The sequence below is a fragment of the Diplotaxodon limnothrissa genome, linkage group LG3, assembly GCF_057381915.1.
Source record: "Diplotaxodon limnothrissa isolate DT_005_m linkage group LG3, D_limnothrissa_male_GT1.1, whole genome shotgun sequence".
NCBI classification, from domain to species: domain Eukaryota; kingdom Metazoa; phylum Chordata; class Actinopteri; order Cichliformes; family Cichlidae; genus Diplotaxodon; species Diplotaxodon limnothrissa.
Window position 1 is genome coordinate 50,263,124 of NC_140598.1, and position 72,089 is coordinate 50,335,212.

General features: G+C 39.1%; 2 protein-coding genes and 2 pseudogenes across 2 annotated transcripts; 3 read left to right on the forward strand and 1 right to left on the reverse strand.

The window, feature by feature from the left end:
* The first annotated feature begins 3,493 nt into the window (after positions 1 to 3,493).
* Positions 3,494 to 38,722, forward strand: LOC146636449 (basement membrane-specific heparan sulfate proteoglycan core protein-like). The gene is made up of 19 exons (XM_085350332.1): positions 3,494 to 3,530; positions 3,871 to 3,903; positions 6,854 to 7,117; positions 8,182 to 8,463; positions 10,854 to 11,120; positions 11,723 to 11,986; positions 15,033 to 15,296; positions 21,650 to 21,949; positions 23,383 to 23,640; positions 26,954 to 27,211; positions 28,015 to 28,134; positions 28,294 to 28,309; positions 28,389 to 28,480; positions 28,858 to 28,908; positions 29,027 to 29,089; positions 29,216 to 29,275; positions 38,409 to 38,471; positions 38,552 to 38,614; positions 38,715 to 38,722. The coding sequence occupies exons 1-19, from the start codon at positions 3,494 to 3,496 to the stop codon at positions 38,720 to 38,722; spliced, it is 2,763 nt and encodes a 920-aa protein (XP_085206458.1).
* A 17,601-nt stretch (positions 38,723 to 56,323) lies between these two features.
* Positions 56,324 to 57,816, forward strand: LOC146636450 (uncharacterized). The gene is made up of 2 exons (XM_085350828.1): positions 56,324 to 56,791; positions 57,472 to 57,816. The coding sequence occupies exons 1-2, from the start codon at positions 56,647 to 56,649 to the stop codon at positions 57,675 to 57,677; spliced, it is 351 nt and encodes a 116-aa protein (XP_085206954.1). The 5' UTR covers positions 56,324 to 56,646; the 3' UTR covers positions 57,678 to 57,816.
* Positions 57,817 to 62,412: 4,596 nt separating this feature from the next.
* LOC146636451 (E3 ubiquitin-protein ligase RNF19B-like) lies at positions 62,413 to 64,060 on the reverse strand (annotated as a pseudogene).
* Positions 64,061 to 66,017: 1,957 nt separating this feature from the next.
* The window catches only part of LOC146636452 (uncharacterized), an 11,772-nt pseudogene continuing 5,700 nt past the window's right edge, over positions 66,018 to 72,089 (forward strand).

Here is a 72,089-nt window from a genome sequence, read left to right on the forward strand (position 1 = left end):
TTTTGGTTTACATGCTGCAAATGGTTTTATTTGTGTATGTTCATGTGTTAGACTTGTACATAGTTAAACATGTATGGATCAAATAATGTTGAATTCTAGCGATCGTGGCTCAAGAGTTGGGTGTTCGTCTTGTAACTGGAAGGTTGCCGGTTCGAGCCCCGGCTCAGACAGTCTCGGTCGTTGTGTCCTTGGGCAAGACACTTCACCTACCACCTACTGGTGATGGCCAGAGGGGCCGATGGCGCAATATGGCAGCCTGGCTTCTGTCAGTCTGCCCCAGGGCAGCTGTGGCTACAACTGTAGCTGACTCCACCAGTGTGTGAATGTGAGAGTGAATGAATAGTGGAATTGTAAAGCGCTTTGAGGGGTCCTGAAAAGCGCTATATAAATGCAAACTATTATTAAAAGTGTAAACTTCATCCTACTCCTTTTCGAGCACACACATTCTGTAGACATAGATATTTACATGAAAACTTGATGATTTTTACGTTTTGTTTTTTCTTTTTTCTCTTGTTATTTCAGTTATATTTAAATGTTTAAAATAAGAAAAATATATATATATTCTTCTAACTCTATCTATAAATTCATCAAACTGCAAACATGACAATACAGAATAATGCCGACACACAGGGCGGCAGCTACAGTGTGCATGAAGGGTTGTTGGTGGTTGCTGTCTGTTCTGCCACAGGTTTATTTTTAATCCACTGAATGGCCTCATATTCGACTGGGCCACATAGAAAAGAGGAAATGCAGCCTGTGGTTTGAAACAACAGTTTTGTGTGTAGCAATCTCTTATTTTAAGCCATCAGTATCCAGCAAACATAAGGTCCTAAAGCACACTGCACTTTATTGTCCTCTTTATACCCTGATGAGGACAATACTTTAGACCAGCGGTCCCCAACCCCCGGGCCTCGGACCGGTACCGGTCCGTGAGTCGTTTGGTACCGGGCCGCGAGAGTTGAGGCTCAGGTGTGAAATGTATGGTTTTCAGGGTTTTTATCGGTTTTCAGCGTTATTTTGTTATCGTTTTTATCATTTACTCAGTTTTCCTTGGTCTTTTCACGTGTGTTATGAATACATCTTCTTTTTTTCGGTACCGGTACTAGTTTTATTTTGTTGTATTTATCCACGACACCTTAAAGGCCGGTCCATAAAAATATTGTCGGGCATAAACCGGTCCGTGGCGCAAAAAAGGTTGGGGACCGCTGCTTTAAAATATTAACATGTCAGTAAGATGTGAAACTTTAATGATTGAGACCATGAACATATGCAGAAAGTGTTTAAACTCTGACCTGTAGATCAGACTGTGACAGGAAGGATCACTTCTCAAAATGATGGAAAATATTGTGTAAACATTGTTATTTGTTTAACTGCAAGTTCACACGGAGCTGCAGTCTTATCTGCACCATCTCTGCACTGAAACAAACCTCAATGATCTTTTGTTGTTTCCTTCATCAGCCTGCAGAGTTAAAATGAGGAATAACATTTACTATAGAAACTGTGCTTTAACTGCTACATTAACTATTTGCAGGTATTAAAGTAAAAGAAAAAAAAAAGATTACACATCTTTACTGTAACAGTGCCAGAGCTGACAGGTGGGGAGGTCCAGACTAGGAAGAAGAAATTAGAAGAACGAAAGAGAAGGAAAGAGAGAGAAAGAGAAAAAAGAGGTAGCGATACAGAAAACAAACAGCACCTGAAAGAGAGCAGAAGGAAGACAGAGACCCCATGAGGAGAGCTTCTGAGAACCAGAGGCAACGGGCAGCCGACCCTCCCAGAGTCCAGGGACCCGTCACAAGCTGAGGACAGGGCCCAGGGCTGTGATCACATGCACATAATATACAAGGACAAACAATCATCCACATCAAACCACCGCTCTAAAACACTTCAAAAACTCTGGTGTGGATGTGGTGTCTGGTGTGGTTACTTATTCTTGTTAGCAAACTTCAGTAAATGTAAAGAGGAAGTGGAAGTTTGCTCGAGTTATAAGTGAACTGTTTAACACAATGAAGCAACATGTGGTTTGTTGCTTTGTGCATTTTCTCAGTAGACTTTTACGATTCAAAGTTACTATGGCAACATGAGTAAAAATAAGGGCAAAAGTCTATCAGGAATAATTATTATAACATTAGATACACAGAAAAAAAACATCCGTCTACAGTCATGTTGTAGGTAATACACCACAGTATCTTCTGATCTATTAGTCTACACATCACTGAATCATTTGGACAGATTAACATTTGTGGAATCACACAGTGTTTAAGTCTCAGTTATTTATTTATGTTGACTGGAGGGTGTAAGTTGAAACTTCTGTGATCTGGAAGACTTTGTGATGACCCACAGGTAAGTCTCTGTGTTCATGTGATCAGTTATCTGTAACTCAGTTTTCTTCATTTGTTACCATCAAGGCCTGAAACTATCAGCTTCATAATAAAGGTCACCTTTGTTTGGTACTCTGAGTCCTGCTCTGGATATGGGTCTGCTTTTTGAACTGACTCTGAACACAATCACATGATCTTGGTTGGTAACATGTGGTGTTCAACACAAACATCATTATTACAGTGTTTCAATCATTGTTTCACATCATCAGTTTGTTTTATTTTATTGTGTTTACATGTAGTCAGAGGCTGAGGTCAGTGTGCATCTGCACATACATGTCAAAGCAAGACAAAGAACAGTCTGCAGAATAAATGAGTTCCTGCTTTACTTTGAAATGATAACAGATAATAAATATAACTTTGAATTTATCTATGAATTTAATTGTTCTTTAGTTGGTGAAACATAAAGGTCTTTAGTCTCACTTCAGCCACACACTGAGTCATTTCCTGTGTTTGGGTCTCCACCAAACTTAAAACCAGAATTTAACCACAAGGTGGAAACTTTCACAGGTCTGAGGTCAAAGGAGCCTTTTCACTATATTACTGCATGATGATGTTTCAGCTAAGAGTCAGATAAAATAAAGACATTTTAATGCAGCCTAAAGTAAGAATTTAATTTTAATTCAGCAGTTAAACAATTAAAAGGAGAAAAATGATTTTAAAAGGCTTTAGTGAAAATACAGGCACCAAAGTAGAAAAGCTGTTTTGGTATATTCACTCTCAGTGACTCCCAGTCTGCAGAAACCTGCCAGGAAACAAATATTAGTGGATATTGCACCCAAAAAATACCCCAAACGGGCAAAAGAAATGTCCTGACATGAAGCAACAGAACAGCTTTATATATTATAGAGAAAGGAAACAACACAACAAAAGAAACAAGCTTCTATGTTTGCAGTGGACGGGAAATATAAACATGTCAACCAACTGCTGCGGTCAAAGCTACAGGAGCTGTTTGAGTTTTGTGTGTAACGGCAGGAAGCACAGAGAGACCAATCAGAATAAGAGCCTGTAGAAAAACTCTTGTTGTATCTATATTAAACACAACTTCTCCTTTTTCTGCAAACTAAAACTGTTTGATTATCTGTGGATCAGAGTGCAGCAGGCTGGATGTGACGATGGGGCACTCTTTGCTCTGCATGATGGGCTTTTTCTGTAAGTACACGTCTGACATTGTTTGAACGGCAGCGATTAATGAAAATGTTTCTGAGCTATGAGAATTACAGTGAGTCACTGCTTTAACCTGTTTACCTGAGAGCTGGAACAAAGCAGACTTGTGATTCTTTAAGTGTTTAAATGTTTGATACACTGCTGCTTTTTGCATCACTAATAGTTACACACTGTGTTACAACAGTTTGGATTTTTATGATTATTTTATTTTATTGTCAAACAGATTACTGGTTATTACTGTTCATCTTTAATAAAGTCTTACTTTATATTGTTTTTGATCTTGCCAGTTGTATAATGTCTGATGAGGTTTTATTGATTATTTTAGTGCTCAGTACTGTCATCTGTGGAAATGCTGAAGGTAAGAAATGATTAGTTTCTTCCTGTTCATATATGTAGCTGTTATGTCCTATAATGTGCTCAATAATATCCTCCCTGTGTTTACATGTTATCTTCTGCACAGGCTCAATGCTTCTATTCAGCCTGTGCAGTTAAACATAAATGGCTTCAGTAAGCGCTCCATGTGGAGACTGTGGCGTTCTTCAGAGCTTTTACTGATGTACCATTTGTACCACTTTTCAGTCTGTAAAACTGTAACAACAAAACAGAGCAGGTACATTTAATCTCAGTGTAGATACACACATGTCACATGACCAATGCAAGATCATAACATTAACAATAAATGGACAAAGCCTGTCAAGTGACGTAAATACAAATACCACATGCTGACATGTTTTATGCTAACAGGCAAAACAAAGCACTAACAGTTAGCTTACAGTAGTAATGTAATAAACTTCACAGACCCACAAGAAGGACAGAGCACTAATATGTAGAAACAATCCATCATCTGCCCAAACTTACACTTTATCCCATCTCAAGAGCAGCAGATGCAGAACTATCACAGACACGGAGCTCTAGCCATTACTTGGCACTTCCGCTATTTAACCACTAGATGGCGGACTTTCACATTAACAGACCAGGAAGAAGTGTATTTGCTGAGCAATACTGTAGAATCATTTACTTACGGGATGAATAAATGTGACCCGTCATATAACAAACTTGAAACAAACTATATTTCAGGAATAACCTGAGGGATAAAATATTTTAAATGTGACAGCTCACACTCCACTGCGTTTATTGTTTAAAATACTAAAATGATCATATCAAGAGTGCAACCATGTGAGCAGATGTTTCAGCTGCTACATAAACTTTACATTTACTAGAGTTTGTTTCCTTGAAACTGACTGATTTCCTTTTCCATGCGTGTTTATTAGTCAATGCTAACAGATCACAGTTATGATTCACAAGATTGCACTTCTGCTGTGACAGATCCACAAGTGAATTTGGAGAGTTTTCTATAAGTAAAGGGTTCATAAACCCTGCGCTCAGGCTTACAGGCTCAGGCTTTTTCTCACGCTCAGAACAAACCACCAGGTGGCGTATTACTCACTCATTTAAGTGACGTTATTCTGCTGGTGGTGGTTATGTCAATAGAAACCAGGCTCACCTGCTCCCAGTCATTTCAAACTATTTACAGAACAATCAGCTGTTCTTTATTCAATAAGATGCCACAAATTATTTGTGCCACTCCAAAAAAATAATTTCTGTCCACTATAAAGGAGAACATCACGGCCTGATACCTGCAGGTCTGACAGCAGCAGGTGTATCACTCCTGTTTTCTACCTGGAGACAGCAGTCGCCTCATTGTTCTGACACGCAACACAAAACTATCCACAACACTACACACTAACTACACAAGACAACACTAACTACACGCTCCAAACACGCTAAACGTCACAAATCTCTCACATCTTAAAACTCTCTCTCTTTCTCTCTCTGTCACTCCTAAAACTTCCCCCTCTTCCTAAACAACCAAATGTCATGTTGCCATATCAATTTTTCATTGGTCGACATTGTACATTTTCCCACGAACAGGAACGGGCTGTTTTTTTGTTTTGTTTATTTTTTGCTCATAAGCACAGAGTGCTTGCTAGCGCTGTCCTTAGACAGTAAATGTGACGAAAGTATTCAGGAAAAAAACACAGCATATACATTGTTTATCATGACTCTGGTTTTACGTGGCCTATCAACACAATTTAAAAACTGGTATATATCACCTTCTTGCTTTGGCATCTTGAAGTGGTCATGTGATTGGCTTACCACGACTACTTTATTCTTCCGCAGTCAAACAGCAGCACTCATGCAATTGTTTTGCCACCTGAGCTTCAGGTGTTGTGGCAAAAAGTGATTGCTGTCCATGGGAGAGCGCAGCTGCTTACGTAGACAGCTACTTGCGTGCAACTGATATAAGATGCCGTAAGCTGAAGACAGCTTCAACCGTCTGTCTGTTACGTCGTTACTTATAATGCCGTTATTGCCATCACTGCTCACATTTGCAGTAGGAAAGAAAACTGCAGCTGGAACATCTGTGTGGCAGATGTTGTGGGTTTCTTCTTCTTCCACTAAAAGGATCACAATAACAACCTCATATTTTTCTAACTTACAAAACTTAAAATCAAGGCCACTCTGAAAGCTGACACCACACCAGCAGGGGGCAGTGTAACTCTGACCTCTGATGGACTGTGCAGACAGAATCTGATTTCAGAAAAAACCCATCTGACAATGAGATCATCTCTTTGAGCTCTAAGTGCAATCTCTATATCTGATAGAGACGTCTACACCTGCAGAGGAAGGAGAAGAAACACAAATTAAAAGCGAATCATTCGTCATTCAGGAAACTGATGAGTTTAGATATTTTTTCCAAGTTTAAAATGGCCTTCTCCGAATTATGGAGTGAATCACTGTTCAAACCAGTACTTAGAAAACTAAATATGTCAAATTAATAATTATTAGGCTCAGTGCGTCCTCAATGAAAACAAAACTTGTTTTTCAAGTCAAATTGTCACTAGAATACAAAATTATGATTCCCATTAACAATAGCAATAAAACCAGGACAGATATTTATAATGATTTTAGATTTCTATAATTCTGTTTATGTTATATTATTTTATTATTTTATTTTATTTTGTTTCTACCAGAGGGTGCTGTGACACCATCAGCGTCTCTATTTCCCAAGGCCTTGTATCAAAACGAGCTTCATGTACTGACTGTGTATTAGCATAAATCTGTGCATAAATCTATCCAGTGAACATTTTATGCACTAATCATTATGTTTTAATGATTGGACACTAATTTAAAAACTGAAGTTATTTGTACTTTAACAACTGCTGGCTGTTTTGTTGTGACTCTACTCTAATGTCGTGAATTTTTATGTTTCTCTTTTCCTAACTGGATCATTGTTATGTGACCAGTTCCCATTAAGCCCACTGTGACTGTGGAGCCATCCTGGCCTCAGATATACAGCGGTGAGACAGTCACTGTCAGATGTGAGATTCATGGAGGTGAAGCAGCTCAGTGGACGTATGAATGGAGTCCAGACAAGTTAAACACACCTCCAACATCTAATGAACACAAAATTACAGTTACTGAGTCTGACAGTGGAGGATACAGCTGCTTAGGTGGAAGAAACTCCTCCTGGACAGAGTCGAGTGATGTCATCACATTGAGAGTAATAGGTAAGTTGGACACATTTCTCTCATTTTAATTCCAAAAAGATTGCAAAATAATTTCCACAGTACTGTGCGTTTCTTTTTTTAGTTTGATATCTAAAGTCATGCACAACAGCTTTTAATGTTATTATATTAATATTAAGTAATCACTCAGGGTAAAAACGAGAAATAAAATTGTTTCTTACATGAAAAAAATAAATGCAAATGTAATTGCCCCAGTTTCTTCGTGTCTGTGGCTGCAAACACACAGTTTTCACCACTATTTCAAAATTGAATGAGAGCTGACGTCCTGCAGCTAAACTCTCTCCTCGGCTGAACACATGCTGCCATCAGCTTCTTCTCTGCTCGAAAGTTTCAAGACAATAACAACAAAATAGAATTCAAAAAAATAGAAAATAGAAAACAAATGAAGCCATTTGTTTATCTTATCACAAAATAATTTATTTCGTGATAAGATAAAGACACGTGATCATTTAAAGACACAGACACTCGTTTACATGTTTTTATTTCTTCACACACAGATGATTGAAACAGTCTCTTTACTGGCTTTGGAAAAAAATCAGTTGAATAACTGCAGACCGTACAGAACTCAACTATATTACTGTTTTGTCCTCTGTAATGGGCTGAGTCCTGACATGAAATCACAACCAGCCACAGAAACAACTTTTCTATATGGAACCAATGTTTTGATAACTCCACAGATTTATAAACACAACTTTAAGAGCAAAACACAGAGAGCTGTCTACACAAAGAGTTAACTCTCTTTGTGGAACAGAAAACTCAGTTTCCCTCATTTCAGGATTATTTGTATGTTTGTTTTCATTCACTCTGGTAGATTCTAAATATCATCAAATTACCTGTGTGTGTGTGTGTTTTTAAACAAACCTCCTGAAAGTTGATTTTCAAGTGAAATTGTCACCAGGATGCAAAATTATGACTACCATTAACAAGAGCAAAAAAAAACCCCAGGACAGCTTTAATGATGATTTGATATTTGTATAATTCTGCTATTGATTTTCAAGTCAAACTCACGAGTCAATCTCCTAATCATATATTTTTTATTTAAACAGCTCCTCCTGAGCCCACTGTGACCCTGCTGCCATCCAGGACTCAGATATACAGCGGTGTGATATACAGAGGTGAGGCAGTCACTGTCAGATGTGAGATTCATGGAGGTGAAGGAGCTCATTGGACGTATGAATGGAGACCAGACAAGTTAAACACACCTCCAACATCCAGAGAATACACAATCAGCGGTGCTACTAAGTCTGATGGTGGAAGATACAGCTGCCGGGGCAAAAGAGACTCATCCTGGACAGAGTGGAGTGACAACATCACATTGACTGTATTATGTAAGTGGGATTCATTCATTTAAATTTATCTTGCACAATGTTTCATCGAAGAACACAACAAAATACTTTGTCTTTCAACAAACCTCAAACTTTTGGTTTTTATTTGAATATCTAAATATTAAATCTGATGTACAACAGCTTTTAATGTAATTATAATAATACACAGCAATCACTCACAGTGAAACATCTGGAGATAAAAAACATATAGTAAATTACCTGATTTAATTTATTTAATAACATTTTTTTTAATTGTCACGCTCCTGGGTCTTTTGACCCAGTGTTCAGTGGGTTTTCTAAGTTCATTTGTTTATTAGTTCCCCCTTGTGTTTTCAACCCCTGCGTTAAGTCTCCCTTGTCCTTATGTGTTTTGAGTCTGCATGTCTTTTGTTGTCAAGTTCATGTTGTCATGTCTGCGTTTCATTATGTTTCCTGTTTTATTTTGAAAAAGGTCCTATGTTCCTGTGTTTAGTGTGTTTAGTTTTACACTTCCCCTTTGACATCGTTATGCTCATGTTTCAGCTGTTTGTCCATGTGTTACCACTTCTCCTGATCACCTCCTGTGTGTATTTAAGTCCTCAGTCTTCCTGTGTTCAGTGTTGCGTCCTCCCTCATATATGTCTGTGTGTTTTGTTTGCCATACCTACCAAGTTTATTTTGTATTGCCAAGGTTAGTGTAGTTTTTCCAGTGTTCAACAATGAAGCTCCCATTTTGAGTTTCAGCCTGGTAATCAGGTCTTTTTTTTTTCTTAGCATTTTTACATTAAATCCTCGAGCTTTCAGGTTTGACCAAAATGTAGTTGAATTATATCAGATGCTGGTCTGGTATTTAAGCCTTTCTCATTACAGGTTTCTTTTGGATTCATTTCACTATTTCATGTTCAAGATGACATTTTGAAATTGATGAAAACATAGTAGTTGTAGCACTCTGCCACTTGTCCCTGGCACCACACCCCCAAACACACACAAGTAGAGAGCTTTTGGATTCTGTTCCCACTTTTTATTTCTATTTCCGCACACACACACACACACACACACACACACACACGCTGGAGCCATTTTCTCCGTTCTGTTCCACTTTCAGCCTCAGTCCGACTCCCCTCCTCCAGACCCCTGCAGCTACTAAAATAAGGGAAAAGGTCATTAGTGCGGCTGGGATCAGCTGTTTCTGCCACCCACCCCTGATGCTGTCCCCTCAACCTGCTGCTCCACCCCTGCCCTGCAACTGAGCTCCAAACCACACCCACCACAGGTGTTCACGAGTCTCACCTTCAATGATACAAGAAAAACCTCTAATGTAGAACAGGTCCATATGTGGATCATTTGTTTACAGTTCAGTTTATGGAACATTAGTGAGAGTTACCTTGATCTGCTGCTGATGAAGTTTTTAGTAAACTTGTGACTTTTGTTGAGCCCACGTGCTTGATGTTGTAAACAGTTTCCTGTGACATGTTTACATTCCTGGTTATCTTTTAAAAGTTTGTATGAATTGACTGGTTCAGAAAAGTTTGGACTTGTCTATAAAATTACAAACAGATTTTGGCAAAACTACTGTTGTGTTCAGCACATTAGAGTCAGTCTGATCCTGCTCTCCTTATATGTGCTTAATATTGGACATGTAATGGAGACACATGGTGCATCTTCTTATTTTGCATATGCTGATGACACAAAGATATGCTGTACTTAGACCATGTGACCCTGGCATGTTGAGTTCTCTTAATGACCGATGACTTTGAGGCTCAAACTGAATGTGAGCTAATGTCCTCCAGCTAAACTCGGACAAAGCTTTAAATGTTGTCACTGAATCTCCTCGACTGAACACACGCTGAACACATGCTGCCATCAGCTGCTTCTCTGCTGGAAAATTTCAAGGCAATAACAAACAAAAGTAGAATTTGAAGAAACCTACATTTCAGACTCATATGACATCAGAAATGCAGTCATGTATTTATCTCTTTAAGTAGAAGGATAACAGCCAACTGACAACTCTGGATTATATGTTGATAAATGTACAAATATGCAAATGTGAAGATGTAGAAATAAGTAAATAGTGGGATATTTGACTTTTAAAAGTATTTATACAATGTAAAATCTGAGAAACTGAAGTTGTTTACATGATATTGTGTTAATGTGTTGATGTTCAGTCTCACAGTTTAGATTTGTGCACACCTGGTTGTTTTCAGTCACTCTGCTGGTAGATTCTAAATATCAGCAAATTACCAGGTTTAATATGTTTATTTTTATTAAAGTTTTTTTTGTTGATTTTCAGTCAAATTGTCACTGGGATGAAAAAAATGTGATTACCACTAACACGAGCAATAAAACCAGGAAAGCTTCAATTATCATTTCATATTTCTATAAGTCTGATGATGTTATATTTTTTATTTGAACAGCTCCTCCTAAGCCCACTGTGACCCTGCAGCCGTCCTGGACTCAGATATACAGCGGTACCACAGTCACTGTCAGATGTGAGATTCAGGGAGGTGAAGGAGCTCAGTGGACGTATGAATGGAGACGAGGCCAGAAAAACATACCTGAAACATCCAATGAATACACAATCAACAGAGTTACTGAGTCTGATGGTGGAGGATACAGCTGCCGGGGCAGAAGAAGCTCTTCCTGGACAGAGTGGAGTAATAGCACGCCATTGAGAGTAATAAGTACGTTGGACATATTTCACACATTTTAATTTACACTGCAGTGTTTCATCAACTCAACCAAACACGTTATCTTTCAACAGCACTGTAGGTTTATTTTGTTGGTTAGTATCAAAAGCAGTTTAAAATATTTTTAATGTCATTATAAAATATTTAATAATCACTCTGAAAAATATTTTGTTATTTTGATAGAAGAATTCAGTCCAAATGTAATAATCCTAGTCTCTCCCGTCTTGACCTCATGGCTGCACATGTGGAGTTTATCACTGCAGATCAGTTACTTCCTTTCTTTTTAGCATTTTTACATTAATTCCTCGACGTTTCAGGTTTGACTACAATATAACCTCATTTTATTAGAGACTGTTCTGCTACATTACAGTAACTTTTGGAATCTGAACAAAAGATGATAACTGTGCAAAGTAAATACTGCACACTTTGTAAAAAATGTTGTGTTACAGTTTGAAATTGTTATGATGTGACTTTGTTTTAAAGTTTAAACTGTTTGTCTGTGAATCAGTTGTTTTGCAGTCACTCTCCTCTTATGTTATAAACAGCAGAGTTTCTATGTTTCTCTTCTCCTAACTGGATCATTCTTATGTGAACAGTTCCCACTAAGCCCACTGTGACCCTGCAGCCATCCTGGACTCAGATATACAGCGGTGAGACAGTCACTGTCAGATGTGAGATTCAGGGAGGTGAAGGAGCTCAGTGGACGTATGAATGGAGTCCAGCCAAGTTAAACACACCTCCAACATCCAGTGAATACAGAACCACAGTTCCTGAGTCTGACAGTGGAGGATACAGCTGCCGGGGCAGAAGTGACTATTTGTTAACAGAGTGGAGTGATATCATCAGACTGACTGTATCATGTAAGTTGATCACATGACAGGACATTTTAATGTTAATTTATTTTACACATTTCATGCAAAAGTACAACAAAATATCAACAAAAGTAAACAAAGTTTTAATGGAGTTATAAACAGTAATCACTCAAAAGAAAAATATATTCAGTAAATCTGATGAAAATAATGATCCCAGTTTCTTCACCTCAGTTGTTGCACATGTGGAGTTTTCATCACTGCAGCTCAGTGTCATGATGCAGTTCTTTAGTTTTAGCATTTTTCTTTTTTCGTATTCCTCAAAGTGTCCATCTGACTACAATTTGGCCTCGTTTTAGGAGAGACTGCTCTGCTATGTTTGCCTTTCTCTAACTGCTGGTATATTTACTCATAGCAGTATTTTTTTTTAACTTTATTTATCTTTACATTTTCCAAATTAAACATCTTGAATTTGGGGCAAAATAAGAATTTAATTTTACTCTGAATGAAGATTATTTTCTGTAAAACTGAACTCAGATAAAGGTTTTTACAAAGGTTTTGTGTAGTTTTGACTTTGTTGCTACATGAAGACTTTGTTTTTCACCATTTATGAACTAATAATCACTTTATGAGAGCAGAGCATTTTCCAGCTTTGAATCCATTGCTGGAAGTTTAACAGCATTGCTAGCAAACAAGAGCTAACTGACAACTCATGGATTATATGTTCCTAAATGTCTACATATGTAAATATGAAGATGTAGAAATACGTAAATTGTTAAATATAAAGATCATTAAATTACCTGGTTTAATTTATTTATTAAAAAAAAAGAACCTTTTGATTTTCAAGCCAAATATCAGTCTGCTAATGATTTTTTTTTTTTGAACAGCTCCTCCTAAGCCCACTGTGACCCTGCAGCCTTCCTGGACTCAGATATACAGCAGTGTGATATACAGAGGTGAGACAGTCACTGTCAGATGTGCGATTCAGGGAGGTGAAGGAGCTCAGTGGACGTATGAATGGAGACGAGGCCAGTTAAAAACACCTGCAACATCCAGAGAATACACAATCAGCAGTGCTACTAAGTCTGACAGTGGAGGATACAGCTGCCGGGGTAAAAGAAGTTCCTCCTGGACAAAGTGGAGTGATGCCACCAAATTAACTGTATTATGTAAGTTGGACATATTCAGTAGGTTTGATGAAAAATGAAATACAAATGTAATGATCCCAGTTTCTTCACCTCAGTTGTTGCACATGTGGAGTTTTCATCACTGCAGCTCAGTGTCATGATGCAGTTCTTTAGTTTTAGCATTTAGCAAGTTTCGATTTGACTACAATTTGGCCTCATTTTAGGAGAGACTGCTCTGCTACGTTAGCCTTTCTCTAACTGCTGGTATGTTTACTCATAACAGCAGTTTTTTTTACTTTACTTTATTTATCTTTAATTTGCCAAATTAAACATAATGAGTTTGGGGCAAAATAAGAATGTAATTTTTTTCCAGTCTAGTTTCGGTCAATATTTGACTATAAAAATTGTTTATACAATGTAAAATCTGAGAAACTGAAGTTGTTTACATGATATTGTGTGTTTATGCGTTGATGTTCAGTCTCACAGTTTAGATTTGTGCACACCTGGTTGTTTTCAGTCACTTTGCTGGCAGAGTCTAAATATCAGCAAATTACCAGGTTTAATCTGTTTGTTTTTATTAAAGTTTTTAATGTTGATTTTCAGTCAAATTGACACTGCGATGAAAAAAAAAATGTGATTACCACAAACAAGAGCAATAAAACCAAGACAGCTTTAATGATCATTTCATATTTCTATAAGTCTGATGATGTTATATTTTTTATTTGAACAGCTCCTCCTAAGCCCACTGTGACCCTGCAGCCGTCCTGGACTCAGATATACAGCGGTACCACAGTCACTGTCAGATGTGAGATTCAGGGAGGTGAAGGAGCTCAGTGGACGTATGAATGGAGACGAGGCCAGAAAAACATACCTGAAACATCCAATGAATACAGAATCAGCAGACTTACTGAGTCTGATGGTGGAGGATACAGCTGCCGGAGCAGAAGAAGCTCTTCCTGGACAGAGTGGAGTAATAGCACCCCATTGAGAGTAATAAGTAAGTTGGACATATTTCACACATTTTAATTTACACTGCACAATGTTTCATCAACTCAACCAAACACTTTGTCTTTCAACAGCAATGTAGGTTTATTTTGTTGTTAAAAAGCAGTTTAAAATATCTTTTAGTGTCATTATAAAATATTTAATAATCACTCAGTGAAACATCTGAAAAATATTTTGTTATTTTGATAGAAGAATTCAGTCCAAATGTAATAATCCTAGTCTCTCCCGTCTTGACCTCATGGCTGCACATGTGGAGTTTATCACTGCAGATCAGTTACTTCCTTTGTTTTTAGCATTTTTACATTCATTCCTCGACGTTTCAGGTTTGACTACAATATAACCTCATTTTATTAGAGACTGTTCTGCTACATTACAGGTTCCACTTAGATTCTTTCATGTAATTGTTGTTAATGGCATTCAGTTATTTTAATTAATGAAAAATAAAGGTGTTCATGAGTGTCATAATATCTTTAATGATACGACAGCTAGAAGAACCTCCAGTGTGGAACAGATGCATTAGTGGATCAGTAGTTTAAGGTTCAGTTCATGGAAAATCTGTAAAAGCCACAAGAACCTGTTTGTTATACAATAACTACAAGTGTGACACACTCCAATGTCCCAAATCAGCAACTGCACCAGTTTCACATGATGACCTCATCAGAACTTTTAGAAAACGGTTCTCACATGATAATTTCTTCCAGTCTTCTTAATCTGCTGTCAACTTATGAAAAATAATCTGTAACTTTTGGAATCTGAACAAAAGATGATAACTGTGCAAAGTAAATACTGCACACTTTGTAAAAAATGTTGTGTTACAGTTTGAAATTGTTATGATGTGACTTTGTTTTAAAGTTTAAACTGTTTGTCTGTGAATCATTTGCTTTGCAGTGACTCTACTCTTATGTTATAAAAAGCCATGTTTTTATGTTTCTCTTCTTCTAACTGGATCATTCTTATGTGAACAGTTCCCACTAAGCCCACTGTGACCCTGCAGCCATCCTGGACTCAGATATACAGCGGTGAGACAGTCACTGTCAGATGTGAGATTCAGGGACGTGAAGGAGCTCAGTGGACGTATGAATGGAGACAAAGCCAGAAAAACATACCTGAAACATCCAGTGAATACAGAATCACAGTTACTGAATCTGATGGTGAAGGATACAGCTGCCGGGGCAGAAGGGACTATTTGTTAACAGAGTGGAGTGATATCATCAGACTGACTGTATCATGTAAGTTTCATCCACATCATCTGCTATCAAAATAAGTGAAATCACTTGTTTTGCAGCTTTGTAGCGGTTTCTTTTGTGCTGTTAAGTAAAATATTTTTCTTTTATTCTGATAACAAAAAACTGTAAAAAGCAGCTTTTTATTCACAGTGAAGAGAACAAAACATATCAGAGTAACCTCTCTGCTGTGCAGCTCTAATACATGAAGTGCAGAACAAATGCTGAACCTGTTTCAGCTGCTCCACCACATCCACTAAGAACAACAGTAACATCCAATATTTTCTCTTCTGCATTTGTCTTATTTTTATTTTTTACCTGTTGCACCAACATATGATGCAGTTACTTCAGTTGTTTTTAACATGTTACCTCTTTTAAATTAATCTTAGAGGCTTTAGTTAAAGTGTCTGCTCTCATCAGAAACACACACTGCATCTTTTTCACTTAATGAACTCTGAACTGCAGACAACAATATGGCCTCATTTTATAGAGATTGACAGACCACGTGACTTTCACGCATTGCTTTGTGGGTACCCGTGGCAACAAAATCAAAACACTGCATCAAGCACTAGTATTTCCAGCACCGGTAATCATTAATTCTGCGGTTTTAATCCCTACTTGCATTTTATTTGCCCCAAAAACAGTTATGTACAAAACGACAGACAACACGGCAGGTCCGTACAAAGACAGACTTGACGAAAAGGCAAAAAAAAAAAAGGACGAGGAAAAAATCAAAGGAGTAAAAGGGTCAGACCCATACGAGCATACAGAGTGAAGTAAGGACGTTAGCGTGCTGCCCAACTTTCATCACGCACATTTTATTATTATATGGTCCTAAGTTTTAGTGCATACACTCACAAGATGTTTATTAACTTCAGATCCGTGCAACAAGCCCAGGTCCAGTTTACTTTGGTGATTTGGACTATTCCATTTCACAGCTGTTGTTAAATTATTTTCCTCTATCTCCTGTACAGGCAAACGCAAACTATTTGTCGTTTCAGGTTGTAGTATTACACAACATTTTCGGATCTGATAGAAAAAAAATGAGTGTTTCGTAATTCATTCAATTTATTGTCTTTATTTATAACTGGTATTATTGTTTCATTCTATTATAGAATCTGACAAGAAAGATGCAAAATTGTATTCCATCATGCTTTATTAGCTGCTTCGCTGACAAACAAATCAACAATGCAAAAAAAAAAAAAACACAACATACTGGAAAACAGTTATTCATCACTTGATTGCTTCAATACAACCCTTGGGCACATATATGCGGGACATTTCGTGGCTGTTTTGATATCGCTCTCTCTCTTAACCGATCAAATCTCACTGTGGTAGCAGCTTTAAACTCGGTATGACCAGGTTGATAGAGGGTGCCCAGTCTGGATCGCATTCCTGCATTTTGTAGACTGGTTTTCCTACAAAACACAACAAACATTAGCCCGCAAAGCCACAGTGAACAAAGCAGCGTAGCGCAACTAATTCAATTCAAATCAATATAAGACTTATTTGTAAACTACATCAACAATTATGTTATGATAAATTACGTAATAACTACAACAGAAGACCTACCTTTGTGGAAATGCTTGGAGCAGACTAACATGTGAGCTGAAGTCTTCCTGGATGTTATATTTGGTCTTCGAATGGCTGAAATCCAGGCCATCTGTCGCCTCTTTGTTGCATCGGAAACATGGCTGGAACAATTTCTCTTCCACGACGTAATCCGATAAAAAACTATCTCTTTACCCGTCGGCTTCTCGTGGCTGTCATGCGTCACTATACGGCTAAGCTACTCACGCAGAGAAGAACGGCTGCTGCTGCCATCATCATCCATCATCATTTCTGCTACACTGGCAGGGCTACGGGCCAGGACTCTCCTCTTCGGGTTCTTGGGGGATGTTGCTAGCTCCGGGTCCGATAACAGGCACCACACCCGCAGTAGATGTGCTGCTCGGTGTGAGGTCTTGCAGCAAGCTATCAAATATGGTGCATTTCTCGGCTTTTAAAAAAACGCTACGCTTCGCCAGGTGTTTCATCAGATTCGAGGTGTTACCTCCTTTGCACAGTATCAGCTTAAAGCACTTGTTGCAGGCTGCTGAGTTTGCATCTTTTGCTGTGAAGTACAGCCAGACTTTTGACTGCTTCGCCTTGGGCATTTTTAATCTGTAGCTCTGCTCTAAAAGAACGAACATACCTGGGCCCGCCTTCTATCCTTGGAAAGGAAAAATGACTGGCTAGAGTCCAAAGTGTATGACATCTTACGAATAAAAAGCACCAAAATAAAGCACCGAAATGTGCGCTGCTTTTCGATCTGATTACTACTGTTTATGTCAGAACCGATACCGGTACCGATCCCTAGTCCTTAGATGGCACCGCTCGGTCCTTGCAGCAGATTTCTACCAAAAAGATCGGCTGCAGGCTGTTTTTTTAAAGAAAAGAAAAAACAGCCTGCACACAAATCTGTGGAGCAATCACTTCTCTTGTAATAAAGCACATATTTCTACCGACTAATCTTCCCTGTATCCCATTTGTACAAATTTTAAAAAGTAAAATCAAATTCCTCAAAGTGTCTTTACATATCATACATCTATACAGTTCTTACTGGCCAATAACAATACATATATTATACATTTTAGTGCAAATCAAGTGAACCATGAAAAGTGTCTCATGCAAGCGCATTAGCCCAGGGAGCACATGTGGGTATGCTAGCATACTTCTCACAGGGCTAACACAGCTAAGAAATCCTTAACAGCTTCTGCAATCACATTTCCAACAAAACATCATATCCTGACCGATTTTATAACTTTGAAACCGGACTGTGAATCACAATTCAATTTGCATAATTTGAGACTCACCAGGATATTCTTCACACCAGGCACGTGCAGAGGGGGGGGCTAGAGGGGCTTGAGCACCCGCCCCTTTCCTGATGGGTGCCCAAAGTGCCCTTTTGATAAGGCAACTTTTTATAAAGAAATTATTATTATTTTTTATGTGTGTGTGGGTGCGGAGTCCTGTCTGTGCCCCTCAACAATAATATTTAACTATTAATCACAGTTTTGCTAAATAAAAGGATCTGGCTTGCATCAGTCACATGATCACATTTAACCAATGGTCGCCCTTGACGGCAGAACGCGCTGGTTACGAGCCGGGAACGAGCTCACAAAGAGCACGCGCATTTTTAGCGGTCCGGAGCTGTAGGAGAAACACAAGTTAACTCAGAGACACAGACTGATGCGATACAACCAGTAAGTAGGTGTACAGCGTACACTGTAGTGTGTAGCACCCAGGAGTATTAGCTTATCACGTACACGTTGGTAAGCTGTCTTGTTGCAACTGACGAACTGAAACAAACGAGCGTGCTGTGTGTGCAACAGCGCGACAAACATTACCTGTCCTTTTATTAACTGCACAAGTAGTGCTGGTCATAGCTGCTGGCTACCTGTGTAAGGCTGTCATGGGTCTGTAGCTCTGTCACCGTTTTAGGGAACATATTTAGTTTTAAAGTATTTAGAAACATATTTAGTTTTAAAGTAAGTTTCCGGGCTTTTCCTGCCTTTCTGGAGGGATTATATTTCACTAAAAAACGATCTAATATGCATGTCCACATAATTATGCATTATTATAATTATAATATATTTAAAAACACACGTTGTATTTTAAAGAACATACATTAAGAAGCAGACTATATTAGATTTATATTTTAAATAAGACAAAATTTGGATTTTACAGCAGTAAAATTATTGTATTTCTACAGTTTAAAAATGTAATAAGCTTTGCCCCTGCACAGAGTGGATAGTGAAACAAATGGAATCATCATAAATACATTATTTCATATTTATTACTTCCCCCTCCTCATTGCTTTATTATTGTAGCTCTAGTAATAAATAATAATGTATGGATTCTGGATCAGCACCATGATGCCCATAGTATATACAGTATTCTGAAGAAGGTCTAAAATGCCACTGTGTGTGCGTGCATGTGTGTGTTTTATTTAGATGTATTTTTAAAAAAAATATTACTCATGATATAACATTGTCCAGACATGGCTGGTAAGGACATGAGGAGGAAACAGTAGGAGCTGTGTGAGGCTACTAAAGGCAGTGCTATAACATTTTTCTGTCATCATTTTATTATAGATTAAGTGCAAGAGTTGTTAGGTGTGGATAATTAGATTATAGTTTATTGCAATAGCAAGTTGTGCCTTGTTCTCACATAGACAGCAAGTGGAGAGTGATATATGAAATGATGGGAAGGAAGGAAGAAGAGAAGCAAAGAGTGATTCACAGGCAGAGCCTAAATTATTTCTCACAGTTTTTTGTTGCCTTATGGTTCCAAGCGCTGTCACCAATCTTTGCATTTTGTTATTATCTCATGACACTTGTTTAATCAGCTACCATCTCTCCTATGGACTTTTTAATGTCTACAGTCTCAGATCAACACAGCCCTGCCCTTCCCATATTAGATTCTTGATGAATGTGTGTTGTTGTTATTCAGCCTGGTTCAATGTGCCCCTTTTTAACTTTGAGCACCCGCCCCTTTAAAGCTCTCTGCACGGCCCTGCTTCACACAATACATTAACTCTGTAGCTCAACAGGATTGAAAGTTCCACAACAGCTTTGTGCATCTACAAAACAAAATCACTGCTCAAAACAAAGTTTCATGGAGCTCTTTTACCCATTAAACATAGTGCAATATACAGAGAGATGTACCTTGCTCCAGACAATATGGAGCACATATAATGCACACCTAGAGCAGAGCTGCGGTGCATTCAAGGTACATAGGAAAACTTATACTTAACAAAAAGTAAAACTTAAAAAAAAAAACATTTACAATAAAAATAACCATGGGTTACATAGACATTTACAGATAACTAGGACCAGAGTCTTTGTTCTCACCAGCAGTTTATACCTAGCTGCCCTAAAATAACAGATCAGGGTGAACTTTGAACTTGTTTTTGGGAAACAGAAGGCACGGAAATATACAAACAGTTTCCAGTTTACATTAATTTATGCATCCAAAAACCAGAGTAAAATAAATTTAAGTAAAACAACAATATAAATAAATGTCTCTCTCTCTGTCCAGTTCAAGTTAGTTTGACTCTTATCTGTGTTAACTACAAGTTAACCTGTGTTAGCTCCTTCAGGGTTAACCAGCTTTCTTTCAGCTGCTCTTCAAACTCTGATCAATATGAGCCGACTCAGTTTACTCACTAGACCTGCAGAGTGGCTGTTTAGGAATAATCAGTAACAGAGTGAGTTACCAGTACAACACCAACACAACGAATGGAATTACAACACTGAAAGCACAAAATCAGCTGTCCACAGATTTACAGAGAAACCTTTCACAGTCACAGTCTGGTGTGGAATCAGTTCTTGGATTAAATCCTCTGTGTGTCGCAGTAACAGGGATTATGGTGGAGTCGTGTCACAGTTTAGAAGTGTGAGTCAGTTTCTCTGGAATATCAGTTGATCCATCAGGAATCCAGGGGTTTTGTTAAGGTCTTAAGGTCGGGGGCTCTAATCCACTGAACGGCTACCCTGAGGTACCCCTGAGCAAGGTACCATCCCTACACACTGCTCCCCGGGCGGCCAGTGGCTGCTAACTGCTTCACTGAGTGAATGGGTTAAATGCAGAGAGGAGTTTCCCCATGGGGATCAATAAAGTATACATTATTATTAGGAACAGAAGATTTCAGTGGAAGTTCAGATCTCCTAGAGGTGGATCATTAAGGTTCAGCAGTATCAGGTTTCAACGCCAAGATCTGCACTCGGCTAATTAACCTGGCCTGTTGTGCAACATAAACACTGAGGTCTTATTCCAGCATTCCTAACAGCTCAGCTGGAAATCACATCCAAACTGCTCCCTGTAATGTCAGCGTGCTTATTAATGTGGCCTAAAGACATCTGTGCACATCGACAGGAAATGTCAGCTTCCACAGCAAAAGAATATAAAACACACTTACTAGGTCTCATCTTAGCTATCAGAGGCTTCAACATCAGATTTAGTAAAGAACAAGCACATAGCATGCTAACTGACACCAAAGACAACCAACTGTGACTCACCAAATCCTCATTTAAACTGCATCAAACAGATTTTATCCACCAGGACTGAAGTTGGACACCATCACTGTGAAAGAGTGGAAGTAAAAATGCATCTGTTTATAACTTGCTCTCTTGTTGAATCTCTTCCCCTCACTCAGGTTTCTCCTGCTTGCTGTCATATTTTCTTTAAGCTGTTTGAACACTTTGTAAAATGTGTTTCTGTTCATATAGACTGAGATTATTATTCTTTGTATGAACTGAGCTCACTGTTCAGAGTCTGTACTACATGTTCACTGAGAGAAAATCTTTGTTGAACAGATAAACCCCGTCCTGTCCTCACTGTGTCTCCATCATGGCTGAGTCCTGGAGCCTCAGTAACTCTGAACTGTGAGGTTGAACATCTGTCTGCAGGATGGAGCTTCTACTGGTATAAAGCTGTTCCTGATCTATCAGAGAAATCCTCCAGTTATGAGCTGCTACCTGATGGCAGTGGGACTGCAAACAACTCCTACATCATTCATGGACAGACACACACAGCAGGATATGTGTGCAGAGCTGGAAGAGGAGACCCAGAGTATCACACTGATCACAGTCAACCAAAGTTTGTCTGGTCTGCAGGTCAGCTTGTTTCTCTGTCCTTTCAATAAGCTCATGTTAGGTCATCATTTTTATTCAACAACATTTAGACCATTAAAATCTCATCTCCATGACAACCATTTATGCCTGTGTACATTAAAACTCCCCAAAAGAAGAACTGAACTGAATATTTTCCTTTCTCTCTGTGATCAAACCAAACTGAATTTCCTTGTTTCCTTTTCTTATTTTTCAGTTTTTATTTAATGAGATAACATGAAAAACAAAAGACATCTATGACATTTTAAATGTTTTGATATTTAAACTCATGTTTCTGTTTGTACTGATTATTTTTACTTAGTGCACAGACAGGATTTACACAGTTAAGACTCTTTGTTTAGTGCTCAGGTAGGTGTTCAGATAAAAAAGTCAAATATAGTTAATAAAGAAACAAAGATGTCAGCAGGCAGGTTAACAGCTCTGACAAATACAAGAGAAGCACTGACTACAGATGGACGCTAGAAGAAGACGTCACAAATAACAGCTGCTGTTATTGTTCATTTAAAATATACTTCAAAGGTTTTTAGTTTTGGTCCTGCTGCTGCAAAATATCTCACTGTAGAAGGAATCTGTGAAACAGACAATATCACAGAATTATGACAGAAACATTACAGCAAATGACTGAAGTGTGTTCAGAGTGATCTGTATCAGGTGGATGATGCTGAGAGTGATGACTCAAAGCTCATGATGTCACATGACGTGTACCAAGCTCTACATGAGCTGCCAGCAGATAAAGCATGTGGGTTAGATCATCTTAAACATGTCAGTATTCGGCTCCTTTGTTTTCCATTGATTTGACTGTCTGTGTGATTCAGGGCTTGTTGTCAGACTCAGTGTTGTCTGTTCTATTAGTGCTGATCAGGGTTAAAGCTAAAGTCCCGTGAATGATTTGCCTTTAACCTGAGCCAGTATGATTTGGAAACTTGTAGAAAGAATTCTGCTGACAGATTAAGCTCCAACGCCCCAGCTTAAAAGTTATGTAACCCATGATGTCACGCCTTTTATGCAAATATCACCATGTGTAATATCCACAGAAAATCTAATCTAAATGCTCAAATAAACCATTTCTACAACCACCGAACACAGCAAAAATAAGTGATGATTCAAAGAGCAGTTACATAAATGCCAAACAAACAAAACTGATCCAAAAATTCTCCAGACTCCATGTAATGATATAAACAAAGGCTAATTAGCTTCTGCAGCTTTTTGCTGCACACTTAGTTTCACCACGCGCCAACCAAGATTCACTGAACCAGCTGCATAAGAAGACCGCAAAAACGCTTCTGTTAGTCTGAGTCAAAGAGGGGATCAAAAATCATGAGAATCCTGGTTTACTGGTGTGCCATTCTAAAGTAAAATGGGGTGATAGCAGTCCTAACATCTGTGAGCTTTGTCTCTTCACTGCATGTTGTTTCCAGATGTTCATTCAGCAGCGTCTCTCACAGTGAGTCCTGACAGAGTGCAACACTTCACCTTTGACTCTGTCTCACTGACCTGTGAGGGAAACTTCACTGAGTGGAGAGTGAGGAAGTTCTCTGAGGATGGCCGACTCTCTGACTGTTGGAGAATGACTGGATCCACATGTAACATCAAAGCATCAAAGTCACATACTGGAGTGTACTGGTGTGAGTCTGGATCAGGAGAGTTCAGCAGTGCAGTCAACATCACTGTACAGAGTATGTTATTATACATTTACTTCTTGGATCTGAATGATTTAGACGTCACATGAACATTTGTCCCAGCTTTGCTCTATGTGAAGTAATTCTATGTGGCAACACAAACAAAACTGAGACAATTTTAGACAAAAAAGCATCAAAATATTCTTTGTTGTTGGTCTTATTTCACTCGATCTTTTCATGCTTTTCAAACATCACGTTTGTAAAAACTTGCACACAGTAATTTTATATTTTCTCTGTCAGAATAAAACTCTAAAGAGCTCAACATCTCTGTTATCACATTAGATGAACTTTTATTGTCTCCATTATTTAAATAACACAACTATACAAATGTTTACAATTTGTATATTTGACTCCTGCAGGGAAAATAAAGGGAGCATCCCAACTATATATCCAGCCCCCTTAATCAAATTTTGAATTTGGGATCTGAGCTTGACAGAAAGTTTGCAAAACCATGTAGCGATAACATAACAGATTCAACAATCTCCCTATAAAATGTAACATGATGCATTTATTTACTCCATGGACCCTCAGCCTTCTAAAAAATGCAAGTGGTGACTACATGAATGATCCACATGATGAACCCACTGTAACTGAACATCTAAACATGAAATATCCGGTTGTTCAGTGATGACGCGACGAATCCTACTTCCGGGTCTAAAGTAGTCTGCGTTTAATATGGCTTTTGTGTTGTTAACATGTAGAGCTGGGCGATATGAGATTTTTTCATATCACGATATGTTTTTTTCATTTCAGGCGATAACGATATCTATCACGATATAAGCCAAATAACTATATTTGTAAGATTTAAATGTGCCGTTGCTCACAAGTAAAATGTGAAATAATCAGCAGCTTGTTTTTATTTAAATATTTATTTCCCATAATAAGTTCAACAGGGTAGATGTACTTAAGGAACATGAGACTTTTTCAGATAAATAAAGGCAAATATTGCAAACTACACAAAAGGCAGCCGCTAAAGCGTTTAAGTTTCAAAATAGAACAAACAAAACAGACTAAATTGTCAATTCCACTTAGAAACAAAATATTAATTCTAAAAATAAATCTTAGTTTGTTTTACAGAAGAACAGACAAAACTGACTAACTTTTGTCAATATCAAATAAACTGAGAACTAAAAGGAAATTCTCAATCTCTCCTTGTTGTATAGCTGAGCTTTTCAAACAGTTTTAACAGTTACTTTAGTCTGACAAAAGCCGAATGACGAATTAGCGCTTCCAGTCAGAGACTGAGGCTACGTCCACACGTACACGGGTATTTTTGAAAACTGAGATTTTCCGTTTTCGTTTTAAAAAATAATCCCGTCCACACATAAAGGCAGAAATGAAGGATAACGCTGCTATGAACATGCCAAAGCAGCAGGTGGCGCTAGATTCCTAACCGTGCAGAAATGTTGGCCAATCAGAAGTCTAGAAGCCTCGGTGGGAAAAAGTAAACAAAGCTGGGGCATAGAAGCAGAACAGAGTCGTATGTGTGGAGGGACAGTAACTGTGTGTATGTAAGCATTTAAACACTGCAGAGAGTAGAATTAACAGTATTGTAGAAATTCATTTCACCGAAACAATAACGTGGCGCACAGTGTGACGCATGCACCAGTTTATTGTATTTCCAGACTTGTTTTCGGCACAATTTACAGTGCACGCTACTCTGTTTTTTGTCAGACTTGAAATAGCCGAAACACCTTCACACTAAGGAACTTCTATGGCTCTTCCGTTCGACAATCTCTCCGGCATTGGAACCATCATCTGTTTTCTCTTCGGTCACGCTCGGTTGATTTTTCTAGTCGGCACACTCATTTCCTCCATTACGCACTGGCTCCATTACCCGCTGGCTGCTTCCCAAACAAACACACGTGCGTGCGGCTTGGCACTTGTGCTGTACGTAACAAGCCACGCGACGTGACGCTGCGGCTGTGATTGGTTCGGCTCTGCGCTACTTAATTTGGATTGGCTGACCTTTTTTTTTTTTTTTTCTTTGAGGACAAGAGCGGCGAGGTCTATCGTGATAGCTTAATTTCTCTATCGAGTAAAAGTTATATCGCAATACATATCGTTATCGTTCTATCGCCCAGCTCTATTAACATGTTTAATGTTATGTATTTTCTTCTATTTGATCTCAAAAAGCTCCTAAAACAGTCAGTGATCACTGTTGACCTCCCTCGGCTTTTATTACCGCTAATCATTTATTTAAGCTCAGTTTTTAAAACCTTAGGATGTAACTACAGCCCAGCCCATGCAGCAGTATATGAATGACTAAGCTTGTATTGTGGATGGATTATCTCAGTTGTTCTCCTGGCTGAAGTTTGGTCCTTTTACAGCATCCTGCCATGCGATTACATTTGTTCCCGACCACCGAGAACACTCACGTTAACTTTTATCGAGTGGAAAAAAAGTTAGCTTGTTTATATTATGGGGCAGGGGCAGGGATAGCTCAGTAGGTAGAGTGGTTGCCCCATGATCGGAAGGTCGGGGGTTCGATTCCCCTTAACAGCTACCCTGAGGTACCCCTGAGCAAGGTACCGTCCCTACACACTGCTCCCCGGGCGCCCAATGGCTGCCCACTGCTTCACTGAGTGAATGGGTTAAATGCAGAGAGCAATTTCCCCACGGGGCTCAATAAAGTACAATAATGTACACACTTTCTTCTTCTTCTTCTTCTTCTTCTTATGCTAACATAGCTGTGTCGCTAGCGGTCACGTAGCACATCATTATATACCAGCTAGCCCAACTTCAGTAACCCTACAAACGTCACTGCTGTTTAGTTTTCTGTCTTCATTTATGCTGGAAGTGATAGCAGAGCTGTACGTTTTAATTTGTTTCCAAAACCCCGCAGTCAGGACATGCTATATTGTATTTAGATAGAAGCTAGCGAGCTAACTCCCTGCTAACTTCTAACTCCGTTAAATGTCATAAATTCCATTTTCATGGATGCCTGGATGTTAAACTCAATTGTTAAACCTGGTAGAGCAGAACGCTGATCATTTTATTAAAGATGAAAGACTTTAGACAGTTTTTCAACTCTCAGTAATGCCATAGTGATCGTTTGATATATGGACCTGCAGCGGAGTTTAGACCCAGACACGGCTAGTGACGTCAGACTGAACAACCGGATTGTCTCTAGTTCAATATTGTCTCCAGTCATTAAAACCAGGCTGAGATCTCCGAAAGGAAAATCTCAGAAAATCTCTCTGAAGCCAGGTCAGCATGTAGATCATGAGACATGACTCACAGCTTTTTCTAAAAGTTTTGCACCAGCTGGTCTGACTGAAACAATATGTTTGTTTTTTTGTTTTCACAGATTATTATTATTATGATGATGTTCCTATCCTGGTGAGTCCTGTTCATCCTGTGACTGAGGGAGCTTCTGTTAGTCTGAGCTGCAGTTTGAGAACACAAAAAATACTTTCCAATGTGTTTTTCTATCACAATGACAAACTGATTCAAAATGATACCCGAGTGGAGCTGAAGATCTCTGCACTGTCAAAGTCTGATGAAGGTTTCTACAAGTGTCAGTACTCAGGAAGAGAGTCAGCACAGAGCTGGATGTCAGTTAAAGGTGAGCAGGATCAAAACATTTGATGGATTTTTATAAATGAGTTTCATGCTTGAGAAGGAACATTAGATTGTCTGTTTAAAGGCTCGAAGTCACCTGGATCTATTTTGTAAGAACTTTATAAAACTATTATATAATATCTCTATATTGTCAGGTTTAATATTGTTGTGATTCAGGACTCAAGTGTGAGACTCAGGTGAAAACAGCAGAGGATGTAATGAGTCAAAGTTTACTCAAACAAAGGATAAATAATTTAACACAACAGATTGTGAGCTTTGACTTGGTCAACAAGAACAAGACATAAATAAACCTAAAATTAATGAGCGAGTCCTACAAAAACATCTTAACTGAGGTGAGAGAGACAGGCCAGAGGAGCGGACATAACAGTGTGAGGGCGGCAGATCTGTGGGAGAGGAGAGAGCAGTTAGGGCAGGAAATCTGAGAGAATGTGACAAGACAGAGAGTGTTCAGAAAGTGGCTGCAACAATGCCTTACTTGGAGTCCAGACTAGCTGGGTTTAGTGGATGAAGGCAGAGGTCTGTGGAAACTGCTGAACGATGGGCAGGCAGGCAAGTGAGGAAGAGGCTCTGAGGGGGGCAGCAGTGGTGGTGAATAGGGGGGTAATGATCCAAGGTGGCAGGCGTCTGACTGGAGGTGAATGATGGCATGAAAATGAATCTTGAAGCAGGAAGAAACTGAAACAAGGGGAAAATCTGTTAGCATATAAACCTTATTTTCCTAGAAAGGATCCTCGGAGACCTGCCTGGTTACCTCACTGAAATATTCATTATTGTTTGTTGTTACAGTAACTGTGTCAGGAGCTGACAGCTCTTCATCTCCTGTGTGGTTGATGGTTGGACTGGTTTGTGGAGTCTCTCTCATTATTATTCTCCTGCTCTTGTTGTATCGCTGCAGACAGTCCAAGTGTAAGAGCCTCTTCTTTTCATGCTGTATTAGAGAGTTTATTTACTACATACACTTTAATTATTCACACATATACATGTATTCTGATCTCATGACACAAAATATCAGTGGAACAATTTATACATGACAAACATGTGTAATAACATTTGTCTCTTTCACAGATTCCTGCTTCACCAGGTTGGTAAAATACTTTTTGTTATTATTTTAAACAAACATCAGTTACTTTTGAGTTTGTTGTGTTTATTTCATGTTTTAGGTTGATCCAGTCTGAGAGTCACAGTCCGGGCTCCTCCACAAATCATGGAGTCAACCAGGATGAAACTCATGTGTGCGACTCTGTTCATCCTAGTCAGTATTTAATCCATCTTTATTATCATTATTAATATTGACTTTTAAAATCAGTCTTCATTAACAGGAACAGTTTTTAGGCTCATTTTGTGCTCAGCAGTTTTTCAAAGAACGTTCGTCAAAATCTAGTTGGACAAACATCCAAACAGCCAGCTGACACATGAACATAAAATGAGAAATAAACAGGATTTTACAACCTGATTGCGTCTTTAACTTGACTGAAAGAATCCAATGTTGTTGTTTAATATCATAACAACACAAAGAGTAACAACATGGTTTGAAAATATGTTATAGTCCTGGTTTTGACTTAAACATAATTATTTAATCTTTAGTTTTTTATTCAATGATTCATTTGACCCTGGCTCATCTTTTTTTAGGTACCAATCACATCTATGACTCAGTTACGCCGGTTGAAGACAACAGAAATGGTGCAGTATATTTGTTGAAAAACACAGAGAATTTAGAGAAGAAACTTGTTTTTGATTTAATGAAACTAATTCCATGTGAAATGTTTACAATCCTGTAACTAAAATATGAACATTTCAGGATCAGATGAACATCAAGATGTCACATACTCTCTTATTGAACTTAAAAACTTTGAAAAGAAGCGTAAGTACATAAAACATGTGCAGTTTAAAATTAATAAATGTAATGTAAAAACACAATAAATAAACATTTTAAAAAATTTGACAGTTAATTATTTCCTTATGTCCAACAATCTGATCATCTTCACAGGGAAGCATCATAAACCAGAGCAGAGTGCTGTTTACTCTGAGGTGAAGACGGGAGCTGCAGGTACAGTCACAACAGTCTCATTCAGTGTTTGTGTGCTTGTGTAGCCACTAGGTAACAAAAGCTCAACACTGCGCCTAGCATCCTGGAGTACTTCTGTTGTCTTTTGTACGTGTTTTGGAGTTTTTACGTTTTGAAGTTTATACGTGCTGCTTTGTCTGTAGGGGCCACCGTAAATATACTTTTATTTATTCACTCCACAGAAAATGTAATAAATAAATCATATAATACAAAAATCAACTATTCACATTTCAACTTTTAACTATTTAAATTTTCAGCTTTTTCCTTTTAAAGCAGGGGTGTCAAACTCAATTGCACAGGGGGCCAAAACTCAAGGCACACTTTAGGTTGCGGGCCAAACAAGATAAACATTTATTGAACACACTAAAACAATGTTTTTAAACATAAATATGAATAAAAACAGACAGGAATATTATTCCAGATTAAATAAACTTAAAAATAATAAACTTTAAATTTAAATATTTTGCTCTTCATAAAAATATATCCTGTCAAAATTATGCAAGTTAGAAATATGAACATGCTGCCAAAACCCCCAGAAAAAATAAATGAAAGCATACACAAGGTTGGAGCCACATGTAGACGGAGCTGGGCGTTGCTTCAGGAATAGAACTAGTAAACTGTGCGCCCATTCAGTGTCGTACTTTCCCTTGAGTGTATCATTACACTGCAGCTCCATCTGAATCTGCACAGGTGCAGTTCAGCAAAGTCCGCTGACTTGGTTCAACATTACTTGGCAACAGGGAAAGTGAGGCAGGTTGCACTGGTGCATTTGTGACAGCTTCACTTGAAATGCCTTCACCGCATCATACATGCCATGTCCATGAACTGACAGATTTCCTTGCTGAGCTCAAAAACTCTATTGAGAATTTTTATCCCAACTCAGCCAACAGACCTCTGTATGATGAGAAATCTCGGCAAACTCTGAATCTATTTCACATGTAAAAGACTGAAATTGATGGTGATTTAAACTTATAGCTCAGATAAAATGTACGGTCTGCGTTACGGTGATCATTACATGCTCCATTTTTAGGACTTTACCACACAGCCTTTCCTGGTGTGTGATGCAGTGATATGCTGTTAACTCACCAGTACAGTTCTGCTCCTGCTTCTTTACTCGCATCCTGCTGACTAGTCCGCTTTTTTCACCGCACAACACCTGCGCTCCATCTGTTGTAAGTCCAACAAGTTTGTCCCAGGGCAGTTTCATGTCGGTTACACTTTGACATACGTTTTAAAAAATGTCTTTTTCTGTCGTTGTCCCGTGCATCGATTTAATGTTCAGTATTTCCTCTCCACGGATGAAGATGGTCAGCTGTGCAATGTCCATCATTGTGGTGTAATCTGTTTAAGTATAACCTGTTTTATTGTGAAAGGGGGGTTCTGAAACTGCAAGTAGAATAATAAAGGTTGGAGTTTGAGTGCTCTACAAAGTGTCGCTTGAATCCTTGCCTAAAACCACGACATGGTGTCAGAAGTGGAATTGCAGTAAGAGCCTTGTCATCGGGGAGTGACGGCAAGCGGCTTTGGGAGCGGTAAAGAGTTTTTCTCCAGACGATAAGATGTCGGACGAAGAAGCAGGAGCTAGTGCAACAGCTACACAGCCTCGCATGTCACGGCCCCACCAGCAAGCTAACGGCGGCTATAATGCTAACGCCAACTTACCCCCGAATGCCACATTCACCATCCAACCTCCCGAGCTGTTTGATTTCTCAAAGCCACAGCAATGGGAAAAGTGGATAAGGAGGTTTGAAAGATTTTGACCTTAGCTTAGAGGCTAACCAGGTAAACACACTCATCTACTGCATGGGGGATGAAGCAGATGATATCCTCCGAGGGCAAGCTTTATCGGACATACAAAGGCAGCAGTACCAAGCAGTAAGAGACACTTTGGATACGTACTTTGTTCCCAGGAAAAACATTATCTATGAGAGAGCCCGCTTTAATCAAAGAACACAGCAAGCTAATGAGACTGTTGACTCGTTTGTCACCGCACTTTATGCTTTAGCTGTAAACTGCAGTTTTGGTGCACTGCACGATGAGTTAATAAGAGATCGCCTCGTTGTGGGTCTGAGGGACATCAGCTTAGCGGAGAGACTTCAAATGGAGAAAGATTTGACGTTGGAGAAAGCGGTTAATCAGGCCCGGCAGTCTGAAGTCATCAAAAAACAACAGACAGACATCAGAGGGGAAAATAAGATGAAAATAGATGCTGTGACAGTGAAGCACAGGGAACAAAAGCATTCAACATTCAAACCCCGAAGAGAACGTAAATGCACAACAAAGGACAAAACACCAAATGGGAGATCATGCTACAGGTGTGGGAAAACCCCTGCGCATGGTAAAGGACAATGCCCAGCAAAAGATGCAACATGTCACTCATGTGGTAAAAGAGGACACTTCCGTAAAGTGTGTAAATCTGTTAAATCTGTGCATTTGATAGAAACAGAGAAAAGTGATGATACGCCCGTGTTCCTTGGTTCTGTAGACGCAGGTTCAGATCCTTGGTATGCAGACCTTACTATCAGAAACCACGAAGTTAGATTTAAGATAGACACAGGAGCTGACGTCTCTGTTATCCCAGCCCAGATGTATTACTGCATAAACCAAAATGAGACAGAGTTATGTAAACCAGATAGACCATTGTTTGGTCCAGGTGGTACTCCACTTGATGTGTTGGGTATGAGCAGAGAAACAATTTGCAAAGGCGAACAGGAAATACAGGAACATGTGTACATTATCAAAGATTTGCACATAGCACTGTTAAGCAGGCCAGCAAGTGTCAAGCTGAACCTTGTGTGTAGAGCTGACAGTATTGACTTGAATGTGTTGAATGAGAACTACCCAAAGCTGTGTCAGGGATTAGGTTTAATGCAACAACCTTATACGATTAAGTTGAAACCCAATGATGTGCCTTTTTCCCTCGCCACACCAAGACGGGTCCCCGTCCCTTTGTTAGGAAAGGTGAAACGGGAACTGGAAAGAATGGAGTCCATGGGAGTAATCAGAAGAGTTGAAGAACCAACAGAATGGTGTGCAGGTATAGTCCCAGTGCCAACAAAAAACGACTATGTGCGTATTTGTGTTGACCTCACTCACCTCAATGAAGCAGTGTGCAGAGAAAAGTACATCCTGCCTTCGGTTGAACAGACACTTGGATCCCTGGCGGGAGCAAAAGTCTTCAGTAAGTTAGACGCAAAAAGAGGCTTCTGGCAGGTTCCATTGTCACCAGAGTCAGCACACTACACAACATTCATTACACCCTTTGGGCGCTTCCACTTTAACAGACTTCCCTTCGGAATAGCGTCAGCCCCAGAACATTTTCAGCGTAGAATGTCAGTGATGCTTAATGGGCTGCCAGGTGTGGTTTGTCACATGGATGACATCCTCATTTGGGGACAGGATCAGCAGGAGCACAACGCCAGGCTGCACACAGTGCTCAATAAACTCCAAGAGGCTGGTGTCACACTAAACCTGGAGAAATGTGACCTGAGCAAACAGGAAGTGAAGTTCCTCGGACATGTTTTGTCTGTGGAGGGAGTACAGCCAGACCCAGACAAAATTGGAGCGATCACAGCAATGAAAGAGCCATCAAACGTCAGTGACGTGCGCAGCTTTCTCGGGATGGTTAACCAATTAGGCAAATTCATCCCAGGACTGGCCGAAAGAGACAAGCCCCTAAGAGACCTGCTCTCGAAGAAAAATCAGTGGGTTTGGAGCTGCGCACAGCAAAAAGCATTCAATCAGCTAAAAGGCGATCTGACTTCAACTCCCATTCTTGCACTCTATGACCCAAACAAAGAGTTAAAACTGTCTGCAGATGCTTCCTCCTATGGACTGGGAGCAGTCCTATTTCAAAAAGAGGGAGAGCAATGGAGAACTGTTGCATATGCGTCTCGTTCTTTAACGGAAACAGAACAGAGGTATGCACAGGTGGAGGAGGAGGCGCTTGGACTAACATGGGGTTGTGAAAGATTCAAAGATTTTCTCATCGGGAGACACTTCTCCTTAGAGACTGACCACAAACCACTCGTCAGCCTGCTAGGACAGCAAGCTCTAACTGAGCTTCCACCCAGAATCCAACGGTTCTGCCTAAGGCTCATGAGGTACAGTTACACCATCTCACACACTCCAGGCAAAGCACTCCTCACAGCAGATGCACTGTCACGTGCACCCGTTAACCAAGACCCTGATTCTAAGGCTACAGCTGAACTACTGGATGACACAAATATATATGTGGATGAAATAGTCAAATGCATGCCTGCTACCTCGACATACATCACACAGTTAAAGGAACAGCTTAAAACCGACAGCATGTGCTCAGATGTCATGGCTTTTTGTCAGAGCAGCTGGCCAGAATACAGCAATCTCACAGGACCAATTAAAGCATATTGGCCACACAGAGACACCTTAACGGTACACGACGATCTGCCACTGAAAGGCACCAGACTAGTGATCCCTACTGCTATGCGCCACTCTGTCCTCATTGCCCTACACGAGGGACATCAGGGAATGTCTAGATGCAGAGAGAGAGCCAGGAAGACAGTATGGTGGCCTGGTCTGAGTGGGCAAATAAATGAACTTGTGAAAAACTGCACCATATGCATCAAAGAGCGTACCAACCCAGTGCAACCTTTAATGCCAAGCCAACTCCCTGAGAGACCATGGCAAAAAGTTGGAGCAGACCTTTTTACGTTTAACAACAGCAACTATGTGCTTCTGGTGGACTACTACTCTAAATTTGTGGAAATAGCCAAATGTACTCCCACAAGATCGGAGGATGTTATAGTGCATCTAAAATCAATCTTTTCCAGACATGGGATTCCAGAGTTTCTCTACAGTGTCAATGGACCTCAGTTTTCAAGTCAACAGTTCAAAGACTTTGCAGCAGCTTATGGGTTCAGGCATGTAAAAAGCAGTCCAAGATTTGCACAAAGCAATGGTGAGGCTGAGCGTCATGTCCAAACTGTGAAAAGTCTGCTAAAGAAAGCAAAAGACCCATATCTTGCACTTCTAGCTTACAGAGCAACCCCATTGGCTAATGGATATAGCCCTGCGCAACTACTAATGGGACGAAGACTGCGCACGTCAGTTCCCCAGCTTCCTTCTTTGCTCAATCCCAGCCTGCCCAACAAGGCTACAGTGTTGACAAAAGCGAGAGAGAGTGATGAAGGACAGTGTTGCGTACAACAGGAGACATCGTGTGACAGAACTTCCTCCACTCTCACCGGGACAACCAGTGTGGATTACAGACACTAGGCGTGAAGGGACTGTCATCTCCTCTCACTCCACACCCCGCTCATACATTGTCGAGACCCCTTCAGGAGCCATCAGGAGAAATAGGCATCACCTCCAGCCATTGCCAGATGCCACACCAAAGTTACAAACCCCAATTACGCCTGTCAGTCCAACAGAGAACACCCTGCCTGCTTCAAACCTATCGGCGGCTACAACTCTGACTCCTAAGACAGAAGACCCAGGTCCTGTCAGAACTAGGGCTGGCAGGGTTGTCAAAAAACCACAAAGACTGGACTTGTGAAAATAAACGAAACAAAAAAAAAAAGACATGGGTTTAAAAGTAAAGGAAAAAAGGTTGAAGAGAAAGAAAAGTTTCTATGAAAGGTTCTAAGAAAAAAAAAGAGTACAGTTTTCATATATGCAGTAAATGTTCTTGTAAGTTTGATGTTTTCAGCGAAAGGAGGATGTGGTGTAATCTGTTTGAGTATAACCTGTTTTATTGTGAAAGGGGGGTTCTGAAGCAGGAAGTAGATAATAAAGGTCAGAGTTTGAGTGCTCTACAAGGTGTCGCTTGAATCCTTGCCTAAAACCACGACAATCATGTCTGTACTTTCATCCACAGCAAGATGCAATAAAGTTTTTGCTTCTTTCACACAACTGTGTTCTTAAATCAGTGGCCATGTCACAAACCCGATCAGCAATCGTATTTCTCCTCAGGCTCACATTTGTCAAAATCTGCGTTTTGTCTGGACACAAGACGTCGCACACCTTCATCATGCAGCTCTTCAGAGTGGTACCGGGCTGATTTGGCTATCTTCTCTTCTACAATAAAACTTGCTTTCACAACAGCTTCACTTTGATTTTTGCTCTGGTGAAAAAAGTCTGCTGAAATGTCAGATTCTTCTTTAGCTCTTCTACTTTCTGTTAGTGATGGGTCGGTCGCGAACGAAATGGCTCTTAGAGCCGGATCTTTGACGTGAACGACGCAAGCCGGCTCCTTATCGCGAGCCGTGGGTTTTTTTTTTCTTTCTCTCACCCTCTCTCTCGCACTTTTTTCCACTTCACTCAGCATGCGAGCCTTGTGCTTTAAGCTGGGCAGAGGGGGGAGGGGCGGTAGTTACACTCAGTAGCACAGGAACAGAGCGGGAGGGAGAGAGAGAGAAAGAGAGCCAGGGACAACAACGTCACATTAGAAAGGTATAGTAACCATCCACAACTATTTTCAGTTGCAGATGATAAAGGATTCAGAAAGTTTATTCATGCAGGCCCATATGACAGAGAATATGCATGTTCTTTTTGTTTTCATATTATAATTTATATTTAATTGTGTTGTGTTTTGCAGTGTTTTGTGTTGTTTCACTTTAAATTTGTAAAAGGAAAAAGCTGAAAATTTAAATAGTTAAAAGTTGAAATGTGAATAGTTGATTTTTGTATTATATGATTTATTTATTACATTTTATGTGGAGTGAATAAATAAAAGTATATTTATGGTGGCCCCTACAGACAAAGCACGTACAAACTCCAAAACACGTTAAAACTCAGAAGCACAGAAGTGTGTGGTAATAACGTGTAAATGAACATTTTTTTTAAATTATTTGACTATATATGAATGCTTGTGTATAAATACATAAACAATACACATATGCTTTCAATTGTGTAATTTAAGTGATCTAGGTAGCTCTGTTTTGGAAGTTCAGTTCATGCTAGAAATGTGTTTTGGAGTTTGTACGTGCTTTGTCTCTAGGGGCCACCGCATATATTTATATATAAACATATATAAATAAAACCACTTTTTTTTGTACATCAGTAATTCCCTTTGTGCATAATTTTATATTATTGTTAATAATATATTAATTAAAGCAACAAAACAACCTGAAGAGCCGGTTCGGAGCCGAAAGAGCCGGAAATCCCATCACTATTTCCTGTAGTTTCTGCATTTAGGTTTTTCAGCTTATCCTGACGTTTTGTCTTGCAGTGCCGTCTTAAATTAAATTCCTTCATTACAGCCACATTAGCTCCACTAATAAGACACACGGGTTTACCAGCAATGTCTGTAAACATATATTCAGTCACCCACTGGCGCTGAAAGGCTCTGCTTTCAGAATCAACGTTTCTCTGCACCATTGTGAGCGGCTAGCTTCACAATAACAGCAGTTTGACTTGATTGACGCGGGAATGTTCCCAGTTAGCCTAGCGTTCAGCAAGGAGGCTGCAGCGCTGCATTATGGGATCTGTAGTTTGTATATTATTAGCGTCTCATATCACCGGGCCATGCATAACAATAATAGTACATCTATATAAAATGATCTCTGATTTTGACACGTGTTTTAAAGAAATTTAAAGTGAAACAACACAAAACACTGCAAACCACAACACAATTAAATATAAATTAAAATATGAAAACAAAAAAAAGATGCACATTCTCTGTTATATGGGTCTGCATGAATAAACTTTCTGAATCCTTTATCATCTGCAACTGATAATAGTTGTGGATGATTACTATACCTTTCTAATGTGACGTTGGCTGTGTCCCAATTAAGAGACCACACGCTTGAAGTACGCATTTTGAGTGCGATTATGTCACCGCCACGCGACGACTGCTGTCCCAATTCGAAGTGTACTTCAAATGCATACTCCAAGTGCGCCGTCGATTTCCCCAAATATCAAGTGTGGTCCGGTGAACGCTTCGTGGTCCCATATATCCCACAATTCATAGCGCGGCGGTGGGTGTGGATAATTTTGTCGCAAAATACCCCACAAGAATAACGCTCCCCAGTGGCTGCAGCCAGACCCTTCTCCAAAATACGGCAGAAGGGAGCGGCCGAAGAGAACTGTCCGCACTTCTCGTACTTATAGTACGCACCGTACGCGTAGTGCACCAGACCACGCTTGATATTTGGGGAAATTGACGGCGCATTTGGAGTATGCATTTGAAGTACACGTCGAATTGGGACAGTCGTCGTCGTGTGGCGGTGACGTAATCGCACTCAAAATGCGTACTTCAAGCGTGCGGTCTCTTAATTGGGACACTGTCTCTCCCTCCCGCTCTGTTCCTGTGCTACTTTGCGTGTAACTACCGCCCCTTCCCCCTCTTCCCAGCCCAAAGCACAAGGCTCGCATACGGAGTGAAGCGGAAAATAAGTGCGAGAGAGAGGGTGAGAGAAAGAAGGAAAAAAAAACCCACGGCTCGCGTCGTTCACGTCAAAGACCCGGCTCTAAGAGCCGTTTCGTTCGCGACCAACACATCACTAATTTGTTGGGTTGCCTTTCACATAAGTCCTTAATCTTGGAGGCAAAAAGTCCACTTTTCATCTGGATTTACTGAATCACAGCATCCAGAGCTTCTGAACCAGACCACCAATCACATAACCAAAGACCATCAAATAACACATAATCTGAGTGTGCTCTATCACTGGAGGCACAGCAGAGCACTTTTTACGCTGTTTTTTTGATACAGGAAAGTATCAGATGTGCCAATAACATGGAAATGTGTGTATGTGGAATAGATGTAGGGCATATAAAATATGAGTAAGGGATGAAAGAAGGGAGTGATGCAGACGGGCAGATGAGTATAAATGGAGCTGTTTGGGAAGGTTCGAGGTTCTTTATGTAGTTTGCTAAAGATGAGTAACATCGTAAGAAAGCACTGTGGAGTCACAGTCAAAAGTTTCAGTTGCCCAATCACTGTGGACTTATGAAGTGAAATTATCATTTTTTTTGTCTCTCAAAAGAGTTGGAAGACTTTGTACCGTGTTACTCATTCCTCATTTGGACTTTCAAATCAGACTTGATCTGCAGAGTTTAAATCCACATGTGTGCAACAGCTCTGTGTCATATATCTGCTGATCAAATGTATCCTGAGCTCTGACTTCTCTTTTAGAGGACAGTCTGATGTATGCTGAGGTCAAACACCCCAAAAAAGGAAAAGCCAAGAAGAAAGCAGGTAAACAAATTCTGCCATCACCTCCAGTGAATGTTGTTCAACATGTTTATCTGGTCTTAAAATCTTCTTTCCACTCACAGGAAAATCAAGTCCTGCAGCTGATGCAGCAGTTTATTCTGAAGTCACATTAGGAAGCTTTCCTGGTAATTATGCTTCTGTGCAGGATGAGTTATTCTTCAAGTTATTAAATGGCGAACATCCTGAAACTTGGACATTTCTGTTCTTTGTGTGTTTGTCTTACAGGTCAGTGAGGAGAGCTGCAGCAGCAAAAAGGAGCATTTTATGAATCCACTGTTGCTCCTCTGCTGCTCAAATATCAGATGCTCAGTCTTTAGTGTTTATGAAGATGATATTGAATAATAATATGATATATAGTTGGTACTGTGTTTTAGCATAAAGCACACAGAGATGTTTCCTGTTTCAGAGTCATGCTCTTTATATTTAGCTGATATTTTTATTCATTGTTGAGCTTTTGTATAAAACTTTGAATGTATCCTGTTCCACAGAGAAAAAAGTCTGTGATTTTTAGTAACTGATAGCAGCAACTTAAAGTCAGCAGAGTTACATTAGGAAGTGCTGGTATAAACACCCACAAATACTTTTACTGTCTGAGTGCAAAGATCTATATTGTGTAAAAAATAATTATTTGGTATAAAAACATGAAAAAGCTCTGGCTGCATCATGATTCATTTAATGTCAGATACTTTTATTGTAGTTTTAATGTATCTCGTATTTTAATCTGAAGCTGTGAATGTTTTTTTTAATGTTGTTTGCTGTTCTCACTTTTTCTGAATTTTACATAGTTTTTTAAAAGTTATTTATTTTGAATGTAGAGCACTGTGATCAGCTCTGTTGTTTTGAACATAGTATATAAATACATTTGACTTTGACTTCACTTTCTCTTGTATTTTAATCTGAGTAAAGATTAAAGATTGTTTGGGCTTGATTAGATTTTCTTGGCTTTATGATTTGCTTTAAAGCTTTTATTGGAGCTGTATTGTGATACTACCTTCTATTTTTTTTCAGTAGGGCGCAGTGCTCTCCATTTAGAAGTACTTTGAATTCGTGTATGTACACATTCCTACTATTATTAATTACTAATTATTGAAGAAAGAAAAGTCTGATCATTAAAACAAGTTGGTTAGGTCGCAGTGGATATTTGTGTCCAGAGCTCTGCGAGTTGATGATCCAGTCATGGCCTTTGATGATGTTGAGCATCACTCGCTGTCCTGTGCTTGTCCCACATGTGGCTTTCTAGAGGAACAGAACACAGCTGGGTGCGAAAACATCGTCAGTACACACTGTGAGGTGCAGCTCTGCATTATTTGTCTGTTTGTTTTTAAAATATTATTACCCTCCATCCAGAAGCAGACGTGGACAGGTCACCACTGTGTCACATGACTAACTCACAGAGACACACAAACATTCAAACACCACGGCACAGGAGTTTTACTTTGTTTGTTGTTAGACTAGAATAGAATTATTGTCATTGCACATGTCACAAATAAAAGGCAACAAAATGCAGTATTGTTGTTGTTTTGTAGTATCTTAAAATACACTATGTAAGTTTTGGTATTATTTCCCAACATGTACTGTGTAACTTTTATGAATTTATGAAGATATTGAATTTAACTGTAGTGAAACCCTAAACTCAGAGATCCTGGTCTAACTCTACAGATCTCCTCTGGAACCAAACTTTATTTTTGACTTGTTTGAGAAAATACTCACATAAACACAATTTTAAGTCTAATTTTCAGGTTTGGCCACATTTCATTGACTCATTTTATTAGTGACTGGTCTGCTATATTATTCATCTTCAAACTGAGCATCAGGAAGAAAGGTGATTGAATGTGACATGGCTGACAGGCTGGTCTGGGTTATCTGGGTTTACTAGTAAAAGACCATAAAGGAGAAAATCCCCAGTGAGTGGCAGGTATCTGGGTGAAAATGCCTTGTTGATGTCAGGAGAATGACCAAACTACTTTAAGCCAATAGTTTAAGGTTTTGCCACTGAGCAGGGAAGCGGGACTGAATAGCTGCACTTTCTTAGCAGAAACAGGGAATTTTTTACAAGTGAAAATGGTGAAAAAAAAAAAAAAAACAGTTAAAAAAGTGACATCCACAGCAGTGTAATCCCCAGCTCCTGGTCTGATTCTCCAAATACAAAAAACATCCTTCCACAGCTTTTCCAGAACTATTTAAAAAAAAGTCTCTGAGCTTTCCCCTCCCCAAGATTCCTGGACATAAAGGAGAAAACGGGTACGTAATTTTAAAAACACAAAAAGGAAGGTCTTGACTTACAAGCCAGAGTGACACTGACTGTTTGTCCTACAATGATCCAGCATCAACTGAAGCTCTGCACTCTGCAACCCAGAGGTGGAAACCCTCCTCACTGTCCCAAAACTACACAAATATGAGAACACCAGAACAGACACACACACACACACACACAGTGGCTGCATGACTGGCAGGACTCTTGTGAACCACACTGTTTACACAGATGATCTTGTGGTCTTTAGTCCTCATAGTGCTGGTCTCCTGCAGCGCCTTCACGCATGTTCTGCTTCTAGTGTGGTGATATCAGACATATCCAAATGTTTGACTTTTGGTTTTGTTTGTTTGTTTGTTTTTATCCTGAAATAAAGCGGGCACTTGTACATACAGACAGGTTTTTGAAAGACAAAATTATGGGATTTGTGAAGCTAAACTTAATAAATGTTACGTGTGGTCAGATTGCTTCTTATTTGTGTGTGGATTGAAGTAATTATAATAAAATTGAAATTGCTTGTCTATTTGCCTAACAATTCCTCTTATCATGCATTGTGGCAAAGGATGAAAATAGTAGTGCACTCCAGAGTGTGAATATGGACATTACTCTTATTTTTATTGCATAAATGGACAAGAGCGTGATAGTAAAGCACAACCTGTCATGCTTCCAGAATAGAAAATAACTGCACTATGCTGGCAACACAACTTTGGCTCTGTCAAAGCATCTGCACACAGACAGCATGCTAATGCTAACCTAGCCAAGAACCAAGAGTGATGTTAAAGCTGAGTGAATGCTGACCCCAGGACCCGAACTTCAAAAGGTAACAAACAGAGGAGCAGTCAGACTGCAGCGTCTGTTTCTACCTGTTCATGTTTCTACAGAGAATCACCATCAAGATATCAAGATCGCGTCTCTCTGTACTGGTTTTCATCTTTGCTTGGTGCTGTCGACTTTAAGGTTCATTCCTGAATACTAAGAGAAAAATTATATTTGTGTCCTCATTAGGACAGGGATTTGTGTTGGTGTGTGACTGTAACCTCAGGTTTGTATTGTTAAATGGAGATTATTAGCTTGTGTATTTCAGGTTATTTTATAGAGTAACATTTTGCATTACTTTTAATGCAAAATGTTTTAGTGTAACAAGTGTAATTCATTACTTTTTTGAGTAACAACACTGATCACAACAAAGAGGGAAAATACCTCCAACATGCACAAACATTTGATCACAGAGCGTGGAGCTCTTTTTTGTGATAAATGTATTTTATTTGCTTTTTAAATCACCAGTAGACCTTATTTTTGACCTTATAAACAACTTTTTTTAGTTTAATTTAGTTTTCATAGAAAGGTGGTCCTCACAGAGACTACAAACATCGTCTCTGCTTGCCGTACAAGTCACAGGACGCCCCCGATACTATATCTATGTCATATTATTATTCAATATCATCTTAACAAAAGTGACAAAAAACTGAGTGTGTCTGATATTTGGGCAGCAGAGGAGCAACAGTGGATTCATAAAATGCTTCTTTTTGCTGCTGCAGCTCTCCTCACTGACCTGTAAGACAAACACACAAAGAACACAAATGTCCAAGTTTCAGGATGTTCGCCATTTAATAACTTGAAGAATAACTCATCCTGCACAGAAGCATAATTACCAGGAAAGCTTCCTGATGTGACTTCAGAATAAACTGCTGCATCAGCTGCAGGACTTGATTTTCCTGTGAGTGGAAAGAAGATTTTAAGACCAGATAAACATGTTGAACAACATTCACTGGAGGTGATGGCAGACTTTGTTTACCTGCTTTCTTCTTGGCTTTTTCATTTTTGGGGTGTTTGACCTCAGCATACATCAGACTGTCCTCTAAAAGAGAAGTCAGAGCTCAGGATACATTTGATCAGCAGGTATATGATACAGAGATGTTGGACATGTGGACTTAGAAGTCGATTTAAACTCCTGACAAGTACAATACATTTAAAAAAATAAAAATAAAAATCAACTGTTAGCAGCGACACTTCAGCTTGTGTCTTATTTGTGTGTGAGAGGTGGATGGAGGCTAATAAACTCTGGCTGTCTGAACTCAGATGCATCTGATACTCATTGCACTCACTGCTGCGTTGAAATCCAGCTCTCCCAGGTACTCATTGCCAGACTGTTGAACTACTCAGTTTGTAGCATCACTAAGACCACATGACTTGTGATGTTTATATACTCACCTGCTAAACTAAGCAGCCTTACCTACCGAGTCTGTCTTCTTTGTCTGAGATCCATTCTGGCACATCAGGCATCTGCAGAGACTTACCTGAGAGCTGAGTCATACCAAGTTTAGAATTTATGGAGCTTTTGACACACTAACCTGTTAGCAGAACTAAATATGTCCATGATGGAGACATTTGGAAAAAGTCACCTCTGAACTGACTTAAGTGATTGTGAGATGAACCTGTTAAACTTTCGACAACCGATCTGATGAAGAGACTGAACTCACACCTTGGAAGAAGCTGTTTTTATTGTTCTTTGCAAACATTCTGACCTGCTGTGTTGGTCGCAAATTGGTCGCACTCGAGTGCCCTGCATGTGATTGAAAAACTGCATCTTGTGTTGTCAGGGGTTGGAAGTATTTTTCATTTCTGTACCAGTAGTATTTCCATCTAGAAGAAGATGATGATGATGATGATGGGCTCACAGAGCAATTCAAGGTCACACTGCCCCCTATTGGAACAGCTGTCCTATCAGCACCAAGTCTTGCCTTTGGTTTATCTGTAGTTCATTTTAGAACAATAACATAAAAGTAAATGACTGAATCAGAACAATTTAAAGAACTGGGTGGAAATATGTAAATGATGAAATGCCATGAAACGATTAGGGTGTCACAGCACCCTCTCTTGGAACACCAACTTTTAGATAATAAACCACAATTGAATTTTATACTATAAAATTTTAATTTTATTCTGCCAAAAATGTTCACATTAAATTATATTTTTAATATAAATACACTTTTTACTAACTACAACACTGAACCTGATAAGCTTTTAAGAAAAGTGGATACAGTGGAAAAAACAGTTATTTGAACACCTGCCTATTTTTTGTCTCCTACTTACAAAGAAATGAACAGTCTCTAATTTTTTGTGGTTGTTTCATTTAATGGGGAGGCAACAGAATATCAACCAAAAATCCAGTTAAAACACATCACATCAAAGTTATAAACTGATTTGCTTGCTATTGAGTGGAATAAGTATTTGACCAACCAGTAAGGATTCCAGCGCCTCCAGACAGATGTGGCATATAGCTCATTATGAGTATAAAGGCCCACAGAATCATTTTTGTTGTTCCAGGTTTGCAGGCACATGTGCAGTCCTGTCTTAAGTTTGCCAGTAAACATCTAAATGATTCAGAGAATGATTGGGGGAATGTGCGGTTTTCCAGTGAAACCGAAATCATATCTGTCATATCAACTAGACACGCTGTGTTTGGATATAAAGAAATCCTGAGTGTGACCCAAAGAACAACACGTCAAGCAGGCAGGTGGAAAGATTATGCTTTGGGATATTTTTCACTAAGGGTACAGGACAACTTTGCTGCACCAACGGTCAAGGTCATATACTTTACACAAACCCTTCATCTAGCCAGAATACTGAAGTCGTGGACAGGTCTTGCAGAATCACACTGACCCAAAACATACCACCAATTCAACAAAGGAGTGGCTAAAATAGAAGCACATTAAGGTCACAGAGTGGCCTAACCAGTCTCCAGACTTCAGTCCTACAGAAATCCTGAGGAGGGAACTGAAGCTTCAAGTTCCCAAGCAGCAGCCAAGAAACCCAAAGGATTTAAGGATGGAGACATCAGTTGCATTGTAGATTTATTATCAAGCCAGAAGAAAATCTATAGTCTCCTTTTTTCCCTACTCTGTGACTGCGTGGCCTTAATTCAGCTGCCAGACTGTCGGCCAGTTTATTTACACTGGAAATAATATTGTGCTGTAAGCGGTCATATTAATGTGTGTCACAATTAAATCTCTAAGTTGATGTAAGTATTTGAGTGAAGATGAGGCTAAACTGACATTCAAACTCAAAATGTGAACTAATGTATTTTAAAGTGACAGTCGGATTGTAATCTGATTACATTTCATGTTGAGATTTATTAACAGATTGAGGTTCAGTCATTAAATTATGTTAAATAGCACATATAAATGTAAAAATCAATTCAGATACTTACCTTGAGCATTTTCATAGATGAATGTACAGGACGCTAAAAATGAATAAAATCTCATCGGACATACAGCTAATAAAATCAATATGAAATTAAACTTTTTTAAGACAATTTTTTAGATGAAACAATGATCACAACATTGGTGTGCTTATATTTGTCAAACAGGCTCTAAACACAATAACTAAAACAACTGTAACACATTTTGCTTAAACAATCACAAAATATCACAAGTCTGCTTTGTTCCAGCTCTCAGGTAAACAGGTTAAAGCAGTGACTCACTGTAATTCTCACAAATCAGAAACATTTTCATTAATCGCTGCCATTCAAACAATGTCAGACGTGTACTTACAGAAAAAGCCCATCATGCACAGCAAAGAGTGCCCCATCATCACATCCAGCCCTGCTGCACTCTGATCCACAGATAGATCAAAGAGTTGTACTTTACAGGAAAAGAGAAGTTGTGTTTAGTATAGATACAACAAGAGTTTTTCTATAGGTTTCCTCTTCTGATTGGTCTCTCTGTGCTTCCTTCCCTTTCACACAAATGTCAAACAGCTCTTGTAGCTTTGACCGCAGCAGTTGTGTGACATATTTATATTTCCTGTCCAGTGAAATAGAAGCTTGTTACTTGTGTTGTTTCCTTTCTCTTCAATGTGCAAAGCTGTTCTGTTGCTTCAAGTCAGGAGACATATTTTGCCTTTTTTGTGTGATTTTTGCAGTTTCCTGTGGATTATTATCATGCTGCAGAATTCCTTTTCCAGCAGGTCTCTGCAGACTGGGAGTCATCTTATCACCCAATGTTCTGATATATATCCACAGCATTCATTCTCCCCCAACATGTTTTGTTTTCAGCCTCTTGTCGTCAATCTCCTGGACTCTGCACTCACAGAGATAGTTGTGTTCTAGAAACATTTTTCTATCATCTTTTCCATCTTTCTGAAGTCTGACAATCTGATTTTTCTGTCATTCTGGAACTTATTTTGCATATGTCTTCATGATGTATACAGGTAGTGTAACACACATATAAACCTGGAATACCATAGATCTCTAAATGATCTGATTTTGTTGTTGAATTTTGCTTTTACGTTTGGTTTGAGACCCAAACCCAGGAAATGACTCACTGTGTGGTTGAAGTGAAACTAAAGTAACAAAGACAACAAATAAATTCATAGTTAGGTTTATTATCTGTTGCCATTCAAAACAAAGAACAAACGCATTTATTCTGAATTCTTTGTGTTGTTTTGACATGTATGTACAGATGCACACTGACCTCAGCATCTGACTACATGTAAATACAATAAAAGAAAACAAACAGATGATGTGAAATAATGACTGAAACACTGTAATGATGATGTTTGAAGTTTAAATTTACTCCCTCCAGTCAATAATTAATGTGATATATGATATAATAATATGTAACATATGAACATAGAACACCTGTTATTAAGCAGCTCCATTGGCTTCCAGTTCACCTCCGTGTCAATTTCAAGATCCTGCTTCTTGCTTTCAAAGTGCTTCGTAACTTCACTCCTCTATATTTATCTGATCTTCTCCATACGTACTCACCCACTCATACACTTCGCTCGTCTTCAGCTTCCCTTCTGTCTGTTCCACCTGCTCGCCTGACTACCATGGTATTTAAGAACAGGAACAAATAACAAACTTGGGTATGCTAAAATAAAATGAACTCCAGGAATGCCTGGTTATTTCAGAAGGTTGAAGCCAGGTGTGCTACATATATATGAATATTTACACCATGCAGAGAAATGCAGCTGTTTTTCAGCGTGGGAAACTGAAAGTTTCTCTTGGTGGCCACAGACATTTTTCTTTGGGCCAGTATGTGTCTTCACCAGTGATGCTTCTTTTAAACTGTTTTTACACATTGTTATACCTCTGAATTTCAACTGTGCAATGTGTAGGCATAAAGAGTTACAGATTATTTATGCTTTTCTAATTCAGATATATATGAAAATTTATAGCAAATCCATGCAGACTGTTAGAATAAACTGTGGCAGAATTAAACATGTCACTGTAGTATTTGTTCTGTCTTTGCAAAGTCTTCAGAGAGATGACTTCAAAGCTGTACACTGTGTATTCTTTTTTTTTTTTTTTTTTTTTCTTTTTTCTCTTTTATTATGGATCTTTGGATCCACATTATGTCAGCAGCTGTTCTCCACCGTGAACTATGTTAAAAACAAACACCGCTCACGCCTCACAGACGACAGCTTACAGTCCTGCGTAAAGATGAAAGTGACTTCGTACAGCCCCGACCTGCAGACGCTGTGCGCAGAGGTTCAGGAGCAGAAGTCCCGTTGTAAACATATCACGGCAGACCCGACGATGTTTGCATGAACACGCTTTTCAGCTTCTCTTTTTTTTTTTTTTTTTTGGCCTGTCCCGTTTGGCTCTTTTGCCATCAGAATTGTTGTCTAAAGGCAAAGAAAGATGCCCAACGGATTTACTTTACCAAACTGACCATCCCAGCCTTGCCGTAATGGTCCATTTGATTCACCTTTTATTGTTTATTTTATTTTCACTTACTGAATACGGGACAGACTTGACTGGGGGAAAGAAGGGGAGAAAGAAAGAGGGAAAGAGAAACAGCCGAGAAGAGGGACGGGGGAGAAGGGCAAAAGACAAAAACCAACAGAACGGGCAGAGAAAAAAAATGCATATATCAATCACCTGGATCACCTGCTGAGAAAGAAAAAAGAAAGCAAGCAGAAGAGAACAAGAGTAATAGAATAAACAACATCACAATGATATATGGGAATATGACAGTAAATACTAAATGTTAAACATTATTGTGCAGCACATAAGATCAACAGAACACAGTGTGCTTTGAGGTAGGAGCCAAAAAGGGTGTAGTTTGTGGGTGTGATCACCCGTGTGTACACCTGTGAGCATGGACGCGCTTGTTTTTTTGTTTTTTTAAAAGGTTCCTTCATGTAATAATCTGCTAGAGGGTGTGGGGGGGCCACAGCCCCGTCCTCCAGGGCGTGAAGCAGGTGTGGAGGAGATCAAAACTCCAGACATCCAGAGGCCCCCAGAACACAAGAGACCAAGGAAGACCAACAGAGGGGCAGCTGCGCCACTGTCCCGGAAAGAGCTGAGGAGAGTCCCAGATGAGGGCTCACTCAGCAGCCGCGGAGCAGAAGCCAGGGGGAGTTGCAGTGACGCGCCCGTGAGCTCCGCCGGCAGCCAGCTGCGCCTGAGTGACCGAGCCCCAGGCCGAGAGGCCGGGGGCACCCCACCTCCGAAGTGGCCCGAGCGAGCCCCAGGCTCCAGGCCCCGATAAGCGGCCGCCAAGGAGTGAGCCGGTGGTACACTGTGTATTCTAACACATGATGGTGCTGCTAAGTAAAATGAGGAGAAAATATGCTGCAAAAGCACACCCATGGTAAGCAGAGAAATAGCAGTAAAAATCTGTCATTCAACACATCTTCTGTACAATATTAGAATAACCAGAATATTTAACCTCATTCCGGCTTTGCGTTTAAGTATAATGTTACCATGAATCATAGAGTGTCGTGTTCAAATTTTTCAGAAGGAATTCAGGAGAAATATCTGTCGTTTAAAAAATATTTAATTTATTTCAGCAGTTAAACCTTCAAGTTTACAGCGCTGGACCTTTGTGTGAACCAGCGGCCTGCTTCACAGAAAGGATAACCCTCAAACGCGCTGTACAGCTTATATACTGTGATCAATGTTCCCTCTAAGCTGCGCACGTGCGCAATTGCGCACTGTTGGCACGGTCTCTGCTAAGAGAAAATCTGTGTTGCGCACACAAAAAGAATTCTAACCTGAATTGAAATTAAAGTAAATATGTGCTCGTGTTTTAGCTGGAAAAGCGGCGTGGCTGATGTGGAGTGAAGCCAAGTTAATGACGACGTGTACAACTATTGGAGATGTGAGCAGGACAGAATGAACAATTGACGGAAAAACTGTGGACTTTATACCAGTTTTTAAATTGTATTGATAGGCCACGTAAAACCAGAGTTACGGGGAGAAACGGTAAAAACGGCGTTTTATAAGGAAAAAGCTCGAAAGCACTCTCCGCCCGTGAGCAAAGACGAAACCAAAACACCCACACCCTTTCCCATTGGTCGAAAAATGTACCATGTCGACCAATCAAAACATGGCATTTAGTTGTTAAGAAACGGGAAGTGTTTTGAGATGTGAGAGATTTGCAACGTTTAGCTCAAATCTTGTGTAGTTAGTGTGTAGTGTAATCAGTAGTTTTGTTGTGTGTGTCAGAACAATGAGGCACCTGCTGAATGTTACAGGTGTTACAGCAGTGATACACCTCCTGTTGTCAGGCCTGCAGGTATCAGGCTGTTGTTCTCCTTTATCTCATAGTGGACAGAAATTATTTTTTGTGGCACAAATAATTTGTGTGGCATCAGATTTGATGCAGAACAGCTCATTGTTCTGTAAACAGTTTGAAATGTTTATTTAAAAAAAACGCCTTGGCTGCATTTTTAGGTTAAACAGCTGCAAAAAACTTTGTTTTTTGCAAAACTCAGTAACTTTTTTGAAGAAGTAAATATATAATTAATTACCCAACCTTGATTCATTATATACTGTATTTTGCAGACAGAGAGTTACAGGACTCTCTCCCAGACCACAGACTCATAATACAAGTCAGAGCTTTATAAAAAAAAGAAAAAGAAAAAAAATAGAAAGTTGTGTTTTCAAAATTGGAGTTCAAGTCATTTTTACTTCCAATAGTGTTAACATACTACACAGGTCGTGAACAAGATTTTTTTTTTAATTTTCATTGTAAGTGGGATAAAACATTTAATTAAAACTAGTCTAACATAAATGTAAATGCTGTAATTAATAAACCATGTAACTTGGATGGATTTGACACTGGCGTGACCACAGTGCACACGTCTAATGTCGCTCATGGTGGTCCACGAGATCGCTCAGGGAGTTTGTGTGTTCGCTCAGACACATGAAAAATTAGAGGGAACACTGACTGTGACAATAACAAAATATTATTATGGCTATCTTCTCCAGGCACGAACGTGGCAGTCTGGGATGAATCCTCCCCGTTTAGTCCCAACCTCGCCTAGTATCTGTTTCTTCTGCTGTAAGAGACAAAAAAGAAAAATATCTCCCTGGCTATCCTTATTATTTAATATTTATCCTAGATTCTACGGCCTAGTTCAGGACATCTTGTTCTGACTTCCTGACCCAGAGACTGTTCTAACCATTATCATGTCTGTAAGCATGCTGCAAAAACCCTCTGCACTCTTCATCACTAACAATATTTCAAATCCAGACAGTAGCGCTGAATGAAGCTAGAAGAAAAAGCTGAGAGGCTGCTTAGACAGCTCAGATAGGGGAGACCGGGGATAGTTGTAACGTGGGTCAGTTGTAACACTTCTAATTTCTCCAATCAGGGCTAAGTTTCAAATGATGTGACTCATCCTGTACATGCCCAACTCAGTTCTGCTATCACATGTGAAAAATCAGCACATTTTGTCAAACACAGACAATTTAACATGAAAAAAAGTAATTTGTATGCCAAAAAGTAAGTTTTTCTACTTTATTTCAATTTGTAATAGCATTATCTGCTTTGCAGTTAAACTCATCAAACTTAAATTATGTTATTTGTATGTCTATGGGGATATAATCTGTGTAGGTCTTTAGTGCTAATGTTTTAGCCGTTGGCTGTAATGTTAGCTAGTTCATGGCTATAGGAGTCTGGGTCAGTTGTAACAGCAACAGTCTGGGTTAGTTGTAACAATAATGCAGATGTTACAACTTACCACACTATTACTTTAACTTATATTAAACAAGTTGGGGCAACGACATCAGCAGAGAGACGTTCACTGGTCGCATTTGTATATATATACCTTTGTATATGCGGTTAATGCCATTGGCAACACAATTCCTCCACTGTTTGTGTTCCCACACATACATTATGCAGACCTCTGTGTCAGAGATGGACCAGTAGGAAGTATTGGTAGTGGAACTAAATCAGGATGGGTGCAAGAAACAGATTTCCTCATCTTTCTGAAGCACTTTGCAAACCACACCAAGGTAAGCCAGGATAAAAAGTAATGGAATTGCGATGCTGGTGAACAACTACATTTTTTCAGCTTCATTGTTATGTTCAAAATTGATGCAAGAGCTGTAGGTTATAATGCCCACTGAGCCAATGAGGCCAAACTCAAGGAAAACCAACCAAAATTAATGAAATATTCAGTTGCAGAAAATTCCATAATTTGTCTTTTTTGGGGGGTTGGAATATGTTCAAAAGCTAGATTTCTGCATTCTGTCACACACACACACAGCTACATAAATGGATGTAAGTGCATTCATGTGTTGAATAAACAAAGATTACATGTTAATATTTTGTTAGTACCCTTATTTCATTGTGTTACATTTCACCCCAGGATATGTTACAACTAACCCAGACTATGGGGTTAATTGTAACATTTCACTCTTCGTGTTTGAGGCCATACCATGCAATGGGTAATTGTGCTGCAGAGAAAATAGCTGCACTATTTAATAGCAGAGACATGTAAATACTTTGCATTACATTTTGAATCCACTACCTTAAAAGAGCTCCAATTTACAGACAGAAATGTCAAAAATGTTACAACTATCCCCGGTCTCCCCTACAACTGCTGTTACCGTTTCGCTGTGAGGGTCCCAAAAAGCGCTATATAAATGCAATCCATTATTATTATTATTCTTTGTAACTTTTTCCACATTTTCTTTGATCTTCTCAGTGCCGTGTGTGTCTGTTGTCACAGTGTTTGTGAAGTCAGAGAAAGTTTGCAAAAGAGACCTCCATTCATGATCCCACCCACTGCTTCCTACTGTCCATTCTGGGTATTACACCACCATAACAAGTTTAAAAATAACAGAATAAAACTCTTGACAGTTCAAATTTTTGTCAGTTAAAACTGACACAAAGAGTCACTTGTGCATGCTCAATCATCCAGGTAAGTAAAACACTAAAGGTTGATTCTGTTCATCTGGACGTAGCGGTTTGGGTGACACAACGTGTGTTTCTTCATAAATATTTAAACATCATGAAACAAAAATATCACCACATTACTTGTGTGTGTTCAGCAAATTTGTCTTCGACTCTGAAGTCAAAGTCTTTATCCTTTATCATCACAGTTCTGGGAAATATTTAACATCAGGCCAAGCAGAAGAATTGGTTTCAATAAAAAATTAAGGACTAAATTGCGACCTCTAGTGGCTTTCAGCTGTAAGCACAACCCAGTTTGAGAATCAAGGATCTGACTGGTTTGAAGCTACATGAAGAAAAGGTATACTTATATGTGATTTTGTGGGCAAAGAAAGTGACAGTTTCTTTTATGCTTTCTTAATTCTAATATGTAACATTTACAGCATATCCATGAACAGACCTGAGATAAAGCGCTTCATAGAACTTTAAACAACAACTTCATATCTTGTTGATACTAAACACTCCTGATAAAAAGCTTACAGCTTTTGAGTAACACATTAGGGAGCAACGAGGTGGTCAGAAAAGGACTAAATGAGCATATCATAAATCAACAACCAGACAAAGCTGCTTGTGTGAAGTCTGTCTTTCAGTCGAAGTCAGTCTGCACCGATGAACAAATGGTCTGCTCCATCATTTATTTCTCCAAGTCTGGATACAATGTAACGAATCACAAAAAACTGAGTTACTGAAGTTTGTGGCTGGACATTTATAGTAAATTTAGTAACAAAAAGCATGTATTCTTTTGTGCTCCATATGTGTGTGATAGTTGCCTTTAGGAATGTTCAGTTATTTGGAATGAGAGGGGCAGATGTTATCGTGAGCAAGTGTGTAGTTGGCAAAGCTGGTTGGCTCAAAGCTGTGAGTGCAATGCCAAAATGGCTCTGTTTGTCTTTACTCAGTCCTCAGTCCTGAGTGTTTAGAGCTGAGCTCCACATTAACACTTATTATAACAGAGCCAGATCGAACTGAATGTAACACTTCTGGAAGTGTGTTAGAGTAATGTTTGAATGTTACAGCATGTTAGGGTTACATTAATATGCATAATATTTTCAGTCTCATGCTTTTCTATCCAGACACTCTCAGTCAAACAAAACAATGCAAATGATTTACCACACCAGAATAAAATCCCTGTCCACTCAGTGGGATCGGCCAAGTGTCCCATTTAAGTTCAGCATTTAATATGAAATTGTGTCAAAATTCAGAACACAGGCCATTTTAAAGAGAAAATGTATTGATGCATGCTCAATCATCTAGGCAAGTAAATCCTAAAAAGTTGATTCAGAAGGCCCTGGGTAAATTTGGTTATCCCAGCTGGACATTTCTCAAAGCTGGGAAGGCACCTAAAGAAAGCTCCAGCGAATCCAGGAGAGAAGGACAACTGCTGCCTAAGCGAAATCTTTAGTAGGCTTGATTACTGTAACAGCATCTTTACGGGTCTACCTAAAAGATCAGACAACTACAGCTCATTCAGAACTCTGCTGCTCAAGTCTGGCACTAAGACCAAAGAAGTGGACCACATCAGTCCAGCTCTGAGGTCTTTACAGTGGCTGCCTGTCCGTCAGAGGATAGACTTTAAAGTTCTGATGCTGGTCTATAAAGCTCTGAATGGTTTAGGACCAAAATACATCAGTGACCTCCTGACCCAGTATGAACCTTCCAGATCCCTCAGGTCATCTGGATCCGTTTTTTTTTTTTATCAGTTCCCAGAGTCAGAACCAGACACGGAGAAGCTGCATTCAGCTTTTATGCTCCTTATATCTGGAACAAACTCCCAGAAAGCCTCAGATCAGCTGAAACACTCAGTTTATTTAAATCCAGGTTGAAGACTCACCTGTTCTCAGCTGCATTTGAATAAAACACCAAATCCACACTTTTAAGCTTAAATTTCAAAACTTACATTTTAACTACTGATTTTATCTACTGTTCCTTCCTTTTTTTCATTTCAAATCATGATTTTTATTTTTGTTTTTTAATGTCTCTGTAAAGCACTTTGAATCACCTTGCTATTGAATTGTGCTATATATACATATAATAAACTTATATAATAATAACTATATAATAAACTTGCCTTGCCTTAGTGATCCCGTATGTGTCATGAGTATTGGAACAGTTGAGACGCATTTTTTCTAAACACCGTGTCTCTGTGGCCTTTAAACCCCAAAACACGCTTCGGAGGTCACATTTGAAGGCCGAGTCGGTGTATCCTTCATGACCCAACCTATCCCAGAATTCATAGCGCAGGCCTGCCAATTCATTTCCAACAATGGCGGCAGCTACTTAGTTTTAATATTACTCTTTCTGGGTCACAAAATTAACTTTCAGATATTTTCAATCGTGCATGTAGCTGTGTAAACTTCAAATATCTGCTCGGTTTATCAAGACATCACATATTTGCAAAAGTGCTCCAACGTTTTTCGAAGACATCTGTTACCCACCATCTTTTTTTATCTTCATTTTTTTCCCTCCCATGTCCCTTGTGGGGCTCTGTAACATCCAGATGAACAGAATCAACTTTTGGGGATTTATACCTGGATCATTGAGCATGCATCAAGACACCCTTGCTAGATTGTATCACGTCATCTCAACAAGAATAAATTAAGTTATTGAATTTCATGCAGATCCTACATGAAGCAATTATGTTCACCATAGAACCATAACATTATTTTAATCAAATTACAAGTTAGACTCTTGTAACTCTAACCAGGCAATTTCACTTTTTTGAGTGAAGAAATTTTTTTCGGTTTGTTTTTATTTTATCAAACATAAGGCTGATTATACTGGACTGTATGATAAAACTGGACTGAATGAACTTCCCTGAATGAATGGCTCATATGGATGAAATAGCTAAACAGATCGCCCTACATACTATGAAAAACAGATGTAGGGCATTCATGATTAAATGATGACATGAATGCGGGCTGAATTTGCGTTATACAACCTGCAAATTCTGCTTTTATACAACCGTTTCCAGGATGATTATGATGGGATCGTGGATTACGCAATGTTGATCAAAATGAATGAGAGCAACTAAAACGTAGCACAAAGGTGACTGCGAAGGAAAAAGACAGATGCGCAGCAAGATTTAAAGTATGTGGCGGCATGAACGCTGACTGCCTGGAGAAGGCCAGGAGAAGGTTATTGGACTAGACCAGTGACGACACAAACGCTTGACAGCATGGGAAAGTGGAATTAATCAAGCTTAGATTTATCCGGCAGCATCTTGGAGCAGAAAGATACGTCTTCCGTATTGAACTTGCGTATAAGCTTCATACAGGCGTGAAACAGCCTCAGTCCGGCAGCTAGAAATCCACCCCAGCAAAGCAACAGCTTGACGATCTGTAGGGTCCCACCTTAATAAGTATTAAAAGAGGTGTCAGAGTCTACTGCAACTTTCAGTCATGCTGCTATTCTTTGAATAGAAGAAAAAAAGGAGGAAAAAAATGTAAAAGGCCTCACTCCACTCTGCCTGCACTTTTTTCTTCACCTCTCTTGTGCACAGCGATTTTTTTTTATTATTGTTGACCCCAGGTATTTAAACTGGCCTACCTCCACTACCTCTACTCCTTGTAGTTTATTTACTAAGAGGTTAAAAAAGCGATGACAGACTTGAGCAACACTGAGGAACAGCTTATGAGCGATATAATAAGACTCGTTTCTAAGGACCACAGGATTTTCTTCTCTGTGATAAAATAACAGAGAATTTAAATACCAATAGCTTCCACAATAGCAGATGACAATAGCACTTAATGTAGCATTTGGATTTTTAGTTTTGAAGTTTTTCTAGCAACAGATTGCTCCAAGGTTTACATAGAAGTCACACCTGCTTGATTTGCTGTGGTGGTGGAAGTTTAATTATTTGTAAAAAAGTAATAACACTTCAATACAAGTCAGCACCCTGCATAAGCAATGACGCTGCAATGCCATGCTACTGGAGGATCTAAAGCAAAAGTAAGCTGCATTATGGAGCCAGCTTTTTTTAATAGAGTGACTTAATATTGTTCAGGCTTTTACATATAAGCAGCATTTTTAATTATGGATTTGATAATACATTTTTTTTACTGTGTGCAACATATTGTGGAACTGAGAGGGGGGGGAGCTTTACAAAACAAGGTTTTTTGAAATGTAAATGCTTAAATATTTGAAGCAATTGTTTCACAGTAATATCGAGTCTTTGAAAATGTCTGACACCTATTTCTATGACTCAGGAGATAGAACAGTAGATCCCCTGGCTGCTCCAGTCTACATGCCAAATTACAATTTACAGGTCATGTGGCCGCTGAAGTCTCTTCCTGAACGACAGGTGTCGCCCATCAAACAATACTACATCAGGGCTGATATAAGAACAGAAGAAGTCAAAACCCAACGCAAAGAAATCAGGAAGCTACTGTCGTACATTCGTGTCTTCACGCAGTCGCCTCACTTTACAAACGCCGAGACCAGGGCAGAAACAGCAACTTGCGATATCGGATAAGATGTCAATTTGGCGTCAAATTTGTTTGGTGGTGCGGTCAGAATAGTCATTTGTTCCTTTAGGGTGTTTTTTTCAACCTTTGGACGTTACGCCTTCGATCCCACCAATAATAACAGTAGAAGAGTATCGTCACTCATCTGTTAGACCCAAATCGTGAACAACAACCTGAAGGGCCATTACCAGTGTCCGCGCCAACAACTTTAGGAACACAGCCAGTGACACACAAGTCAGCACAAAATGGAGAAGAACTACCAAGTTATTGTTTCTGGACTCACGGCTGACAAGATGGAGGTCAACCTGTGCAGAACCGAGGAGCAGTTTAAGAACATGACAGTGCGACAGCTGAAGAAAAAAATATGGGAGAAGTTTCCGCGGCTTGCAGGTAAAAAACTCTGGCCGAAACACGAGTAACGCGCTTTTTTTACCTGATGGCAGAAGACAACAGATAGCAATGTACCGTCTGAAATGTAGTTTTATTGATGCATATTAACACTGTTTAAAGGTTTTCTGAAAAAAGATACAAATTAAACTGTGTTAAACAAGCTTTATTACATATGAAAACATTATAACACTTCTTTACAAGTTAAACTTCTATATTTACATTAAACAAGGAAGCAGCAATAACGTGTTACTGTCAAATTTAAAGCTAAATTAGGTGCCATTATGAGCACAGTTTAATAGCTCAACTGTTTGTCAATGAGAACAAAAATTTAACAGTACACACAAAAAAAACCAAACAAACAAAGAAAAAGATACTAAACATCTGGCTAAACACACTACATTGCTCAAGTATGTGTACTTCATGATTACCATTAAGCTTTGTTTTTAGGTTAAGCTGTCATTAAATGTGTTTTCTACCATCAGTGATTTTAGAAAGCCTCCAGTTACCAAACTTACACTCTTTACGTAGTTTATAGCTGCAAACTAAAACACTGAACATACTATTAATTATTAAAAGTAACCCCATGCTTGTGTGTGTGTGTGTGTGTGTGTGTGTGTGTGTGTGTGTGTGTGTGTGTGTGTGCAGGAGAGGTGTGTGTGTGTGTGTGTGTATGTGTGCAGGAGAGAAGCATCTGCGGCTGATATTCAGAGATAAGAATCTGGATGAAGATGATGCCCTTCTGTCTGACTATGGAATCCAGGACATGTCTGTCATCCAAGTAATATTAAGGCTTCCTGGAGGAGGTGGACCTATTGATGAAAACAGTGGGATGGGGGACAAGACTGGCAAAAATCGAAGTATGGAATCTCTGAAGTTATCATTTTAATAACACAACTAGATGCTGTGCAGGTCCAACTGTAATAAACTTTTATTCAACTTCCAAATCACAAACTTCTGTTTTACTTTTTTACAATTATTTATGTGCCTGTTCTTGAAGTGGCAGGTAAAGTTTGCTCATCATATATAGGAAGATCTCTGTTGAAAGAAGGCTTTCTATGATGTTGAGGGTATGGATGTTTTGAAAATCCAATTTTTGTGATTTTGTTTGTTGTTTGCTTTTTGCTTCTTTGCCACAAAAACTAGTTAAACTTCCTCTCTTGAAGCTTAAAACAAGTTCACCACATGTGCACCATTTTAATTTATAGCAAGAATAAATTGTGTATGCCTCTATATTTTGTATAACATGTGTCTTACATTTTTGCAAACAACTGCAATAGAAACACACCTGATTGTACAGGTGACGTGTGAATTCTTGCAAATGTGATAGAGATAGAAAGTGAAACTGGGTGTCAGTGGACCTGAAAAAGTCACTCAACACATATTAATGGTTGAACTTGTCAGATATTTTCAGCCTGACTCACAGGATCAGAGACAATTGTGCTGTTAGGGTTTGTTTGGTGTGTATTTGTTTCCAGGAACAACAAGTTCTTTCAAAGCATTTATGACATGTTCTTTGTTTGCTCAGGCTGATGTGAAGTGAAATTATTTGAAAAGCTAAACTGTCAAAGGCAAAAGTAAAAAAAAAAATCTTACAAAATGTAATGTATCTGTTCTATGAACCTATAAAGTCTGTCTCTTCTCCATACACCTAGTTTAAAGTTGTCTGTTGTTTGTACAAAGAACATTGGTTCATCTCTTGAGTTTAGTGCCTTCTTCATGCTTCAATGATTCAACGATGCCAGACCCCAGTCTCTCTACGCATGTATTAGACTGAAAATGAAAAAGCAGCTGAAAAATAATAAATAAATAAAAAAAACGTGACTTTTTAAAGCTTTAATATAGTGAGTGGTGAGTAATGCCTTCACTATCCCCAGAGATTTTGGATTTCATCCATAGGTTATTCCGCTTCGAAATGACAGGGTTCTGTCGCATTTCAAAACTGCGTTGATGATCTTTGTACCAACGACAGAGCATAACTTGGAAAAATAAGAAGAATTTAGGTGAAACTGAAAGCATCCTCAGCCCTCTGGCATCAGACTCTGATGTCTGCTGAGCGCAGACAACTTGTGTCAGTGTCGTTACCATTATTATTGACAGACTCTAAAGGAGCACAGAAATTCTCATCCCAAAAAGCTAAAAATGGGGACGGTCTACTGGGTCAAGGTTCAAGGACTAAGGGGTGAAACGAAGTGGATCGATGTGTGCAACACTGATGAGGAGTTTAACAGCATGACCATGAAACATCTGAAGGAAAAAAAATAAGGCACTGTTTTTCATATATGTTGGATATCTCAGGTAAAAGCTCTGAAAGACAGAGTGAAAGCTTGCTGTAATGTGACATTTTTACCCTTGAGCTGTGGTGTTATATGTCTGTGCATTTCTAGACAATTATACAGATGCATTTCATTGTATTGTATTTAAGGAAAATTCTGAAGCAGTAAAATTAGCTAACAAGCACAGACGTATATGCTTCTTTGTGGTTCACTTCTCACTAGTATATATTGCCATGAAAACTTATGCTGGCTAGGTTCCAGATTACACTCCTTAGGATCCCTGAGAACTCTGTGTGCAGACAATAGAAAGATGAATTTTTAGATTCACTCTTATTATATAACAACTTTATTGTTTAACAAGAATTAATGCACGGTTCTCAAACAGAGCATATATTTATAGCCTTCTTTCTGACCTTATATAAAATTTTCATGCCGGCTAATCCTACGTATGAATTCACTTTTTTTTTTAAAATATTTATTCTTTATTTGCTCGGAAACTGTTAAACCCCATGAGACTTCAGCTGATGGAATAAAAACATATAACTTTCTTCGAAATGTCAATTCAAATACCTCAATTATAATCCGTCACTTTCCCCCGTGTCTTGACGCTAGAATTGTCATATTGATAAGTTTGTTCACTTCCACAGTTGGTATTTTTTTGTTGATTTCTTTCCTGGCTTCAGATAGACTAAACATTATTATAGCAGCTCTCACAGTCCTATTGACCAAAGTCCTTAAAGTTTGTAAAATTCAATCCAAGTTTCAAGTTTTATTGTCATGTACAGATAAACAGTGTAGCCACATTTATCCATAATGAAATTCTTTGGCTTGTGCTCCTCACACATTAGAAAGTGTGCAGTTATATTAAGAAGAAAATAACAAGAAAATAGCAGTAATAAAAAATAATAATAAAAACAAGTATTTAATATTTAGAGAATTTAAGACAAGTTGGTATTTACAGTTTGTGCAAAATAATAAAAAAAAAAGTCTTCCGCCAGAGGACTGTACGAGGCAGGATTTTCGTCTTATCCATGTAACTTCCAGGTTTATCCTGGGCTTAGGTGGTTCACTTGTTACCGGGGAACAATTGGCCCCTCAACAATAAATTGTAACTATTAATCCCAATTTTGCTAAATAAAAGGATCTGGGTTGCATCAGTCACATGATTACCATTAACCAATGCACAACTTTAACGTAATTTAGCATCAAGTCGGTGCATCACGTGATCTCCTTGGAGATTGATTAATTTTTTTCATAATTTTAATTGATAAATGATGCTTGAGTCTTTTCAGTTGTTCTGCAGAAATGTTCAGCCTTGCTTGACAGTCGGTGTGTATTCTTCACTTTTATCTTCTGTGTCTGTTTCAGATCAACAGCAGATTATTTTTGAAGGAAATGAGCTGTTGGACGGTGGCACTCTCACGCATCCTATCGTTAGTTTTAAATCTTAGAGGGGGGTAACCTGAACAAGATGTTGAAGGAAGAAGCAAGGGTCCCAAAAACCGAAGTATGGAAAACCTAGCTGACATGTAAATCCTTTCACAAATATTACAGAATAACATGTCAGTGGTCCAGGTGCCCAGTGACTCCTGAGCAAACTGGGAAGTCCCCCCAGTCATATCAGAGAGATTATCTACAAGTTCCACTGAAGCTTGCTCAGCTGTGGTGAAAGGAAAGCTTTCTAAGGCAGAGAACTGAGAGAATGTTTTCTACTCACCCCACAGAACTAAAGATGATGATGAAGTCCCGTTTCCACAGATTTTGTCTGTATGATTTATTTTGATTAGTAGTTTGTATAAATCAGCTGTTGCTCTGCCACATAATGAAGAGCCAGTGAAACATTTGGTATCAGTAGCACTCAAACTCTTTAAATATCAAATGAACACTACTTCAGTTCATGACATCATGATCATTTAGTAAAAGATTCAACTCAGCAAAAAGAAAAATGTCCTTGAGTTACTGACAGTTACAAAAAAGTGCGTCCTGCTCGTTTTATTTATATATATCAGACATTTTTCTGTTTTGCTTCTACTCTGCTGTGAATCTCTCAAAGAAATCTAAAACAAAATATCGAGCATGAGAACCATAATATGTAATGAATGTTGGCTCTTTTCTCTGTGCCACACAGGGTTGGCTGGTTTTCTGGGAGTCACAAAATCACTCATGCGACAGTATACTGCCCTCCCTCATGTCAACCCCCTGAACACAAGTGACGGCAGTATACTTGTAGTTTAGGACTTGGAAAGTTCAAGGTTGTGATTGACACAGTGGCAAGAGCAAATAAGTAAATCCAAACTGACAGAGAATTTTTTTTGGCACAAGGAAACGTAAAAACGAACTGACCCCCTCAGTGACATTGTTGTGTATTTTCCTCACTACGCAATGCATGCAAAACAAACTAAAAAAAAAGAAAAAAGGATACAAACAAGTTCCAAAAACTTTTGCCAGTTTTTCTGGCAGAAAAACAGCTGCAAGAGAGACGGACCAGGGAAGTGAAAAAAGAGGTGAGGAAAGGAAGGTGATAAATTTGTCCAAAGGAGCAAAACCATTATGGGAAGAAGGTGTTGAGTGTAAAGACACAACAAGATTATATGATGGTGAACAAAACACAGCAGCAAAGTCAGCCAGTCTGATTTTCTTTGTTCTAGGCTGGCTTGTTTAAGATCGGTTAGTTTCTTCTGAGAAAAAGTGATGTCATGAATATTTCTGTGCACAAGATTGGACAACAGAATTTACAAATTCAGAATCTCTATAATGGACGATTTTGTTGCCTCTATGAAATACAAGTGCTAACTAGTATAAATAATATCCTGTGATCCAGATTTTTACTCATCAATCACTAATATAATACAAAGCTCTCCTTTGATTTCTTTCTAATCAATCATTTTGTTTAATGCTTATAATTTAGGAGCTACTGATCCACTATGTGCATGTTGATACAAAACAGAAGAAATGCAGCACTTTTTATAAGTTCTTTATTTTTCACATTACGCTTAAACTACAGGCTAACATTTTGTCTCACAAGAAGACCTGATGCATGATGCTAAGATTTCATTTGTAATAAACTGAGTGCTGATAAAAATGTATTCATATTTCATATTCACAGACATGTTTGAGTAAAAGATGTATAATGATCTCTCTGCACAGTTACTGACTTACAGAAGAGAACAGTCTCTTGTTGGGCAATTTAAAGTTCAGCCAGTAGGAGGCAGAGAAACAAAGGCTGACAAAATAGAGGTGTCTTTTGGAGCTGAGATACGCAACATCGTTTTTTTTTTTATATCAACAATTGTTAAAACGTTGAAGGAAAATATAAACATTCTCTTAAATTGTTCATTTGTCTTGTTTTCATGTTTTGCTCCACACAGGGATGGAGGTCTGCCTTGGCGCGACCCCACTGGGGCAGATTCTGAATGGTGAACTGGAACATTCACGCTTTAGTTTCAGGCAGACAAAACAGAACTCCATTTTGCAGCGAGGACATTTGATATTTTTACAGTTTTTTCTGTTATGCTCCACCCTCAGGCCACATGTAGGACAGACTCTAATGGCAGGGCAGCTGGTGACGCCCTTTACTTCAGGCAGATCAATGGTTTTACATGTCTGCAAAAGTTGCAGGTCCTTGTTCTCACAGCCGTCATTGTCACAGCGTTCAGATCGAAGGCCTGAACCCTTCCATGGTTTCAGACACTGCCAGCAAAACTGGCATTTCTTCTTCTGATCAGCTGTGCATACGACACACTGGACACACAGGTTGGACAGATCCTTCCTCTCTACATCTGTTTTACACTGAGGACACTGATGTGGGAAACAGTGTTTTAAAGAAAAGAAAGAGACCTCCACTTTAAACATTTTTATCAAAGTGAAATAAGCTGAAAGGTCACAATAATAACCATAAATCACTTACTGGCTGAACCTCACAGTGGTCTGCAAGAGCCAGCCGGGCCATGCTCTCTTCAAAGTGCTGCATTTCCTCCACAGTCAGATCAGCCAGTCTGCGCACCTCCTAGTACGACCACTCTTTATTACACTGCTTGGTGCCGTCCACTAAAGCCGGACATCTGAATTTGTAATTCCCCTGAAAACAACAACAAAAAAGACTCACTGTATAATTAGAGAAATAACTAAGAACTGAAGTCCAAATCTTCAAGGCTCTTACTTTAATTATAATAATTATAATAGTACTTTGTTACATTTATATCTAATAAGCTACTGGCTATTTTCACAATCAAATCTGACAAACACACAATGATAACCTTTTATAAAAGTAACTTATTCCTTGAAATTCCTTATACCAGTAGTACCCAACTATTTAGCTTAAACAATTTATAAAAAAGCAGGATCTTGACCTAAAAGGTAACATTTGTATAATAATTTCAGCTAAAAAAAGATTTATTTTAACAGAGCTCAAAACTTAAATAGAACTTTGTTGCACCACTGTTAACCAAATTAAACATGAAACTTTATTTACAAGAAAAAATAAAGGGCTACAAAGACACAACATACCTCATCCAGCAGAGAGCGACACCAACGTGTGAGAGATTCAGGAGTGACAGCGTGGCCACAGGACATCTCTGCTCTGAGAGAGTCATCACCTGAGGAGGGAGTTAACAACAACAAATCAAACATGTTACTGGTTTAGAGAGGAAACAAAGTCAAACTAGATTTGCGTGTCAAGCTACCCCTCTACACATCCAAATCCAACAAATCCCACACAGAGTGCATCATGTAAGCTGCTTTCTATCCCCACTCCTCCTTTTATACTGTGTCTGACTTAATCACCATCATATCTGTCTTTGATGCCTGCTCTGGTCTGTGCTGGAATCCAGCTGCTGCTTCCACAACAGAAACAAAACACCAAATATAAATTATATTCAGAAAAAATAAAACAAATCTTACATGATGAATCCAAGTCATCCTCCCTGTTGACAAACTTCAGGGTGGTGTCTAGAGGGTCGTATTTCTTCTCCACCTGATCCTGTCCACAAATGCTCATTCTGGGGATCCAGCACTACAAATACTGTAACATAAGATTTATATTAACATGTCAGCCTGCATACAGACCACAAATAATGACTGTCATTCTCACAAGATAGGAGTTTGGACTGAAAGGAGGATAAATGCTGTCTGATACACAGAGTACTTAAAACGTAAAGGGTTTTGAATCCAGAAGCTCTCAGTCTTAAAACAACTTATTTAAAAACCTCCTGTGAGGTGTGGCGAGTCACTCAAGGAAGTTCCAGCTGCTTTTAACTTTATTACAGAACGTTAACGTTTCTCTTTCTTATGAGATTGTTATTACAAAGTAGTACACATGTCCACAACATTTTATGTAATATTTTAAAATAATATGAACTTAAACTTGAAGGAGGCTTCGTAGTTATTTAAGTGGATGAACTGAAGATATTAACAGGCGATTTGTTAAAGGGAGAAATGTTATGTCTTCGCTTGTTGGCACAGCTCTAGCAGTTTTAAAGACTTCCGCTTTTATTTTAACGCTCAGCCAGAAGTAGGACAGCCACACATTTAAGTATTCAAATAAATATTACATTTACCAGGAATCACGAGTCTCCAGGGTCCAGCGGTGGGTCCTTGTGTGTCTGTCGCACCTCCTCTCTGTCGCACTTCCTCGTTCAGCGACGCTACGGCATCGAAAGTGAAAGTTTGCTGAGGTCGGTAAATCAGATAGGCTGCACGGTGAGTACTCTCCTGTTTACCCTCCCTTTTTACTACTCACCGTTAGAAAACATCATCATTATTGCTGTCTGGACTTACGGGTTATAGCGTCAGTGCGTTTGGTACTTTATACTGAAGCTGTGATTGTTTTACTGTTGCTTGAATGGTCTGTTTTATGACCCCCCGAAGGCGGGTAAGCACAGCTAAGAGGCGGCAGCATGGTTCAATAACACTCGAGACACAGACTGTTACTGTGGACGCATTCATTCAAATTTAAAGGGTTTACAATTTAAATTTGAATTTAAATCGAAAATCAGACGTTTCAAGGTTATTTTACTTATAGCACATTTGTAATGATAGCACATTACCAAAGAAACCCGTAAAAGTATCGTATTTATAATGTTGCTTTATTATTACCAGCTCAACTTTACTTTAACGAGCTTTATTTAAGGAAGCCACATAACACAGTACAGTGACGTTATTGCAGGAAGAGAGAAAACAGAACAAACGAGAGGAGGCAGACGCGACAGCGTCACACAGCTGTTGCAGATGACTCTGCTGTTCCACCACATCCTAAACTTGATGTGTTGGATTGACATCTGGTGACTGTGGAGGTCATTTGAGTACACTGAACTCATTTTAATGTTAAAGAAAACATTTTGAGAGGATTTGAGCTAACATAGTGAGTTATCCTGCTGGAAGCAGTCATCAGGAATGGTCCACTGTACACCACCAGCAGCTTTAACTGTGGCTATACGGCAGGATGGATCCGTGCTTTCATGTTGTTTATGCCAAACTCTGACCCTGCCGTCTGAATGTTTGTTGGTGCCTTTCTGGTTATCCTCAAATTCTGGAATGCCAAACTGACTTTACATCCTGGGCCACATACAGCAAACTTTAATTTTAAGTGGGCCAGACCAGTGAAGCTCCCCCTTCTGTCAGTGTAAAGAAGTTTAACTACACAATGCAAACCTGAGATATGTTATTATAAGAAAAAAGAAGCGCAATTTCAACAGCACTTTACACACAACTGTTATCTATTAATTAACTATTTTTGGCTCAGTATGAATGGCCACAGGGAAGGTTTTTATCAGGAGAAAAAGCTTCTTAAAAGCTTCTTAATGTCTATGCTAATTTTCCAAAGCCATCTAATTGACTGGATTGACTCTCCTGCTCTAACTTCTGCTGTATCTAATATCTTTCAACAGAATGAATCCAAGCATCTGACAGTAAAGTTCAGGAGTGAAAATGCCGACACACATCAGACGGACATCAGGATGAATCACTCCCTCGTGTCGAGGTTCAGAAAGAAACTAAAAAGCCTTCCTGTTGCAGGTAAGTAGTATAAAATGCAGCAGCTTAAAGCATGTGGCTCTGATTAAATGATGTGTGACTTATATTCCTTACCCTCATTGACTTACTTTTTAGATTACTATGGCCTCAAGAGTCCAGGTCTTACATGTTACCTGAACAGCGTGCTTCAGGTGCTTTTCATGACAGAAAACTTTCGTGACGCTTTGAAAAGGTTTGAAAAAAACTTTATTTGGGATGTTTTTAAATGTGGCTTTGTTGTCTTGAGGAGATGAACACAGCTGTCATAAGTTAGCATAAAGCCTGGATGAATGGGAAAGAAAAAAAAAGAAGAAATGTAGGAAAATCAGAATAAATCAGAAACGTAGAGTATCACAGAAAATGTTTGTTTTCTTTTACTCTTTGACTCAGTTTTAAGAAACAAGATGAAGTTTTTCTTTTATTTAACAGAAGTGTCAGATTGATGTGAAAGTGTATTTCTTCCAGGAGTTAATACGTGTTAAAATCTGGAAGTAAGTGGAAATATAAAGATTTTTAATCACATTACCTTTGTTTCCTGGTTACATATTAAGCAGTCCAGATCATCGGAGGGGCAGGAAAGAATCACCAATCGTTGACTCAGAGCTGAGAAGGCTGTTTGATGATTTACAGAAACAGTTGGCCGAAACACGTAACATCACAGAGAAGCTGGGCATCACAGATGGTGAGTTTACTTGACATGCCTCACTATTCTGTGTGTGCATTTGAAATGCTGTAACAAATATATTATCACTGGTGCTCTGGTAATAATTTTGCATCCTCTTCTATCTCCCTGATCTTCAGTATTTGAACAACGTGATGCTGCTGAGTATTTTGAGAAGATTTTGTGTATGACGAGCCAAGACGCTTCCAAGGTGCGACCAATATACAGCTCTGTTTACTTTAAGGGCACAGTGTTCATTAATCAGTGCTGAAATTTGAAAATATCTAGGTACACGTGTACAACGTACAGCACAGCAGGCACCAGCTGTAGCTGTCTGCTAATCGGTGTCAAAAGCGTCCTTTGGAAAATAAAGAATCCGATTTTTTATGTACCATAAACACGTGTCTGGGTAGTTGAGTAAAACTCAATATATACATATATATATATACACAAATACATATATCTATCTATCTATCTATCTATTAGGGGTGCAACGATACTCGTATCGATATTGAACCGTTCGATACAGTGCTTTCGGTTCGGTACGCATATGTATCGGACAATACAAAATTTGTAATTTATTTTATCAACTTTCCTTCTGACAATGCTGTCTGTCTGTGTTGAGCGCTCAGTGAATCTGCGTTCGACTACTCCGCCTAGGCTGCACTGTCGAGCGCAGATCCACTGAGCGCTCAACACAGACAGCATCGTCAGAAGGAAGAGCGCAGGGCAAGCCAGCAAGACAGAAGTTAAGCTCTCCTTGCAACATGGCAAATTGAACCTCCCCCACCCTCATTCAGATCTGGCGTTTGGAATTATTTTGGTTTTCATGTGACGTATGACCCTGAAGGTCAGCGCGTCATGGACTAAAGTAAAACAGTATGTTGGATGTGCCACGCAATGCTCAATTACATGGGTGGGAACTAGTGTGTTAGCGCAGTTAGCTCGTTAACGTGTTGGCTGTCTAGCCCCACACACGGGGCGATCAGGGGTAGCTCGTTAAAGGAGATTGCCATGTTGTGGCGTTAACGTCATTTCAACGAGATTAACGCTGACAGCACTAGTGGGAACACAACGAATATGACTGCACATTTACGCCGACATCATCCTGGTGCAAAGACAAGTGGAAGCAGACAAAAACAACAAGCATGCATGCTACAAACTTTACCCGAGTCATATAGACAGCCGTTAGCACATGATTCTCCTTATGGGGACCTGATATGTTTAATATTGTGGCGAGCTCAGACAAGGTGGAGACGGAGGTGTCGTTTGGTCTTGCTTCCCGTGAGCTAGCCAGGGAGCACAGCCGTTTATTGACATCTGCAGAAGAACACTGCCGCTAGCTAACTGCTCAGCGCGGCAACCGCACAGCAACAACAACAACAACACACAGGGCGCCCTCTGACCCCGGAAGGACACACCGTCGCAGCGAGGGGGCGTCACCCGTCACTGTGGCAACATAAACAAAACATAACTGTACAAACAGAACCCCGAACAGCCCTGACCCGCTACATAGCCCCCACCTAAGAGGTCAGTCGTCCCCGACGACCCCACTACCCCATACAAAGTCCTGCAAATGTCCAGGTGCCTTCTTTTGGTGCACCGGCCGGTCACGACCGGCGGGGGAAAAGTCACTCGGGTCAGAACATGGGGTGCCACCATCATCCCACTTCTGACACCAATGTGGCGAGCTCAGACAAGGAGGAGACGGAGATGTCGTTTGGTCTTGCTTCCCGTGAGCTAGCCAGGGAGCACAGCCGTTTATTGATATCTGCAGAAGAACACTAGAACCGCTAGCTAACTGCTCAGCGCGGCAACCGCACAGCAACAACAACAACAACACACAGGGCGCCCTCTGACCCCGGAAGGACACAACGTCGCAGCGAGAGGGCGTCACCCGTCACTATGGCAACATAAACAAAACATAACTGTACAAACAGAACCCCGAACAGCCCTGACCCGCTACAATATGCTGCTGAGAATATAGCCCAGAAGAAGCGTATAGTATAGCTTTTATTTTGGAAAGAGCCATTTCTCTGTAATAAACTCTCTTTTCCAAAGACGAGTGATTCCTCAATCAGATACAGGGCTTGCAAAATCGCTAGCCCGACGTCCCGGGGCTAGCGATTTTTCCAGTCGGGCTACCAAAATCTATCTCTGCCCTGCCCGTCGGACTATTGTAGGAAGGAAAAATATATGTCAATGCTTTTGCATTCTTTCGGAAATGTAGCTGGGTAATTATGTCATTGGCATCGATGAGCCACTGTCAATATGTGACATATTGAAATTGCGTTTGAATTTGTGCTTGTTTTTTGCTTTCACTTTGCAATCGCGCGAACTGCGTATAGAGAGCGACAGTACTGATTGGTGAGTGATGATAATTTGCGCACCAATTCCTCTGACATCGTCTTATCAATCGTTAGCTTACTATGCAAACATGACAAGTGAAATCTCCCGCAGCAAGCTTAAACATATGAGAGGTTGATCGCGCAGAGAATCGCTGACCGTTATGTGTGTGTGTGTGTGTGTGTGTGTGTGTGTGTGTGTGTGTGTGTGTGTGTGTAAAAGCAGCAGGATATATATTTTAGTTCTGCTGAGCCAAATAAGACGGGTCAGGGTGAAGAAGTGACAGCCAAAGAAAAGCTTACCACAAAACGGAAAAGTTATGACAAATCAGACTATAAGGCAAAAAGAAAGTGCAGTTTTATGGTTTCATGGACAAAAGAATTTCTGTGGCTGCAATATGTGGAGCTAAATAACCAGGGCTGCACATAAGTGGTCCACAGGTGCGCATTCGCTGTCAAAATAAAAAACGCGCACAAGATAAGAAGTTGTAACGCGTGTTTGCGTACATAAGATTTTCAGGAGGAGGACAGACATTTGTTTAGAACTCTTAAAGATGTCGAAGAAGCAAGCTCCTTTAAGCAATTACTTTGGTGTTCCTCCACCTCCAAAGAAATGTCAGGAGTCCGAACCACAAAAGAAGCACGTATTCTCGGAAAAGTGGTTGCAGGAGGTGAGCTGGCTTCAAACAAATGATGAACGCACAGAGATGTGGTGCGGAATGTGCCGTGAAAATCCCACTCTAGCGGACAAAAACAGTGCTTTTTATATGGATGCAAACGCGCGTTGCAACTTCTTATCTGGTGCGCGTCTTTTATTTTGACAGCGAATGCGCACATGCGGACCACTTATGTGCACCCGTGTGTTAAGGAAAATGTTATAAAACACTTCTTCAGTAAAGACTCAGAGAAGAGAAACACAGACAGTTTTACTTGTTGCTTAGCAAGGGCAGCTCTGAGCTCTAAGAGACTCGCGCTGAGCACTGCCCCGGTCTTTATTTTATACTTCAGTGTGTGTGTGTGTGTGTGTGTGTGTGTGTGTGTGTGTGTGTGTGTGTGTGTGTGTGTGTTCTGATCAAAGGGTCAAACATCCTTGGTCAGGAAGAGGGTAGTCTCCCCCACCCTAGATGGTTCACCCTAGATAACACCGTGAGGAAGTCCAGCAGTTCAAGCACTTAGACTAGAACAGACGTAGTTACGTTAATCCTACCGTAAAACAATAAAACAAGGTACGACCTCTCTCATGCTCCCAGGATGTGGTGGTGAACACCCTAGGATGAGACATTCTTTCAATATGCCACCAACTATATACTTCTACACACAAATGATTACATGCAGCATTCTACCATATGCAAACTTATATCACTAAAAGATTATACTGACTACTAAATACAATTTTCCATTGACACCGTGTAAATAACATAACGTTCTGCCGGGTGTGTTGTTGGTTTTCTCTCGATTTCTGAGTCGACAAGCGCCTTTGTTACTGGGACCAGTCATTTTAAGAAAGGCCCCCATTAGAACCCATGAGAAATGCAAGAAATGCATTATTGCTCAGTCTGCAATATCTTTCCCAGAACAAACACCAATTGCAAATAACATACTAAAAATAAACCTGAAAAATCTGTTTAGAACAGCATACTATGTTGTGAAGAGTGAACTACCACTGGCAAAATTTAGCAGTTTTTGCAAACTTCAAAAAGCAAATAGCCTAGATCTTGGTTCCACTTGTCTCTTACCCGTGACTTCAGTGGAAATTTCAAATTCAGGATCTGACACAGACTGATTCATGTCCTACACAGTTCTTACAAGTTGATAGAAACTTCTGTTCAATTAGAACCAAGTATTTGAGTTGATGATTTTTATACAATGTTGTAATTTGTTTTTCAACAATTTTTTGATTAATGTTTTGTTTCCTTTACAATATTATACTTTAATGTATAATATTGTAAAGGAAACAAAACATCAATCAAAAAATTGCTCTCTTTTTTATTCGGGCTACTTACATTTATTTTGGGCTACCAAAAACTGAAGAGTCCCTGCCCGAAGGGCTACCAGGGATTTTGAAATTTTGAGAGCCCTGAGATATATTTAGTTTTTTAATTACTTTTGTTTCAGCAACATTAAATTTAAAAACTGTACTTTTGAGTTAAAATATCTATTTATAATTTTAATAAATGACAAATTAAAAAGGCATGAACATTTTTTTGTATTGAAAAAATATCGAACCGTGACACCAAAGTATCGAACCGAACCGAACCGTGAATTTTGTGTATCGTTGCACCCCCACTATATATATATATATATATATATATATATATATATATATATATATATATATATATATATATATATATATATATATATATATATATATATTTAAATATATATATATATATATATATATATATATATATATATATATATTTAAATATATATATATATATATATATATATATATATATATATATATATATATATATATATATATATATATATATATATATATATATATATACTTTTTCAAATATGTGCATTAGCTGAGTTAGAGTGTAAAGATTAAAATACTTAGATTTACCCAAGACAATATAAGAGAGGGAAACATAGTCAAAGTATTTTGAATTCTGCATGCAGAATTATGAAGCAGTGCAGATGGTGGTAGAAGTTTAACTTCCAAGGAGAAAAAGTTTAAAAAGGAATCTTTTTAAAAATGTAAATGTTGGTGATTCTATACAGACTGTTTGTTATGTTCTAGTGAGTGTTGACAGGTTAAAAGTTCTTTTATACAATGCTTAACAAATGAATTAGAGCGCCACCGTGTGATAATGACTTTAACCGCATTCACGATGTCTTTAATCAAAATGATAGTTTTAATTCTAATACACTCAACAAAAATATAAACGCAACACCTTTGTTACTGCTCCCATTCCCCATGGGATGGACGTAGAGACCTAAAATTCATTCCAGATACACAATATAACCATCCCTCCCAAACAGTGGTCACAAATCAGTCC

Excerpts from the sequence above, each read along its gene's own strand:
- LOC146636449 (XM_085350332.1), top strand. The coding sequence starts at position 3,494 with ATGGGGCACTCTTTGCTCTGCATGATGGGCTTTTTCT. Across the intron at positions 3,904-6,853 it reads CATCTGTGGAAATGCTGAAG|TTCCCATTAAGCCCACTGTG; the intron begins GTAAGAAATGAT and ends TTATGTGACCAG. Across the intron at positions 23,641-26,953 it reads AGTCAACATCACTGTACAGA|ATTATTATTATTATGATGAT; the intron begins GTATGTTATTAT and ends TTGTTTTCACAG.
- LOC146636450 (XM_085350828.1), top strand. The coding sequence starts at position 56,647 with ATGGAGAAGAACTACCAAGTTATTGTTTCTGGACTCACGGCTGACAAG. Across the intron at positions 56,792-57,471 it reads GAAGTTTCCGCGGCTTGCAG|GAGAGAAGCATCTGCGGCTG; the intron begins GTAAAAAACTCT and ends GTATGTGTGCAG.